At 41.8% G+C, this 72,089-nt stretch overlaps 2 gene segments (V, D, J or C); both read right to left on the reverse strand.

Annotated features, from left to right (window-relative positions):
* Window positions 1–12,453: 12,453 nt before the first annotated feature.
* On the reverse strand, window positions 12,454–34,462 carry LOC140456937 (Ig heavy chain C region, membrane-bound form-like). The segment is given in 9 exon segments: window positions 12,454–13,074; window positions 13,214–13,341; window positions 16,141–16,470; window positions 16,925–17,233; window positions 19,174–19,479; window positions 22,570–22,875; window positions 33,049–33,139; window positions 33,849–34,232; window positions 34,361–34,462. Coding segments are annotated over 6 exon segments (1,095 nt in total).
* Window positions 33,856–39,328, reverse strand: LOC140456872 (Ig heavy chain V region-like). The segment is given in 2 exon segments: window positions 33,856–34,232; window positions 39,313–39,328. Coding segments are annotated over 2 exon segments (393 nt in total).
* Window positions 39,329–72,089: the final 32,761 nt, after the last annotated feature.

Here is a 72,089-nt window from a genome sequence, read left to right on the forward strand (position 1 = left end):
GCTGACAAATGCCTTCTGACAGTTTTCCATCCATTGAAACTTCCTGCATTTCTACGTAATTCAGTGAGTGAAGCAGCCACACTGCTAAGACTCCCTACAACTTTCTGATAAAACCCACTTGTAGTACTACCAAATGCAGAACAACCTCTGTTATATGAACGTCAATTATCCAAATTTCAGATTATCCGAACAAGACCTCAAGGTCCTTTGTTTGCAATCTGAGCAGTTATCCGAGCAATGCGTTATCTGAACAATTAGTTATCCGAACAATTAGTTATCCCCACCCGTCCAATGTAGATAATCAAGATTGTTTTGTAATCGTACTGCTCTTTTGGTCGATGAGGACACCTGTCCATGTTCAATAACATAGTCCAGGAGAGTGATTTGTGTTTTCTTGAGTTCGCTGTCAGCCAGGTTTATCACCAAGCCTGCCTCTCAAAGTCGAGTGAATAATTTTGAAAAATTCTGCAAATTTTCCATCCATGTGTGACTAAAAACCAGGTCATCAATGTGTACCACGCAATTGGGGAACGAAGAAATTGCGTCATTGGTTAGTCTTTAAAATGTAGCTGGCACATTCTTCATACCACATGACATGGCTGTAAACTGTACAATGCATTTTGGTGTCACGAAAGCCGAAATTGTCTTCACCTTTTTGAATAGAAGTAGCTGAAGGGATCCTTTGAGTAAGTCGTAGAGAGAAATATAAATTACTAGTCCCATCTTCTCAATATGGTCTTCCAAACTTGATTTAGGACATGTATCAGAATTAGTAACTGCATGGATTATGCATAGGTCCACACATAATCATTGGATATTATCTGACTTTGGTACCACTGATGTAGGTGAACTCTATTCACTACGACAGATTTTGATTATATTGTCTTTCAGCAAGTGTTCAGTCTCTTTCTGAACCTGTGCCAAACTTCAAAGGTTAAATCTGTAGGATGTTATTTGATTGGAACAGCATTTCCTCAATCAATATTATGTGTAGTGAGATTAGTAATTCCCAGGTTATTCCCACATATCTCCCCATATGATTATACTATTTATTTTGGGTCATTTCGATTTTCATCTGCAAGGGAACTCAGCAGTTTATCCCAGTTTCCCAGAACTTCCTCATTGTTCAATTTAATTTGAGGAGACCAATTCACAATCATCTGAAATTATTTCGTCACTCTGTGTTGTAACCAGTACCACATTCTCTTTTGTTTTCCTATCAAAATAGCTTTTGAACAAAACACATCTCTTCAAGCCACAGAATGGTCACAGAAATAAGTGGAGCAGTAAGCCATTCAGCCCCTTAAGCATACACTGCTGTTCAAAATGACGGTGGCTGATTATTCAACTCAGTACCCTGTTCCATCATTCTTTCTGTAAGCTTTGATCCCTTTAGCCCGAAAAAAAACTATTACGTTTTGGACTCAATCAATTTCTATGACAGTGAATTCCCAAAAGTCACCACTGTCAGGGTGAAGAAAGGTTTCCTCATCTCAGTCCAAAATGCCCGAGCCAGTATCCTTAGACCGTGAGCCCTGGTTCTGGACTCCCCAGCCGTGCAGAACATCCTTCCTGATTATCTAATTCTGGACATAAACACAGACTTGTGCTACATCTTGTGATCTTAGCCTGGGTCAATATGGGGAGGGTTGTTCTCAGTATTGCCACACTTTGACAGTGCAAGTTAACCTCTTGCTGATAGCAGGCTGGAAGCAAGGTAGCCATTTGTTGCTAAGGAAGAGATAGGACTGAGTGCTCACTGCCCATATTCAAAAGGGAAGAATGACCTATTCAGGAGAGATATTAGAGGACTTTTTGTAGCTGTAACGGTGGACAGTGACAGAAATTACTGACTTCCGTAGAACTCACAGGGAATCAGCAAAGGTGACCCAAAGTGCTGATTCCTAATTACACATGTTGTACTTTCCAAATGACAACAGCCCATTGGTTGAAGAAGTTTTCCTTTATTTAAAATTAAAATGCCCATCGATGTATGATACACTTCTGGAGTAGGTGGGACAGGAAGATAAGCCTACTCAGTCTAACCTGGGAACTTAAGCTACTGATCGAGGGTAGGGAGACTACCATTCGACGATAAGAGGCCTGTTTGGCATCTCATACAGAATCGATGCAATTGCCCTTAATTGCTTCATTAATCCCTGGGGATGTAAGTAATAAGCCACTTGTCAGAGTGTTGTGTTTTGCTCAGGTGTCACTGAGTAGTGTGCTGATCTTTAAGTCTGAACGTTCAGGGTTCAAGATCTACCCTCGGGGTTAGACTAGACTAATTGATACTGCCACAGCAGTGCTGTCCTGAGATAATCCTACACATCAGACGTATATGAGGCATTAAACCAAAGCCACTCTGCCCGCTAAAGGGACCCTTATTATTTTGAACTAACGTGAGGAGATTATACTTGGTGTCGCGGCCAATATTTATTGCTCAATCCCGATGAGCAGATTATCCAGTCATTCATCTCCTTCTTGGTTTTCTCATGGCATACAAATTAAATATCACTTTTCTGACATGTGACTACATGATCAAAAGTACTTCGGTTGTTGTCTTGAATATCTCTGATTGAAAATTGATTTGTCAGAACCAGGATGTATTGTTACTCAACTTTGCTGTTCATTTTTTATTCTCTTCACTCTATGCTGTAAGAAAAAAATCCTTTCCAACTTCCACCAAAGGAGAATGAGACAAAGCTCAGTGCTATAATATTTCACTTTGTACGAACATCTGGATGAAACTAAAATACCATTCAATGCAAATATAAAACGAATTGAAACAGTTTTAAACATTTAAAACAAATTATATATTTCACCAAAGGAGTGTATTGAAATATTTCAATAGTTCTCATTGTGTCAAGTACCAGCAAACAGTGGAGTCTGTTCCAATCTATTTTATCTTGTCGAAAGAATAGGCTGGGGAAAAGAGCAGTGCATTATGGGCTCCTTCAATTTGAGAATGAGGAAAGGAGTAAAGTGTGGATCAGTGATTAACAGCAGGAACAGTATTCTCCAGGTTAGAATAGATGTGCAGTGGAATATACTAAAATGATAGAATGAGAGAAGCTGAAGTGGGATATTGTCAGCTGAATGTTTTATAAGCCTGTTCAAATCGGGTCAGTCAGGATCTTATTGAATGGTGGAGCAGGCTCGAAGGGCCAAGTGACCTATCCTCGTTCATTGTTCATACATCGAAACAATAATGTTAGTTACTCAAGTGGAAGTATTAAACACACATTTTAAACTGTTACATGGGTACATGCTGATATTTCCATCTATGACTCCCTGGGTTTGATAACATGTAATTGACAGTGGCCCCAGGGGTTCTGCACTTGTTTCAGAGGTCTGGAAATAGATGTATAGGATACTCTGAGGTTGCATTAAGATGTTATATAAATGCACAACTTTTCTACTTGTCTTCCTGCGAGGGTAGAGAGGGTTTTGCTCTTCATCAAACCTGTGCATCATTTGACTTCAATCTGCTTTTCTTTTTTGCATTATTGTGTGGAGTTTATTCTCTGAAGTCAATAGCCTGAGTTTTGCCCAAGGTTTAAGAGGTTTTTACTCACATTGGGGAGTTTCTGTATCCCATGAGGTAGATTCATTGCAATCAGTAATGGAAAATAGAGCAGATCAAATATATTGTTGTTAACTGTTATTAGGTCATTTAACAGGGATAACTATGTGCTGTTCTATGCCCCTCAGGATTTAAAAGCCTTTTCAGTGAGGCCATTGCTGATTTACCCAAGGCGCTATACTGGTGAAGGCACTGAGACTGAAACCTTTATAATCTGGGACAATGATGAAATACAAACTGACTGGAACTGCAACTTATCAGAAAAACTAGGGAACAGGGAGAGATTGGGGCCGAAGCTCAGAACACAGAGGCACTGTAAACCCAAGCACGCATTGACACAGCTTCTCGAGATGAGTTATGATGTGGTTCTGCACTATTCGCGTCTGATCTCTGATCAGAACCAATGCTTCTCTGTCAAACCTATGTGGTTTGTGGAAACAAATAATGTCTGCTAGGAGGCAACTACAAAGCTCTCCTGCAATAATGTGACACAGAATCAAGTGAAATTTGGAGTATCCCATTTTGGGGCTTCTTGCATCCTTTCAAGCTGAATTTGTTGATCAGGTATCAGTTACCATTGAATTGGATGAAATCTTGTTAGTGGTTCATTTATTTACATTTCCCTATCTCTGAGGTTTGCCCCATTTCTTTTTTAAAGAGCCAATGTGTGTTAGATCTCTTTAGTGCTGTCCATAGCAGAGCCGTGCTCCTGCCACTGTGCAACTTCATATTGATATCTGCCTTTAGAAACAATCTGAAACTATGGTCACATACTGGTGTCAGAACTGAGTAGGGCTCATAATAGAATGACCAACTCGACAACTGCTACAAACCAATGTGGGCTAGATTTTCCAACTGTCATTATCACAAGGGTCCTTTTGGTGCCACATTCACTATTCAGAATAACAACTGGTTTTTCTGCTCGTGCAGAATTTCTCTCTATTACTTTAAATAATAGTGTACGGTGTGTGGTTTGTTTCTGTTTATTTCTGTTCCTCAATGACTTTGAAATTCTTACTGTAAAAGGATCGAAGGCAAAGTAATGCCATTCTACTCTCTCCAGAAGTACATTGTTGCTGGTTTTCCTCTGAGGCCAGTGCAGAAGTCTACCAGTTCACTGTAGGCCCGATACATTATAGTTAAGTTTCACCTCTGCCAGCTGGAACAACGTGGAAATTTGAGTATTGATGAAAATAAAGATTTTTTTAAAATTTAAGTCTTTAGTATTGTACTTATCAGGACACAATCAAGAATACCAATGGGAAGGGAGAAGACATTTAATCTGTCTGGGTAATGAGCACGGATTGGTAAAGGCATGGAGAATGGACCAGGTGATGATTGGCAGTTAACTGCCAATGCTTGTTGTGATTCGACTAAATTGGTGATGGCCATTCTCTGATTCATTTGTCAGGGCAACACCTTGACCACTCAGGCAACCTGCCAATTGAAAACTTAACAAAGTTTAGCTGTTAACTGTCCGTCACCATCTGACCAGTCCATTTCCGTTGGGGCCATCTCGATCAATCATTGTGCACTTTCCAAAGCAGCAGAACTCTTTTCCTGTTCAGTGTAAACTGTTATTTCCCTTTACATCAAAATCCTTGCAGCTATGCTGATGCATGCAAGACAAAAAAAAGTATGTCCTATTTTACAGCAATACCCAATTTCTGTATTTGCAAACAACTGTTTGAAAATGGGAACTTTTTGCAAATGGAGGATCCAATATCCGGCTGATATGATTAAAATGGAGGAGAAAGTGAGGACTGCAGATGCTGGAAATCAGAGCTGAAAATGTGTTGCTGGAAAAGCGCAGCAGGTCAGGCAGCATCCAAGGAACAGGAGAATCGACTTTTCGGGCATAAGCCCTTCTTCAGAAGGGCTTATGCCCGAAACGTCGATTCCCATGTTTAAATGGAATCTAGTTTTCAAATTTGAAATAATTTAACCCCCTGACAAGCCCACTTTGTACATGCAGATCCTCTTTGAATATTGTATCAGTCTGGCTGTTGAAAGACAGCTTTGGAAAGTTGTTTATTTATGTTAACTTCAATTTAATGAATTGCTGAACCGGTGGAAAATACATTCTATTGCATTTACGAAACTAAGACATCTTGTGAAATCAGGAGATGTGCACAATGCAAATGAACATCCCATTTACTGCTGGCCTGGCATTTTTATGGCCTTTGGAACCTGTGGTGAAATTGTTAGTGACTGATGTAATTGTCTGAAATTTAAACTGGCGCTTATAGAGAAAAGACTGAGAACTTAACTGGCTCATTATCATCTAATGTATTGAGTTTAAACTTATGTCTGTCTGTAAATTCTTCAAGGCCTTGATCCATGCTGTCTCTTGTACATTTTATATACACACTCTGTTCTTTTGGTTCTCTGATTGCTTTATATCTTTTTGTCCACGAGTATGGTCAAGTCCCCTTAATTAGCTGTACTTTACTTATAAACTTCCTCAGATGCCCTCTTTACTCATTCTCTCTTTGAAAGCTTACTTAAAAGGCAGTTTCATGTTTCTGGTCATTGGTCCAAACTCTACTGATACATGCCAACCACCTTCTCCTGTTTGGCTTTCAGTGCATCCTTTTCCAGTTTGGAAGGTCGAACTCAAATACTGAATATAGGGTTAAATACAGGATTCTTGGCAGTGTGGATGAACAGAGGGATCTGGGTGTGCAAGTACATAGATCCCTCAAAGTTGCCACCCAAATGGATAGGGTTGTTAAGAAAGCATATGATGTTTAGGCTTTCATTTACAGGGAAATCGAGTTTGAGAGCCTCGAGGTTTTGCTTCAGCTCTACATGTCCCTGGTGAGACCACGATTGGAATATTGTGTCCAGTTCTGGTCACCCTGCTACAAGAAGTATATACAGGCTTTGGAGAGGGTGCAAAGAAGGCTTACCAGGATGCTGCCTCGACTGGAGGGCTTGCCTTATGAAGAAAGGTTGAATAAGCTCAGACTTTTCTCTCAGGAGAGAAGGAGGAAGCGAGGAGACCTGATTGAGGTGTCCAAAATAATGAGAGGAATAGATAAAATCAAAGCCAGAGAATTTTCCGCAGGGCAGAATTGACAGGTATAAGAGGGTCATAGTTTTAAGATATTAGGAGAAAGGTATAGAGGAGAGGTTCGAGTAGGTTCTTTACACAGAGAGGTGTGAATGCATGGAATACATTGCCAGCGGTGGTGGCGGAAGCAGAGTCATTAGGGACATTTAAGTGACTGCTGGACATGCACATGGTTAGCAGGGAGTTGAGGGATGTGTAGGTTGTTATTATATTTTACATTAGGATTAAAACTCGGCACACTGTCGTGGGTCTGAGGGCCTGTTCTGCGCTGTACTTTTCTATGTTCTACGTTAAAGCATCTCATAAATGTGAGTAATAATGTCCACTTTTGGCAGATTTAATTGGAATGTATCTGCCAAACCTTTAGCAAAACTGAATCCGCAAACAGCTTCAAACTGTGCGCACATCCATCACATCACATTGCTGCTCCTCGTTAACTCTTCAAATACACTGCTCCATTCCAAATAGCGGACCATCCCGTTCCCATTCAGAGAAATTTGTTCCTGATGGATGGAAGCGGTTGTTTCTGTACTTCTGCCATTTTTATTGAACTCATCTCAAGCTACACTTTAGAATTTGACAGTCAGGTCAAAACTGTTTGTGTTAAGCTTTATCAATTTTGACCAGTTTTCCAGCTCTTCATGTTCTTGAATATTGGAATGGGACTGGGGTCTATCAGGCCTCAAGGGACAGGCAGCAAGGTCATTAGGTAGATAATACAGTGGAAGATGACAAGGGAAGGAAGGAGTTTCAGTGGCTCTCATATTTCCACCTCCGTAGTATTTTATTGATCCCAAATTAGGGAAAAGATGACCACTCAGGTGGTCAATGTAGAGTCTGTTCCCGCCAGTACTGGCAGTTTATTAGCAGTAGGTGGGTCCTCTATTGCGTGGGAGACCTCCTCCTGCATCCTAGAGACACGCCTGCAGGATGTCCCTCCTAATGAAGTACCTCATGGCTCACAACAGGGTATCCCATCTGCATACTGGAACAGTCTCCTGTCCATGGTAGCGATCATTACGGGAACTGGAAATCAGAGTATGTGAGTGAAAGAAGCCGTGAGGGCTAGAGTGTTCACAACATTCCCAGGACCAGGTTGGCAGGTCCTACTGAAGCCATTAATAAGTCATTAAGAACCCCCAATTGGTGCATGAACAATGGGTTACTCCTACTCCTAGTACGAGTATTGTGATTAATGCTTTTTAGTGCTATTAAGCAAATAGTGAAGTGTGGCCATGTGATAAACTCATTTACATTCACTGCTGAATACTCGAGACTTTTTTGTGAGAAACTTTATAATTTTTCTAGCTGTTCTGAATACACTTTTTGTTTCATACAATGGAAATTTTATACATAGGGTTACAGAGGAAAAACAGACCATTTGGCACAATCAGTCCATGCCAGTGCTTATGTTCCACTCAAGGTGTTTCACATCTTTCCTCATCTAAATCGCCCATTGTAATTCTCTATTCCCATCCCTTCCAAGTGCTCGCCTAGTTTCCTTAAAATACATCTAAACTATTGATTTCAACTATTCCGTCTGGTCACATATTCCCCGTTCTCATCATTCTTTCAGTGAAGAGGTTTCTTCTGAATTCCCTTTTGGATTTCTTGAGGTACCGCCTTATATTGACAGCCTCTAGTTATGTTCTATCCCAAAGTGAAATGTTTTCTCTGTATCTTCTCCTTCAAAACCTTTCATAATTTTAGAACTGTCAGCCTTCTTTTCAAGAGAGAAGTGAACAGCACAACAATTCTTCCTTGATATGCACAGCCAGAAACTTGTGCAGCATTTTTATAAATCTTCTCTTCACTCTTTCTCATACATTCTTTAATATGTCAACTGGAACTGCAGGCAATACTCTTAATTATAGTCAACCAAATTTTTATAGGGACCCTACTTTCAAATCTATCCCTTTCGAGATAAAATTTAGAGATTTGTTTGCATTTTTATGGCCTTTGGAACCTGTGGTGAAATTGTTAGTGACTGATGTAATTGTCTGAAATCCCTTTGTTTGTCTCCCTCACTTAGATGTGCATCTTTGAATAAATGACCTGCACATTATTCCTACCACGATGTAACACCTTACGTTTATCTGTGTGGATCTTCATTTGCTAATTATTTGAACATACCGTAAATTAATTAATGATCGCTTGCAACCTCTTGTAGGCCTCAGAATTGGCTACATTTCAACATTCCTTTCCAATTTGGTATCATTGAATTGCTAACTTTTTTGTCGTAATTAGATACAATATTTAATTTGCAGTTTTACTTTATTTTGTTTTGAATTTTTAGAGACGTGCAGTAATCCACACGGTAACTATAACAACTAAATGTGGAATGACAGATAGATGAAAATTATTACAAACACAGGACTAATTAATAGACTCTATTAACTGCAAGGTCAAAACAGGGAATTATTTTTTACACGAATGATATGGTGAGATTATCCGTAGTGCAATAACTTTTTCTCCATTTTTTTTGTTGCAGTTTATTTCCTCAGGTCTTTCTGTGCTACTGGTATGAAATTGAAAAGGCACCCATCCTCCATTTTAAGCTAAATGATCATTTAAAAAAACAGCATTTATATAAAATGTAACATGATTTATGAAGTCATCCCTCTAGGCTTATACATATTCACAGCCATGTAGAGTTATATAGGGAGAGGCTGAATAGGCTGGAGCTGATTTCTCTGGAGCGTTGGAGACTGAGGCGTGACTTTATAAATGTTTATAAAATCATCAGAGGCATGGATACGGTGAATAGACAAGGTTTTTTCCCTGAGGTGGGTGGAGTCTCACCTAAACCTATACTCGTGAGTATAGGTTTAGAGTGAGAGGGGAAAAAGTTGAAAGTACCTAAGGAGTAACATGTTCATGCTGAGGATGGTGTGTAAAGAATGAACTGCCAGAGGAAGCGGTGGAGGCTGGTGCAATTTCAACATATAAAAGGCATCTGAATGTGTATACGAATAGGAGGGGTTTAGAGGGATATCGGACAAGTACTGGCAAATGGGACTAGATTAGTTTAGAATATCTGGTCAGCATGGGCAAGTGAGACTGAAAGACCTGTTTCCAAGTTGTAAATCTCTATGACTCTATGATCTACCCCTTTGCTCTTAATGTACTAGTCGAATCTCTTTGGATTATCTTTAACATTATCTCCCAAGGCTATCTCATTTTCCTTTCTTGCCCTCCTCATTTCCCTCTTTAGAATGTCCCTGCACCTCTTGGACTCTTCGAGATTCACTTGATCTCATTTATCTATATCTAATATATGATTCATTCTTAATCTGAACCAGAGCCTCAATATCTTTATTCCTCAAGTGTTCCCTCCTCTTACCAGCCTTATCTTCACACTAACAGGAAAATCACGCCTCTGAACTCTCGTTATCTTACTTCTGAAAGCTTCACTCTTGCCAGCCGTCCCTTGAGCTGCAAACAGTCTACTCCAACCAACCCTTGAAAGTTTTTTGTCTCATACTATCAAAATTTGCCCTAGTCCAATTCAGAATTTTAACTTATATATAATGCCAATCCTTTCCATAGATATTTTACAACTAATCGAATTATGACCCCGGCCCCAAAAAGCTCCCCTACTAACCATTCAGTCACTTGCCCTGCCTTGTATCACAAGAGTAGGTCAGGTTTGCTCCTTCTGTGATAGTTACATCTGCATATTAATGAAAAACATTTACTTTAGCACTTACCAAATTCCTCACCATCCAAGCTCTTAAGACCATGGCTGTCCCATGGTATGTTTGGAAGTTTATAATTTGCGATTGTTACAATCCTATTATTTTTACATATAAATAAGATCTTTCAACATATTTGTTGCTCAATTTCACTCTGACTACTGGGGGGACTATTACAATTGCATCTAAGTAATCATGCCCTTCTTATTTATGAGTTCTATCCACATAGCTTCACTGGACCATCCCTCAGAAATACCTTGTGTTAGAACAGCACTTATATTTCACCACAAGAAAAATTGACTCCAATCTCCTTCTAGCTCTTCCTATTTCTGCCGAACCTTTGATGGTGGGAGGGGCTTTGAACATAAATTATTCAATTTACAGGTGATGGTTCGTAGCTGAAAATAAAGATACCATGGGTGATTTGGGTGATGGGAAATAAAAGGTTACATTGTGTGGAAGGAACATTCTGGATATAAACAAGAATTTTACAAACCGATCTCCATTCTGTCTGCCCAGTTCTTGCCTACACCGCTGTACCTCCAGAGGACTTTCCTTTTATTTTGATGAGTTCAAGTTAATCTCAGCCACTGTTTTGTACTTGTCAACTATTTGTTAACGGGGGTTTGCCGTTTCAGAATGTAGGTTGCCTTATTGTGTACGTTCTCAGAGTTCAGTGTTTGGGGTCCTTGTTGGTTCACCCTGTGCTTTGGTATATAATGCAAAATTACAGAAAAATATTAATAGCAATTTAAGATAAAATGTTAGGATATTGGAAGAACAGCTAAGAGCATCAAGTTTGACAGAGGGTTGTGGGACAGGACATGGAAAGCAGCAGGGTTTCCAAAACTTCTCATCTCTGCCTTCCCTGATCGAAATCAACCTGTGATTTATCATTTTTGAGGATTGTTATTCATTAACATCGGTGTGTCAGATTGATCTCAGTCTCAGGGAGGTGTGACGTGCTTCTTTGTTTAGTGATGAACTCAGAGGAACATACAACAGTAAGGGTGTAAACCCAAAGGGGTGAAGGAGCAGAGGATCCCCCGTGTGTATGTGCACAAATCAGGGAACACGTGGACAGAAGAGCAAATAATCCCTACTTCATCAATAACGCCGTAGAGAACAAACACAAAGCAATTATATGAAACTCAAATAAAACAGTCTCTTGTCTCACCTGGGATGTTGCATCTTGTTTCCGGTGCCACGTTTTTGAAAAGATGCGAAGTTATGAGATTGAGTGCGTGACTGATTCACAACACTATTCCCGGGATGATACACCTCACCAACTCTGAGAAATTGGGACTGTTCTCCTCTGCTGATAGTTTCCAGACTCTGTAAACATTTGCTCTGATTGGTTCTCAATTCCGTCTTGCGTCACATAGATCCCAATGGCTGAATATTTCAAGTACTCACGAGCTCTGACTTGCCTGATCAACATTGACCTCTGATTTATTATTTGTGAGGGTTGCTGTTCAGTAATATCCCTGTGTCAGATAGATCTCAGTCTCATTCCCTGGGATTTGACAGGTGTGGTGTGTCAAATAGACCCCAGGAATTGTGCTCCATGAGATTTAGGTGTGAGAAAAACTCCAGTCCTGAGAATCTGCCCTTGGATTGTGGACGTTTTTTGTCTGAATACCGAACTGAACGTTGACATTTTCGGCTGATGAATGTTTCGTTGGGCGCTTTAGGTGGCGATTTCTGCATTACTAACCCAGGCTGTCCCCACATTGGGAGCACTTTTAGTTTAGACGGTGTAGAGTAAAGTTTCAAACTCCTTTGCCTGCCTTTTATAGGTTTCTGGTGGAGCAAAGCTCCTCATTTGTATCATTCGATGACGCGCGGTCGTGACCCTTTGTGCATAAGAGGAAATGTTCTCTAATCATTCTGCCTCTGGAGTGTTCCATCAGGCATATCGTGTGATAGATGTATTTACATTAGTGGGCTGCATGGTAGCGCATCATTAAACTAAATGACTGAATGAAACACAACCAAACAGAACAAGTGAAAGCATTTGGCTGGGAAAGGAGTAGGATGTGGGAAAATGTATTATTACTGACTGGCCTTGAAGAAAGAATTAAGTAAACTCAAGGTTAGTGCATATTCATTCGAGATTTATTAACAATTTCAGAAAGCATTTTTATCCAAAAAGTTGATGTAAAAGCTAACATAAGTGAATATAATGGCTGGATGCCACATTGAGATGAGAACACATGCGCTGTGAGCTGGGAATTTTCTGTACATCAGTAACAGTCACAAGAAAGAGAGTACAAAGGCTCATCAGAAAGGGTTACACCAGTAACAGTCACAAGAAAGGGAATACAAAGGCTCATCAGAAAGGGTTACATCAGTAACAGTCACAAGAAAGGGAGTACAAAGGCTCATCAGAAAGGGTTACATCAGTAACAGTCACAAGAAAGGGAGTACAAAGGCCCATCAGAAAGGTTAGACAACCATTCTGAGTAAGGAACTAATAAAACCAAAACAAATGGGCTTCAAACAACTGGGAAGCTACTATTTCTTCCAACCACAACCATCTCAAAGATATCAAAGTAAAAAGGAAAATCCATCAATAATTGTCTCAGTTACACGCTGATAAACTGAAGTAATCTCACTGTTAGAGTCAGCAACAGGACAGATTGTAGATTGGGAATTCAGAGACCTTGATAAGCAGATTAGGAAAATCAAGGGGGTCCACAATTCATTCACTTAACCTGGAAAAGAGAGATAAAGCAATGACGCAGATATTTATGATCAGGGACTTTCAGACTTAATGTTTATTCAATGGCACACTTAGAGATTTCACAAAACATATTGGGCTGCTTGTCGTGAGAAAGATGTGATTATTCTCACCTTCACCAGAGTGACGGCAGCGCTGTAGAAAATACTCAGGAAGAACAAGGTAATGAATGTGGAAGCAGTTGTCCAGATGTTGCTGTTATCATCCTCATAGTCTTCAATCCAAGTGCGATCTATTGAATCTATGAATATAAAGCCAAGAGAACGCATTTAGATTGTTTATTGATCCAGATCGATCTATCTGCATCCAAGTCATGTAATTAGAGACCATTACATCTTCATAAAGCAATCAGGTATTTCTCAAGGGCTCTTATCTGTATCTATTAGTGCATTATTGACTCTCAGCAAGAAATTACAAATACTAACTGCACATGTTCTTTCTTCACTGTCCATGTCAGAACGTTTTAAATTATTTTTCTTTCAATCTATTATTTAAGGATATTATTATTTGAGGAATGCTTATTATGAATGATTATTTTAATTATATCATTATATTTTAAATATAGGCTGTGACAGCATTTTGGTTGAAAATTGTGGCCATCACTGATTAAAAGTTCAAATGTGATTCTCATCTTTATGTATTGGTGACCAATTACTTGGCAAATCATGAATATAAGTGACATCACAGTCAGGACATTGCTTCATATTTTTGTTTGTAGGATCTGTACATTTAGGAATAAGTGTTTGTACATGTGACCCTTAATTTATTTGATGTACTGCTTGGTGTGTTTGGTTTTCCTTTAATGTTTGTGTATGTGGTTATGAGAGTCTCTTACTTCACTCTTGCCCATGTTGGAGTCTGTGCATGAATAAACATATTCCTGTTCCTTTACTGCTGGTGTGCTCATGTGTTTGTGTACCTAAATTTTGGTCTTTTCACATTGTGTAAGCATCATCATGCTAATATGCCACTTCGTTGCTGCCTATGCTTATCTTGCAATGTCTTTGTGAGTGTTCACTTTTCATTAGTGCTATCTAAAATGTGTGCTTATGTGTCTGTTTCAGATCCTACCTACATTAGGTTATTTTCATGTTTATGCTTAATAAATGTTAGCATGCAATGTTATATTTTGATGGATGTTTATATTTATATGATGATGTTTGCTTGTGTGGCAATCTTTCCCAAACCATCTCCTGATAAGCTTGTTTGTGTTATTGTTTGTGGATGCTTGCTGATGCTTGTGCCCATTATTCTTACTTAATAAACACCCCTCTATTTGTTGATCTATGCACTTGTGTGTCTGCATGTGAGACTCTGAATTTGTGTGTACGTGTGATATTGTATCCATGCTGATCAATGTGGTTTAAAAATAACTAATTAAGCTGCCTCTGTCATTGTATGTTTGTGATTCTGAAAATGGGAAAGTTATGATATTAATATTTATCTCTGTGCACTTACATGCCTGTGTGAGTTGACAAGTGGGAGGACATTTTTCGGAATTTGTATCTGTGTTCATGCTTGTATGTCTGTACGCATTGTGCTGTATGAATGTAAATGTATTTGTGTGTTACCGTGTGTCTATGTTTCTCATGGTTATGTGTGAGTACCCCTGTTCATTTGTGCAAATGATTTTCATTCGGTGTATGTGAGGTTTTGTATGAGCTTAGAGAGTGTTCAAGTGCCACTTGCACGTGTGTCTCTGTGTGAGTATGCATGTGTGACATCTTATCTACATGCACATTTGAGTGTGCACATAAATATGTGCCTTCAGGTGAGAGCTCGGAAATGTGTCATTACGAGTGTATTTGTGATCATCTCTCTGTATCTGTTCTTATACCAGACTGCAATTTTTATTATTCTAAATTATTGTTCGAATTTTAATGGATTGCCCATAATTAGATCTGACCTTGGTGTTGTAGGAAACATTTCCCATCGTCATGGAGAGATAAGTGTTTCATGAGCAACACTTCTGTTGCAATGATAGAATTTCTGTCTCTGAGAGAAAAGTCTTGAGTTCAAATCCCCACTGCCCCAGAGATAACATTTCTGAATATATTTATTAGAAAATGTCTACTTGTGTTCTGTATGTGAAACAAAATGATATCAGGTATTCGAATACCAGAATTGATCCCATGTGCTCCAGAAAACTGAGACAAACCTATGGAATACAAACCGGGATGATGCAAACACCCGTTTTGGATTATGGGAATCAATGTTAATCATTTGTTAACAGAGCCAAGCATGTCCAACATGCTTCAAAGGTATTATTTTGCATGGAAATGTTAAATCTTTGGACAGTAAGCAAGAAGCTGACTGTTCCTGTTAGTAACTGGGTTACATTACAAAGGACATCTTCCATGAAAACTCTTCACAGGGAGCAAGAGGACAGACCATTCATCGTTCCCCTCCCCTCTGCTTTACGATAACTTATCTGTTGATTCTCTTTGGTGTGAAAGTGAAGATACATTCTGTTAACTCATGCGCTGGTGCAAGATCCCTGGCAGTTCCCCAGAAACAAAGGTTACATTCAAACTGTTCTGCACTATTTACGATTGGTATGTTCCTATCAAATTTAATTTTATCGTGTCTTAAATTTACATTTCCAATTGGTGCAATGTGGCACTTTAAAACTGATATGAATTTTGTAAGAGTGTCCACTCGGGGGAATCAAGAACACCAAGTTCAAAACTCGTGCTCTACCCTTGACATAAAATGGACATTGTCAGATTTTGTCACAGAGGGATTTACGATGGATAAGGTATTTGGCGGAATCCTGCAATGAGTGAGCTTTACTCTGTCTCTAACCCAGGGTGTATCTGAGCAGAGAACATTAACTGCACAAGACACTTGTCCTAGACCTGTTAATAATCCACTTTAACTACACAGATGGAATGGAAGTCATGGTGGGAAACAATTAATTTCGTATTTAACTCACAACTGGAGGGAAAAAAAACAATTCGATTACTTCTGTTGAATTTTTATTGACATGAGTTAACAGTGTCCATCAGTGCAAGCGAAATGTTTACAAAACTCGGTTTACCGCTGGATTTATCGACTGTTCTGTTGATGATCTTCAGTGGAATCGCTTCATGTCCCACCACACAGGAGTAAGAAGCACCGCTGGCCCACTCCTCCGCTGTAATGGATAACAGGCTGTACATGAAGAAGGAGATGTTGTCACTCTCCGCCATCACCTCGGTGTTCTTGTAGTTACTGGGATTCACCGGCTTGTCATTGTTTGTCCACTTCACGAAGATCTCTCGGGGGGAGAAACCTCTCACTAAACAGGTGAGGGAGAGAAACCTCTGAGCGGAGATTTCTTCTGTTGGTGGCAGGAGGACCGACACTGATGGCTCCAGCGGATTAATCACTGCAGAATATTTGAGACAAATATAAATCAACCAAAAAATCCTGAACCAATATCACAATTTCACTAAATATTAAAATATGCCATGTTTAATTTGGGATTTATTCACTTCCGTTTACTAAAGGAGCAGAATGGTACACATTCTGTCCATTAAAAAAAGTCGAGTTTAATGTGAAAGTTGCCTCCATGTTTCCAGCCCACAACAAGGACATTCTGTCCAACTGTCATTGCTGATGGTGACGTCACAACCCAGGCTTCTTCCCACTTTATCTGACTGAATCAGAATACAATATCCTTTGGTCCATCTTTTTCTTAATCAGCTACCTAGCTATCCTGCCTTCAGATGCATCATTAATACTCCCAATGGTGTTTGTTCATTACCAATCAAAGCCTGACATTGATGTAACTGGATCTGGATTACACATGGGATCCTTTGTGCTTTAATCTCACCACTCACCTTTCTCCTTGTGGATGGAGTCTCTCCGCGGAGTCGGTAGATTCTGATGGTACACCACACATTCAAAAGTAACGCCACTCAGCCAGGCTTCAGTAGAAATGTCTAATTTGCTGATCACGCTGTCGGTATTCTGTCCAGGCTGGTCAGCAATCTCTGTTTTCAGAGGCTTCTTTTCTTGTTTCCAGGTCACGTTGACTCCAGAAGGAAAATTGGACACAACACAGGTTAACGTCACCGTCGCCTCCAGTAAGACTTGTTCTACTGGCGGTGGGAGGATTTTAACGGTGTTAGGCTGGCACTTGGTATGTTCTATGAAACAAAAATCAAAGTCAATGAAAAATGCCCCTTTATGATACAAACAGCCAATCTTCAGATTACATCTTCACAGGGTGAAGACACCACCTTCAAAATGACAACTCCAACTATTGCTGAAACGATGCTTAATATTGTTGATGTATTTTGATTTGTGAAAGCATTTGTGATTACCTATAACATACCCTGTGTAATTACTCCTAAAGAACACTGGCTTTGAAACAAGTGAAACCTGAAAAAAAATAAAATAATCGAAGATACCATCATGTAACTCATGGAATTACCTTTCTTTCAGAGTCTGTCTCTCACTTAACACCATCTATAGATACTTGTGACAAGAGTAATCTCAATATAATGAGTTCATTTCCATGTTCATAATCCTTAGGTGCAAATGCTGCTGGTCATGCTGACTGCCAAATCACATCCTACATTTTAGACAAATGATAATAAATAATAATCATTCTCTTTGCAGAGTTCTAAAGTGTTACAGGAGCGGTGAACAGCCATGGAAATTCTGTTCATTATATTTAACGTGATCAAAAATACTTTGCGTTATTGGTGTGATGTCATTCTCTAATTTATGTCATTGTTCCTCGTGAGCTGTGTTTGGAGGAGATCAGAAAACAAGACATTGAGTACAGCATTGGATATCGAGAAGGACACCCATCTCCTTAAGTCTTTCCCTCCATTCAGTTTGTTCGTAACTGGTCTGTACTTTCACTTTATTTACGAAGGTGCGTTTTTTAATTTCTTCATAGAGTAGGGGAGAAAAAAAAACAAACAAAAGCGTCTTAAATTAATCTACAAACGCGATGGAAATGTGCACTAATTTTATAGACATCCATTACTCACTGTGTAAACATCGCTACCCCAAACCAGGCTAAATCAACCTGTCTCGAGTTCCTAGTTCATTCATCACTATTGGACCGTTCTTACCAGAATTTATTCTCCTGCCTCATCCACTAATTACAGAGAGCATCTTAAAGAAGCTCAGTGAGATCACGTTTATCCCAGTTGATGTGATACCCACTTGGTCTGGGGTCTGATCGCATAAATGAAGTTAAAGAGCTCAGTACCAGATAAAAATCGATGTTGTACAATGTCCAATGCCAACAGGTCATTCCTGAGCAGGGAATGAAGCATTGAACGCATTTTGATTTATTTTCAAGTAAGGGTCACTGCATATTTTAACCACGTGTTTTTAAGACCACAACATCATAAGATAGAGGATCAGAATAAGGCTGTACGGCCAATCCAGAGTTTAGATCAGAATGATGCTGGAAAAGCACAGCAGGTCAGGCAGCATCCGACGAGCAGGAAAATCGACGTTTCGGGCTACAGCCATTCTACTGTCTTCTCTAAACAAGACCCGATCTATCTCTGGCTTGAATACACACAATGGCCTGGCCTCCACAGCCCTCTGCAGCAACAAGTTCCACAGCCCCATCACCCTCTGGCTGAAGACATTTCTCCCCACATCTCAGTTCTAAACGGTGCCCCTTTAACCCTGAGCCTGTGCCGTTGGGTCCTCGTCTGGCCGACCAGTCAAAACATCTATTCCACGTTCACCCGACCTCAGTCTCTCAGTATTTTGTCTGTTTCAATCAGATATCTCTCCAATATCCCCCCTCCATCCCCAAACTTATCCTTGAAGCGGCCCTCTGAACGCCTCTCCAAGCATGGTCAGGCAATAAACTATTTAACAAAGCTCACTGTCTATATATCTATCTTCAAAAGAGAGGAAACATGCTTTTCTGACTTGCCAAAATGTTGAGTCATGAGCGATGCTAATGTAACACTCAAACTGAAATGCGATACGTGGCATGTTGGGAAACGAGAAGCTGTACCGTACTGTTTACTCCGCCTGATAAATGAGCGTGTTTGATTCACATCAGAGTTTAGAATGATTTGTAGCTCTCTCAGTGTGTGTCTCTTACCCTGGAGTGCGGTGATGTTTTTACTTTGAATGTTCTCTCCATGAGTGACCTGGCAGGTATAGACTGCGCTGTTGAACCATTCACCATAAGGGACCATCAGCCGACTCGTCACCGAGAAGTTCCCGTTTGCCTCACACACGGGAGACGTGAAGAAGCCAGAATCCAAGGGTCGGCCATTTTTCAACCAACTCACGGAGATTGACTTCGGATGGAAATCAATGATTGAACAGACGACGGTTGCAAACTTGCTGCTTGCGATTTCTTCACTGGAGCTCACAGTTAGGAGAAGAGTTGGTGGGAGAATACCTAGATCATTAGGAAACACATCGCATAAATTATCTGACGAATTTCAGAACAAATACAATCAGTTCTCATATATCAAGGTTTCTTATGGTTAATGGATACAAGATTCATAATTGTGCAGAGTGCTGGAGAAGCTGGGATCCACACAGAAAGATCAGCAGGACAATGTGAAAAGCTAAAATGATAGGACACAGCAAGGGAGTCAAGGAGGCATAAAAACTATAGGCCGGTAACATCAAAAGGGAGATAGCAATGTTGGATGGTATTCGTTTTCATGACAGAGTCTGATGAACAAGGCAGACAAATTACTGGCATAAATGAGGAAATGATGCGGTTGCTATCACAGAGACATATTGAGAGCCAGGCAGGAGTGGCTATTCAACATTCCAGGATTTAGTGCCTTCAGGCGAGACAGGGAAAGATGGAAAAGGATGAGGGCTGGGGGTGTGCAGTGCAGAATGTTGCTTCTGTCGCAATTCTGACAAGAGTATTTTAGGCTGTAAAGAGAAATGAAATCATGGATACCTCCTCAAACAAAGGCAAATGGACAGTTCTTCAAAACCAAAATACAGAAAACATAACTACTGGGAGAGCACGATAGACCTTACTATAGGTCCAAAAGAGCAAGTGAACATACATGGGCAAATTTCAGAGAAATGCAAATTAAATAGGGGAATGAGAAAAGAGGTTTTTAACTTCCTCAGCAGAGGCTTGGATATTCATTTTGTCAAACATTTAGAGGGAGCAGAATTCTGAAAATGCCCCCAGGAGAATATTTTAACAAAGTATGTGTTTAATACTGAGAATTTTAATCCAGACCTTGCAAGAGAGGGGTGAATCTGGACTTAACTTTAGGGAATGAAGTCGACCCAGTGGGTAAAACCTCAATGGTGGAGCACTTTGCAGACAGTGATCGTAAATCAGTTGGATTTCAGATTGTACTGCAAAGGAATAGAAATTGGCCCAAAGTTCTGAAAAAGGAAAGGACAATTTTAGTAAGATCAGGTAATGACTTGACCAGAGTTGACTGGAAGCTGACACTTATTGGTAAATCTGAGTCAGAGCAGTGTGACACATTTAAGAGAGAGATAAGAAAATCACAGGGAGGACATTTCCCAGGAAGCCACTGAGTGGGACCAAGAATGCAGTGGGCTCTGGACACCAAAGGGCATGAAGGGGGAGATAAAGAGAAACAAGGGAGGCTTCCGGTCTAAACTGAAATCTTAAAACAATTGGAATTAGTATGGAGTACAGAATGTGCAAGGGGGAGTTTGAAAGACAGAGGAATTAGAAGAGCAAAAGGGACCATGAGAAAATAATAGCAGTCAAAATAAAGGAAAATATTTTTAAAAGTTACACGCTCATTCATAATAAAAGAATTATTCGGGAAACAGTAATGCTCATTAAGTGTATTATTGGAGTGGAGCCGGAGGATTAGGTTGTGGTCAAAACGAACGTGTTGTGCCAGTGTTCAGTCGTAAGAGGGACAATGTTGGGACAGAAAACATGGAGGGGTGTTGTGATGTAGTTTTCAGAAATTAGGACACATTACGTGATGTTCTGTGTTGTCTTGCTGAATGAAAAGTCGTTATATTTCCAGGGCAGATGAAAAGTATACCGAGCTGTTGAGCGATGCAAAGGATGAAATAGTTGGGTCGCTGACAATAATTTAGAATTCCTGTCTGGCCACAGCACTTGTCCCAAGTGAGTGTAGATCAGTCAACGTTTCACTGTCATACAGGACGAAGGAAGGTATAAATAATGAAAACACAGATCTGTCAAGCTCATCTCAGTGGTAGGGAAACTATTGAGAAGTGAAATTAGTCTTCATTTGGAAGATAAATCAACAATTTTCAGCACGGTTTTATTGAGAGGAAGTCATGTGTAAGAATTTGATAGTAGTTTTCAGAGAGATAACTCGATGTCCAGATGATAGAAATAATCAGAGCCAATGGGATCGGAGTTAATTTGACAGATTGGATCTACAACTGGCTGAGTGGTGGGAGCAGGGGATAATAGTCATCAGGTGTCTGCGTGACTGGAAATCTATGTCTCCTGGTGCTCTGTAGGGATTGGTTTGATTTCCATGTTATTTCTCTTACATACTAATGATTAAGACTCAAATTTAGGAGGATTAACCAGTGAATTCACAGATGAAATGAAAACTATCACGTTGGTAAGTCGTGAGCATAATGGCTTTCGATTGCAGGAGGATATAAAAGGGTTGGTTGTATGTGAAGAGAAGTTGCAAATGAAAATTATTCTGCATAAACGTAAGGTGATGTAATTCGGTAGAAGAATCTGTGAGGTATGACGTTTTGAATGGTGGAACCCTGGAAAGGCCTGAAGATCTTTGGTGCATGTACCCACCGATCCCCTATAGTACTGTGTCGTCTGGATAAAGAGGCTAAGAAGGTGAGAGGATATTTGCTTTTATGAGCCGAGACATTGACAATGAAGAGTAGGGAGATGATACTGGAACTTAATAGAACACTGGTTAGGCCATACTGAGGCGTTGTATGCATGTTATCGAAGGAATGTGATTACACTGAAGGCAGTATTGATGAGATTTGCCAGGATCTTGCCTGGGTTGGAGGGTTTTAGTTATGAAACTAGTTTAGATAGACAGGGGTTTTCCTTGGAGCAGAGGAGAATTAGGGAGAAGATTATCATGATGTCTAGAATTATTTTAGGCATAGACAGGGTAAACTGGATGAAACCTTTCCCCTTGATGGAGAGAGAAGTTAAGGCCAGGAACTTCCAAGTGGATCTCAGGGGAAAACAAAATCAAACAGAGGGTGGTGTTAGCCTGGAGCTCAGCACCTCTAAGTCATGTAGAGACTGAGCCCCTCATAGTAGGTATGAAGTATTGCGATGCATCCTTGCAAGGGCAAGTCCCACAAGGCAATGGATCAGGTGCTGGCACATGAGACTGGAATAGTTAGTTGGCTGTTATTGATAGGCATGAACTGGATGGATCAAAGGGCCTTGTTCCTGTGCTGTATAAGGTGATTCTATGAAAACGGTTATAGATAATGCCTTCTTCATATTAATCCCAGATGCTCTGTTTATCTCAGTTCCCACAACACATACCTGAACATGGCATTTCTTTGATGTTGTGCGACCCGCTGTGTTGAACCTCACAGTAGATTTTGCTGGGGCAATCTGCCGCCGACTCGGGCAGGGTTAACTGGCTGCTCAGGGTGTAGGTTCCCTTCTTGTTTCTCACTGATGGGTAAGTCTTAAATCAAGTCGTGATTAACTCCCCACCTTTCTTCCAGGTTACCTTGGTGACGTCAGGGGAATAATCCATCGCCAAACAACCAAAGGTCGCAGAACCGGTGTCGTGCTCCTCACAGGAGGAGACCAGGCCATAAAGCGTGGGGAGAGATGGTGTCTCTACAATAGAATGACCAATTGAGCATGTTAGTTTCTGTTCATTTGACCTTATCAGTTACTCAAATGTATCCTCAGCTGTAAACGTTTACCAGTATGCTCCCACTGAGTCTACAACATAACTGGAGTTTATTTTTGTTTCCTACCAGTTGCTGATCATGATCATTGGTTCCTTCTTTAGAAACATGCCCTCGACCTTGACCATTGCCATATAATTTAGGAAGAAGAACATCCTGATCCCACCCCAGTAACTTTGAAGATCTCACCAACTGACACTTTCACTGGATTGCTGTGAAGAGCAAAGAAGTTTCACAAAATACAAACCAAGGAAATGCAGATTCATCGAAATTCTACACTGTGTGCAAACAGGCCATTTGGCCCAACAAGTCCACACCCACCCTCTGAAAAGTAACCCATCCAAACCTATTCCCCTACCCTATTAGGCTACAGTTAACCCTGACTAATGCACCTAACCTCCCAATCACTGAACACAACATTTGCAATTCCCCCAGCTTGCACATCTTTGGACTGTGGGAGGAAACGCACACAGACTTGGGGAGAAAGTGCCAACTCCACACAGACAGTCACCCGAGGCTGGAATGGAACCCGAGTCCCGAGCACTGTGAGGCAGCAGTGCTAACCACGGAACCAGCGTGCTGTCCCACTAGGTACTGTGCTGCTGGAAATATACAACCGCTGGCAGTACCCCCGGAGAGAAATCAGAGTGAATCATAGAACATAGAACATTACAGTGCAATACAGGCCCTTTGGCCCTTGATGTTGCGCCACCCTGTCATACTAATCTGAAGCCCATCCCATCTACACTATTCCATGTACGTCTGTATGCCGAGGTAAAAACAATGACTACAGATGCTGGAAATCCGATTCTGGATTATTGGTGCTGGAAGAGCACAGCAGTTCAGGCAGCATCCAAGCCTGTCCAATGATGACTTAATCTTGGCGAATCTACTACCGTTGCAGGCAAAGCATTCCATTCCCTGACTACTCAATGAGTAAAGAAATTACCTCTGACATCAGTTTTATACATATCTCCCCTCACTTTAAAGTTGTGTCCCCTCGTGTTTGCCGTCCCCATACTTGGAAATCAGGTCCATTGAGCCTTCCTCACTTCTCAATGCAAGGCAGAATGTTCTCTCTGGGAGGAAGGTCACTGCAGCAGCAGCACAGGCAGGAGCTGAGCACTGGGACTGGGAGGAGGGCTGTCACGGCTGAACTCATGCCAATTGTCTGGAAGTTGAAACATCTAATTTACAATTATCTGAATTCTGGAGGCCTCTGAAAAATTGAGGACCATTAAGGTTCAGAGACTTTGGAGTGTTACAGCTGAGTATTTACGTAAATATGATTTGAGAAATGAACTGGTAATCTTTAACTTTAATAACTATCAAATTGACATGCAGTTCACCACCAAACCTCATCTTTCAGACTAACCACAGCACTTACTCTGTCTAGACCTAAATTTCCACTCACATTGACAAACCCAACCCATTCATGCCCGGAACACACAACCCCTATCACACAAAACACATCCAAGGCAATCCATATTGGTAGTATAGCTGAGAAGAGAGATCTCGGTGTCCATGTACATAGATCCCTAAAAGTTGCCAGCCAGTTTGATAAGAGTTATTAAGAAGGCATACTTTGTGTTGGCTTTCATCAATACAGGGACTGAGTTTCAGAACCACGAGGTTAGGCTGCAGCTGTACAAAACTCTAGTGTGGCCGTACTTGGGAGTATTGTGTACTGTTCTGGTCACCACATTATAGAGAGAATGTGGAAGCTTTGGAAGAGATCAGAGGAGGTTTACCAGGATGTTGTTTGGTATGGAGGGAAGGTTTAATGAGGAAAGGATGAGGGTCTTGAGGCTGTTTTTGTTTGAGAGAAGAAGCTTGAGAGGTGACTTAATTGAGACATAAAAGATAAACAGAGGGTGGACAGTGAAAGTCTTTTTCCTTGAATAGTGATGGCTAGCAGGAGAGGACATAGATGATAGATGTCAGAGGTTGTTTCTTTACTCAGAGAGGAGTAGGGGCATGGAGCGCACTGCCTGCAACAATAGTACACTCGCCAACTTTAAGGGCATTTAAAAGGTCATTCGATAAATTTATTGATGAAAATGGAATAGTGTAGGACAGATAGGCTTCAGATTGGTTCCACAGGTCAGCACAACTTTGAGGGCTGAAGAGCCTGTTATGCACTGTTATGTTCTATATTCTATATTCCAGATGGACATATGATCTCAATTCCTTTCACTCATTTACACTCCTGCCGCCCTGCACCTGGCCCATGGTGAATCTGGCCCTGACTGGACATGGCACCATCATTTTCACAACCTCTGACAAAAGCCCACTACCCAAGACATGACCTCAGCCCTTGATCACTGACCTCTCATCTTACCCAAGTCAACCTGTGCACATTGCATCCTACCTCCTTTCGCATCTGTGCTTTACAACCTACCATTTTGCCAGACTCCGAGCTTTGCATTTTGACAACACGTCCACCTGTCACTTCATTACAGTGACCTTCCACCCTGAAACATCCTGGCACTCTGCCCGCCGCTACACTAACCAGCCTGGCATCCTGCCCACCTCTCCATAAACCTGTCTGGCAAAGACAGACCTCCTGCATTTCAGCTCAAACTACCCCTCACCTACCAAGCACAATTTGAACAAATTATCCTGTGACCATTACCATTTACCTTGATGCCACCTTGCCAGACAGAGTGCATGCAAGCTTACCCAGCAGCCAGCCAACACCTCACAGCCTACCAGCCCAAACTCTCCCACATGCCCAATCTAGCCCCTCACTTGCTCACCACCTTCCAACTTTGAGCCTATTCCAATATAAAGTCAGTGAGTCATAAAGTCGTACAGCACAGAAACAGTTCCTTTGGTCCAGCTCATCCATGCTGACCAGAGTTCCCAAATTAAACTAATTCCACTTGCCTGCCTTTGACCCATATCCATCCAGACCTATCCTGTTCCTGTAGCTGTTCAAATATCTTCTAAATGTTGGACCTATCTCTGCATTTACCACTTCCTCTGGCAGTTCATTCCAATGTTTTGGACAGTTACAACATGAAGCCCTAACTCCTGCACTCAGTGCTCTGACCAATGAAGGTACATGTGCAAAACACCTTCAACACACTAGGTACCTGAGACAACGCTTTCAAGAATATATGAGTCTGAACCCTCAGGTTCCTCAGTGTTCAACATCACTATCCAGTGCCCTACCATTAACTCTGTAAGACTCTATGAGTCTGGACCCTCAAGGCCCTGTGTTTAAACATCACTATCCAATGCCCTACCATTAACTCTGTAAGTTGTGACCTGATTTATCTTCTCAAAATGCACCACGTCGTATTCATTTAAATTAAACTCCTTCTGCCACTCCTCAGCCCATTGGCCCAGTTGATCAAGATCTCATTGTACATTTAGATAACTTTCACTGCCAATTATACCACCAATGTTGGCATTACATGCAAACTTACAAACCTACAAACCATGTCCCATTCAATGTTTTCATGGCTTTCAACCAATATTGTAGCCTGTTTCCCTTTCTCCCACATATCTGTAGCATTTTTTTAAGGATTGAAGGAATCTATCTCCTTATTGAAATCATTTAATGTTTTGTCCTCAATCAATTTCTGTGGTGGAGAATTCCAAAGGTTCACCATTCTTTTGCTGAATAGTAAACAATCAGGTTCAATGTTATCGAGTGTTGGGAAAATTGGTGAGCAGCAAGATTAATGATGATCCCATGAATGGAATAGCCTTCTCGAGGGGCCAAGGTGCCTTCTTCAACTTCCATTTTGCATGCTGTCATGTCCCTTCGGCAGCATGTTCCAAAACTGTGACCCTTGAGGATAAGGGCGCACATGTATGTAAATACGTCTCCTGAAAGCTTTCCTCCAAATCAGACTTCAACTTGACTCACAACTATTTCCCTGCCCGTTTCCTCTTCCTCAATCACAGCTATGGGACTCACTTCCTACCAGCGCTGTGAATGTGCTAATACCACACCAACTTCAGCAATTCAAATAGACTGATGACAACTGGTTTCTCAAGGCGATATAAAAAGTCTGACACTTCCACACCGGTCTAGAGATTCAAACAACCACTGGAAGAATTGTAAATTATTTGAGGCACTTGTGTGTCTACACAAGATTACATGGTTTCCTTTTGTGTGATTTGACTGTGTTTTCACTGAAGGAACAGAGCTATTTCTTAATCATATAATAGGAATCAAGCATCCCTCATTTTTAGCAAGGCAATCACATATTATATTTTTTTATTCCAGGGAAGTATAGTGTTAAATTTATGAAATATGATGATTGGGATGTTTCAATTGGAAATAGTCAGAGATTTAAAGTTTACTTTCATGAGCAATTAATTCCAGCCTCATTGTTTCACAGTACTCACAGGAATGTCTTTCAAAAATGGTGACTCCCTTTGTTTACTGAATCAGTAAATCTAGGATAGTTTTTGCTTGTTAATCAAAGGTATTAAAGAGTTTTAGCCAAAGGGAGACCTGCGAATTTAGCTCACAGATACTCCATTATCTAAGTAAGTGGTGGAACAGCTCGAGGGGCTGAGTGCACTCCTCTTGCTCCTACCTTCCTATCATTGTGTCATTCGTTAAGCTAGCACTGGCGGTGAACACTTTTTATTAAAATATTTCAACAAATTAATTGTTTCACACATGCTTTAAAAAAATTCTGTTGATTATTTGGAAAAAGATCATTGACATTCTCTATTTGAGTGATCAAAATAATTTCCACCCAATTACAGCAGCCACTGCACTCTGGAGTGGGTTGTTACTTCACAATAGTTTCTTGTGAAACTCCAGCTCGAGATCAGGGCGCTCAAATTCAATGATTCTCTGATATTTAATATCTCTGAACATTCGCAATTTGTTCAAATGCATCTTTTCTCTGAAGAACGTGTTTAATCGAACAGAACTTTTTTCAATGAAACAACAAACTTTAAATGCTAGAAAACCAAAATAAAAGACAGAAATTTCTGAAGAAACTCAGCAGGTCTAGCAGCTCCTGTGGAGAGAAGGCAAGGTTAACCTTTCACATCCAGAGACCCCCTCTTCACCAAATTGTTTTCATGTTTTTGACACAAGAGCTCACACATGTTGAGATAAACAGTGATTACGTTGGCTTGACTCCTGTTGGAGAAAGGATTCTTAGCAGAGGTACTGGATGGTCGGAGTTAGCAATTGAAGACCATCTGAAAAGCTACCTCCATCTGCTGCAAGTGTTGGATTCAGCGGAACTCCCACTGGACTGAACAATCAAATTCAGCTACAGCACTGGTTTAATATAAAGGTGAGCACTTACTCTATTAACACCATCTAGCGAAGCCCAAACGCTTGTGAACAAATATTGATCTGGAAAAAGCTGCTAACTGCCAAAATTCTGTTTAATATCTAAGAGAGACAAGTCAGGACAGCGATTGAATAGATTTCACTGGCCTCTGTGAGTGGAATTCCAACAAACACCCAAACATCTCAATCTGCTTTCTTGCACTGAAGTAACCTGATAAGAGATGGTGTTACATACCTCTCTAACAGGTTGTAAGTGAACACAGGCCACCTGGCACAGAATCAGGGACACTACTACAACATCACAACAGACCTGAACACAATGAGCTCGACACTATCACAGAGAACACAGCCCATCTGTTTTGACAGTACATAAACCATGTTAGTTATTAACACCTTCCAACAACCAGGAATTGTTTCAGAATGTTTGTACAATGAAAGTAACATTTCAACATTTATCCAAGAATACTTTGATAGCAGCTCCGAATTGTTCAAACTCTATGGGAACTACAGAGGAATAAAACTAGGAATTGCATTGCCATCAATTCACTGTCACTGGATTCCAACCTCGAACTCCCTTCCTCTTTCCCCTGTGAATGTTGCTGCACCAGATGGTCTACTTAGTCTGAAAAAGATTAAAATGTTTTGAAGTGTAATATGACCATTGCCAGTGACATTAAAAGCTGATAATAGGTTTTCAAATAATAAGATGCAAAAAAATTCTGATTCTACATTGTGCCACGAAACATGTCCTGCATAACTGAGGCACAAAGAAAGTATACAGCATATTTCCATCTGCCTCGCTCAATCAAATATCTCTCGTTGCCAACAACCAATTTCAAAACTCTTGCTATCTGCTTTTTGTTCCTGAAACGCTCGTTCAGATTGGAACAACTTAGTCAGGGCTCTCAATTCTGAGGCACCTAATCGAATATTGTATTTCTGGCCGATAAAAATGGTTTTGAAGCGCGAGATGAAATTGAACTGTCTGAGATTCAGGGATCCGAATTGGACAATTTACAAAATGGTCAGGACCGTTGACAAGTTAGTCAGAGATAGCACTGAAACAAACTGTACAACAGACTTAATCCTAGAGGATACATTGCACAACTCCTCACGTCAAATATATTCACTGTACTTGAACATTCATCAGTGGAACTAACCAGTGGATTAATGTGAACGAGAATGTGTTCACAATGAACATAAATAACCACTGAGTTAATAAACTTCATAAGTCATTGTATTTAATAAAATGATTGAGGTGGGAAATATCGCCAATTAAAGCACAGATCCGGAGGCAATGGATTATTCTGTAAATTATTTTTACATATTCTTAAAACGGTCCATGAACTGGGGAGATTTTGCATGCACTGCATAAAGTCAATACTGCATTCCAGTGTGGAAAGCATTTCTGTTGAAGGAATCAGGGCAAGGTCATTTTCTTGTTAACTGCTTTTAATGAACGAAAATGTTTAAAAAGGTATGAATTCAAAACATGCTTCTGTCTGGAGTTGCCCGCTTTAACAGATGTCTAAGTAAATGTGGGCACTGCTGCCTCACAGATCCTTGTCCCCAGGCTCGGTTCCAGCCTTGGGTGACTGCCTATGTGGAGTTTACACAATCTCCCCTGTGTCTGTGTGGATTTCCTCCCACAATCCAAAGATGTGCATGTCAGGTCAACTGGTCATGCTATATTGTCTATAGTGTTAGGTGCATTAGTCAGGTGTAAATATAGTGTCGTGGAATGGGTCTGGGTGGGTTACTCTTCAGACGGTCGGTGTGGACTTGTTGGGCCAAATGGCCCGATACATACTGCAGGAAATCTAATCTGAACGATTGTCACACTTAACAAATGTGAGCAGATTCCTTCGGATCGCTACATTGCAATAAATCGGTCAAGTATATTAATTAAAATAAATATTACTCTATTTTCAGAGTCTGAATAAACAACGTGCTCCGTTATCCTCTAGTTCATGTCTTCTGCAAATTTGTGAACTCTGCATATGTCTGAACACATCGATGTAAAATGCATTCTCTGCGTTTGCAGCAAGTACTCCCATGGTTTTAAGAATAGAGTTCCTACAGTATGGAAACAGGCCATTTGGCCCAAAAATTCCACATTGACCCTCTGAACAGTAAGTAGCCCAACCAGACCCATTCCCCATAATTTATATTTACCCCTGACTAATGCACTCTAACCTAGACATCCCTGAACACTATGGCTGTGCTAAATTGCACAAATCACCTGACCTGCACATCTTTTGGACTGTGGTAGGAAACCAGAGCACCCGAAGGAAACCCACGCAGACACAGGGAGAATGTGCAAACTCTACACAGGCAGTCACCAGAGGGTGGAATCGAATTTGGGATCTTGGCGCTGTGAGGTAGTCGTGCCAACCACTGAGCCACCATGCTGCCCTGCGAGTTCATGAGTGAATTATTTTAATTAATTCAAAATTTGTCCTTCGTCACATAATTCACGATAGCAGATATTTCCGAAAGAATAACTCTTCAGTTGATTTTTTTTGTAAAATGTAACTATTTAATTAAAATGCACAGATTGGGAACACATAAAGCACTGTGCAGATTAAATAATTCAGTTAATGTTTTATTTTTATCCTGCAAATCCAGTTTAATCAGGGACATAACAATGAATTAACTCAAGTTACATATGAAACTGATCAAAACAGTGAAACTGATCTGTTATTCATAGAATTGTGCAGAATTTCCAAATGGTCTTTGTCAATGATCTTTTCCAGTCAGAAAAATATGTATGTAGTGTACAGCGGAATTGAAAGGTGTTTCTTGATCAATTATAACACAGTCATGGCATTTTTGCTCAAGAGCAAGAACTATTAGAACATTAGACTTTTGAAATGCTATTTATATTTCTCTATGACTTGTAAACTGTTTAAAGACAGACCTTGTGATTGAACTAGACAGTGGAGTTCTGAATTTGGATTGGAAAGCATGGATTAGATTAATCCTTAATTATTACTTTTAAGTAAAAATGGTGCCCGAAGGTATCTGTTTTCACTTCATTTCTAAAACCTTTGCGATTTGCCTTTCACTTAATAATAGGCTTTATGAAATTTCAACTCGCATGCTGATTGCATTGAATGAGGAACCTGGAGCGGTTCACTGTCACCAACCGTGTTAACATTGCCAAACAATGTTGAAACCAGAAACAGTTTCCCAAATATAACACACTTAATGTTACCCAAGCACAGTCCTTCCTCAACAGATGAACGATCACCAGATCACAACATGGTGTGTTTGCAGCAGAACTGGCTCTGCAAACATTTTCAACAGAACCAAGAACATGATGTAACCTCACAAAAAAAAAACAAATTGAAATCTAACAAAGCTGCACAGAATCCAGCAAACTAATGATTATATTGGATGGAAATAACAAGTCATAACAACAACCTTGTTTGTGAGGGGACTTAACACTTAAAGCTGTAACGTTTCTGGCAACAGTTCAATTTATTTCCAACCTGCACACCCTTCTTGATCATGACAATCTTGTGAAGAGTACAGTAGAGCGGTTGAAGGCATATATTGATTAATCACTTCATCGTCAAAACAAAATTATTTGAATTGACAAATTTTACCACATTATAATTTTAAGTTAGTTTCAATTACATAATCTGATCAATTCTGCAGTTTCAGATTTTAGTCCCAAATTTTATTTTGAATGAGGCTACTCAAAACAAAATTCAGCTAGTTTACAATTAGAACTGAGTTTTTTTTTTAAAAAGTCAATACATTAAAAACTTGTTTTTTTCATTTCTCACACTTCCGGGTTTCTTCCTTAAGTTTGTTTTCAGTTACAAATGGATGTAATGTTTTCAATCAAGCAGAGAAAAATGTGTCCTATAAGTTTAACAAATGCAGAAATGATAAATGAAAAACAAAAGAACTTCACAAATATTGGTAATGAACAATAATCCAGAGAGTCAATCTCCTCACCAGAAAGAAAACACCAATTACAGAAAGCATGACAACGCTGATCAATTTCACAAACTGAATAAGAATTCAATCAACTCTCTTCAACAGAATCAAGGAAAATAAAATCAGAATCCAATCAACTCAAAACAACAGATTTAAATGAAAGATAATCAGAATCCAACCAATTCAATTCAACAGAATCAAATAAAACAATTTCAAAAGCCAATCAACACAATTCAACAAAACCGAGTAAAATCAAAATTCAGAATCCAATTAACACAGTTCAAACTGAATCAACGAAAGCAAAGCCAAACTCCAATCAACTCAATTCAACAGAATCAAGTAAAACAAACTCAATCTAATGCAATATAGCACCGCAAGAAAATTGTATGAGTTTCTAACCTGCTTGTCATCAACAAAAATAACAAAAGAAATGAGATAATATAATCATGGTAAGAACATATATTCAAGAAATGAATAATGATATTTTAGCATATTTTAATCATGTTTGGTAATATCTTGAACATCTTTGAATTCTTAGCATTTGTTGTTGATAATAAAACTCACAGTCAGGGTGTCACTAACATTAAACATTATTTATAGCTGACAGATTAAGAGACATTAGGTGTTTCAAGTAACCCAGCCACACAGAATGCCCATCTGATAAAAAAAAGAGATACACTGAGCAACTGACTCTATCATCACCATTTTAACTATTTGCTGAGCCTTAACTGAAGTCTATAATCAGTCTGAACAAAAATCAATCCGAACTAAACCAAACTCAGCACAGAATCTGAGTTTCATTTAATTCAGAAATTAATCACATGAATAGAAAGTTTTTAAAAATTAACTAAGAAAGTTCAAAGTTCTTACCTGAAGTCACTGTCACCATGGTCCCTTGGCCCCAGTATTCAAGATAGTCACAGTGTTACATTCTCTGGACTGGGTCACACAATAACTAGCTCTACATAAAACAAATCAAAAATCTACCATCATTTTAAATTTTCAGAACCACAGGCAAAATAAAGTCAGGATAAATCTGCATCACATAATTGCGCTAGTGAATTCTGATCATTCTTGATAAACTTTAATACTGTTTTATCCTTCACAGAGTAACACATGAGCTGATTCTCAAAATTCCCAACGGTGTATTGATAATTACCCAACACTTTTACAAATTAAATAATGATACTGGCATTAAACCGCACAGAACTAATACTGCACTGCAAGTTAACGCAGTTTGTAGAAGTAATCACTGACTAGTTTCAAACAGTGGAGGCTGAATAGGTTTTTGTATTGATCATAATTGCAGTGTCACCCAGTATCACAATGATGTAGACCAGTACACTCATTCTCTGTTCTTTACTCTAGGTCTCAATTTTCATTTGAAAGAGCCATTTAGTCCTGATCATGTTTAGAATTAATGCCATAGTTGACATAACAATTAGCAGTGATTTCCTGAGCTGTCAGATATATTAAAACTAACATTTTGTCCGAGCATTTAATTGATGGAAGTGTTAGCAGTACATATGACATGCCCAAAACATTGTCCCATTGTGTCACCAGTTTGCCAGTTTAAATGGTACATTTCCTCTTTGATAGTTTTGTAAGAGGCAGCCTGAGGTCTGCGTCAGATCGCAGTTGGTATAATTACATTTAAAACTCGTACTGACCGTCAGTTTATGATGGAATTGACAAAATGTTCACTCGAGCTGTTTTTGAATGGGTCCAGCCCTGGTTCCTCTCGCTGTGGTATCTTGCACAGTAATAGATGGCGGTGTCTTCGATCTTCAGGTTCCCCATGTCCAACGTGAAAATGTTGTTTGAATTGTCTTTGGACGCAGTAAATCGATTCTTAATCGCTGGTGCATAGTTACTGTCGGATGAACTATAGTACTGAAGCAGCCACTCCAGACCCTGTCCGGGAACCTGTCGGACCCAGTACATGTAGCTGCTGCTAAGATCGAAGCCGCTGGTTTTACAGGTCAGTTTCAGGCTGCCTCCGGGACGGCCAGACTCTGCCTCTGGCTGGGTCAACACAATCTCCGATTGGACACCTTTAAAAAAGAAAACAAATAAACAATGAGCATTAATTCTGATGAAATGATGGCTGAGTCTTTTACATTCCTGCGGTAGACTAACATTGAGACAGTGACAAAGACAGACTTGAACAAAAAACACTCACATGATAAGAAAGTTAGGAATATACTGAGAAAAATTGTCGAAACAATCATTCTGATAACTTGTGGGAAGCGGTTCTGTCAAGATCTTTCTAAACAGAGACGACCCAGGAGTGTTGAATTACGGTCTGGTGCCCAGGATTTATATGGCCATCGGAAAGGGCCGGCTTACAGCTTCCGCCTGTTGGTTTCCTGCTGGAGGCTCAGACTGGATCCTGGTCTCAGCTTGTACAGCCCGAACACATGGGATCATGGATTTACGAGGTTATGCTGAAACATGGACATATACACATCTTGGGATATTTATTTTGCTGAATAGCTTCTTTGGGAGTGTTTTTATTTAAATGGTGGAAGTAAAATTGAGTAGCTTCTGTTCTGTTTCACATGATAGTTGCAAGTATTTTGTTTAAAAAAAAACAAATTCATTCGGATGTTAGCTCCCTTTATCTCTACATTCATTCACAAGCAGATAAAACTAAAATCAAAGTTCAAACATATTACCAGCTAGTAAAACAATTGAGCTTGTTTTCCCAGGACACTGCCAGTCTCTGTCCCAATACAAAATAACATGTAATTCACACTAAACATTTCAAAATTCAATTTAGAGAACTGAACACAGAGCTTGTCCAAAGTGATTATATTTAGAATATTCAATTAGAAGTTAACTCCCTTTAATTCTACATTCCACCACAAGCAGATAAAGCTAAAAAGAACTTCAATAATATTATTAACCAACAAAATTAGTGACCTTATTTTTGCTGTCACTCAAAGTCTCTCTCACTTTACAAATTAACATACCATTTTTAATCTGCGTTTCTAAATTCAGTTTAGGCAACCTAATATGGAGCATGTCTGAAGTGATTATGTTCAGAAGGTGAGTGTATGTCACTAAACAGTTTGGACTCGGAGATTAGAAGCACCTCCTTACATTGCAGAATGTCTCTCCCTGCATCTTTTTTTTCAAATTGCTCTGACCCTAAAATGCATAGTAAAGGAAAGCTGTGTGCCTGAGAAACAAAAAAAAATGAGTTGGCAGTGATACATAACACCTAGGTAAACTTTTGAAAGAGCATCTAATGAACTAGAACAGGACAGTCCATACATCCATATCTAACAGTCTGGGTGCATCAGGAATGTTTAGTTAAATTAGAGAGTATTAAAATAATCATTACCACAGATGTAAGTTATAAACAGTACATGTCTCTGCTCACTGATAGCTCTGACAGGGGCACATAACTCATAAAAATCAGTAAAAATTCGCTGTTACACGACACCAGTGTTAACCATGTATAAAGGGCCCACTCAGGTTTAATGAGATGCATGAATCAGAGAATGGTGTAACAAGTGATGTGAGTTTGAACCAATTCAATGTTGTTAATTTACTTTGAGATGATAACAAATGTTACTGCAATGTGGGATTTTGGATCCATTAACTTCATATTCAGGAGCTTTAAAGATACTCAATAAACAGGCTGAACTAACCAGAACGTCATTGCATTCAATGTCATGTTTTCTGACAGTCACACAGTGAATGCTGTATTTAGTGACTTTCCTTTTTAAAGAAGAAATGCCAAGTGAAATGTATCCATTGAGAATCAATGGGAAAATATCGTTTGTTTGGTAGGATTTTACTTTAGTTGATTCATTTTCTCTGTATTAGGCCAGATACAATAGTTGGCAGCAATTAAACTGACTGCAGAAAAGGTCCTTGAGTTCCCAGTTTCATTTACTGGAAGCAGGTGGAGATTCTGCAGTGGATCAAAGATATTTTGTTTCACTGTTGACCAGTTGGTGGAAAGCAAACTGCAAACCATAACCACCGCCTCCTCAGAAACAAATCCACTCAGCAACAATGCTGGAGGAAAGTTTATTTTTCAGTTATGTAACTTGGAGAACTAGTCACTCCTCTCATTGAAGGAAATATTCGCAGAGTCTCAGACACAACCTTAACATCAACAGTTCATTTGAGGATCACTACAGCACTGTTTAATATTGAGAAAAATTGATATATAGTCAGAGAGTCATGTAGTGATACAGCATGGTTACAGATACTTCGGTCCAACCAGTCCATGCCAGTCATAATCCCAAACTAAACTAATCCCACCTGTGTGTACTTGGCCCATATCGTTCCAAACATTTGATATTCATTTACTTATCCAAATGTCTTCTGAAGGTTGTAAGACCATCCCACACAAAAACCATTCTCTGTGTAAAAAGTTGTCTCTGATATGTTTTTTTTAATTTTTCTCCTCTCATTGTAAAAACATGTTCCCTATTGTTGAAATCTCCCACCATAGGGAAAATTCGCCAATGTCTTAGTCAAAAATTGAAAACAATCCCAGCTCCAAACAATTACAAAATATCACTATGGATCTTCCTCGAGTCCAAAAAAGATTGTCCCCTTTGATCAATGATTTGTAAAATTTACTCGTGTATCTACTGTGATAGACGTTTTCAAATAACTTCTTAAATGCAAATGGTTCACATCAATCGGATTAAAGTAACATTTTGTGCACTACCCCACACACAAAAAAAAACTAGTTTGTTAACATGATTTGCTCTGAGGAAGTCTACGATGGATTCTTTTATCAAACAAAATCATTTCCACTGTTGTGAGCGCTCGGCTATCTTCTGTGCAATGGTCTGAATTTTAAGTTGTGTCTGACTGCAGATGAAACTGGCTGATCTAGGTAAAAGTACAGTTTGTGCCTTTCACATTGTTGATGTATATTGCTGACTTTAGTTGAATAAAGAGGTGTTGTCTCAGGCATCGTCTGGCACTATTAATTAGACCATTAATTTCCACATCACTAGCCAGATTATCAGGTGGAGTTTATTGATATGTGATATTTTTGAAATGAAAGCTTCGTACATTTCCAGTACAAATCATGTCAATTAGAGCCATTCACCTTTCCACTCATGGCTTGATAAACCTATATGAGGTCGCCCTCCCGAACTCTCACCCTCCAGTGATAAAGGTTCCAGTCTATCTGGAATTCCAACGGTGGTTCTGTTCCCTCACATTCTGCTGTTTAAGATCCTCCTGCCACCCCAGGTCCACAGACAGTGTCCCTTGATACCAGTTCAAAGAAATGAAAGGACCTTGTCCCACCATATTTTTCAATTTTCTTTGGCTTCAAACACCATCAAAAATAAATGTTTGTGTAATTGCTGATTTATGGGAGAATGCCGTGGACACAATATCTGCTGAAATACCTGCCATACCATCCTGAATCTGGTTCGCAGGTTCATCTGTTGCTCACAAATGCAACCAGACATCAGGTAACAATGAACATCGCCCACACCCAACCCTCCACCATTCCCCTCTGTACTTTGCACTTTGTGAAATCCGTGTTGTCAATAATCAGTTAAAAGAAAGTTTTTTTTTAAACTTTCTTAATTCATGTTGCTGATCTTGGCTGAGTAAAGGTATGTTGCTGTCAGCATTTCTGGGGAACATGTCTGCATTTTTTCCATGTCAGTTTACAATGATATTAAGTCAAGAATTGTCAAAATGTCCTGAGAAACAACGTTTAGAAATGGGCCTATTATCTCCTCAGGGCTGTACCAACTGTTTGAATATTGATACAGTTCTGCCCCTACGTTTTCCCCATAAACCATGATTTACAGCATTGGAGGTCATATCTATGTTGATAATGGATTAGACCCTACACAATGTTCCCGAATGTTTACAGTGCTATCACCTGCAGGGTTATGGACAACATGCTATAAATTGGGTGTTGGCTGGAAGGCTCTGTCTTCACGTGATACAGGTGCGATGGGCGAAGTGATCTCTCTCTGTCGTGAAAATTTCTGCTACTCTAAATTCATCTTTCCTACTTTGTCTCGTTCAGAGGCTCTTCATACCAGAAATATTCCAAGCATTCGTTTCAATGAGATCAATACACTCCACCTGATAGTCTGGCTCGTGATGTGGAAATTAATGGTCTAATTAATGGTGCCAGATGATGCCTGGGACAACATCACTTTATTCAACTAAAGTCAGCAATATACATCAACAATGTGAAAGGCACAAACTGTACTATATCCAGATCAGCCAGTGTCATCTGCAGTCAGACCAAAATTCAGACCATTACACAGAAGATAGATGAGTCCTCACAACATTGGAAATGATTTTGTTTGATAAAACAGTCCATCATAGACTTGCTTTGAGCAACTCGTGAATATTGCTTGATTTTTTTTTTGCGTGGGGTAACACATGAAATTAGATTACTTACAGTGTGGAAACAGGCCCTTCAGCCCAACAAGTCCACATCGCCCCGCCGAAGCGCAACCCACCCATACCCCTACATCTACCCCTGACCTAACACTACGGGCAATTTAGCATGGCCAATTCACCTGACCTGCACATCTTTGGACTGTGGGAGGAAACCGGAGCACCTGGAGGAAACCCACGCAGACACGGGGAGAATGTGCAAACTCCACACAGTCGCCTGAGGTGGGAATTGAACCCAGGTCTCTGGCGCTGTGAGGCAACAGTGCTAACCACTGTGCCACTGTATTCCGACTGATGTGAACCATTTGTACTTCAAGTTATTTGAAAATGTCCTTTATAACAGATATGTGAGTAAATTTTAGAAATCATTGATCAAAGGGACATTTTTTTTGGATTCAAGGAAGATCCATAGTGATATTTTGAAAATGTTTGGAGCTGTGATTGCTTATATTTTTAACTAAGACATTGGCATACAGTGCACAACTTCACAATTTGCTGTAACATGAAATTCGTAACCACTGTGAACCTGGAAGGTGATGGTTCAGAATTTAACAAGGACCTAACAAGGTTCGTGAATGGACCAACGAATGATTCATGAAATTTAACAAAGGCATTTCTGAAATGATTAATTTAGCTAGGATGAATGTAGACACACAAATTCACATCTCTGTTTGCATTTCAATATACTATAAATCACTTTTCTATTATATCCTAAAATACCTGCGTCTTCGTTCATATTTAATAAACTCTATCTTGTTCCAGTGTTATGATAGTTTCTTTATTTACTTCACTCAAGACTGTATGCTGTATTCTTGCCTCAGTATTGACCAAACTCAGTTTGGTGCCAGCTTATATCACTTGAGCTGCTTTTTCAGGAAGTGAATCTCTCCACCTGTTATGTCAAAATAATCTGTTCATGCTTAGTTTGAAATTAATCCTGTTAATATCATCCCAAATTCAGGCTCGGTTATTTTGTATTTATTCATTGGAAATGAACAGAATATGACTGATCTGTTCTTGGTGGAGTGGGAGAGGGAGTTAAAGTGTTCAGCCACGGGGCCGTGGGGTTGGTTTGCACGGGTGTCCCAGAGATGATCTCTGAAATGATCAGCAAGTTAGTGTCCGGTCTCCCAGATGTAGAGGAGACCATGTCAGGTGGAACAGACACAGCAGATGACATTTGTTGAAGTATAAATAAATTTCTCTGGATCATTTGGGGCCTTGTCGGAGGTGAGGGGGAGGTGTGGGCGCAGATTTTGCACTTCCTGTGGTGGCAAAGGAAGGTGATAGGGGTGGGAAGTGGGCTGGTGGAGGGGCATGGACCTGACGAGGGAGTCGCAGAGGGAATGGTGCCACCAGAATGCAGATAGGGGTAGGGAGCGAAATATACCCGAGTGATGGGGTCTGTTTACAGGCGGTGGAAGCAGCGGAGGATGATATGATGTATGCAAGGTCGGTGCATTGGAAGTTGAGGACCAGGAGGGCTCCCTGTTGAGGTTGGAGGAACGGGGTTCAACGGCATCGTCGACAACGTGGGAGGGGAAATTGCAATTTTTGAAAAAGGAGGTTATCTGGGATGTTTTATGGTGGAACTGGTCCTCCTGGGAGCAGGTGCGGTGGAGGCAGAGGAATTGACAATAAAGGGATGGCATTTTTACGGGAGGTCAGGTGGGAGGAGTGTAGTCCAGGTAGCTGTGGGAGTCAGAAGGCTTGTAGTAAATGTTTAGTTGGTCACTGGAGATAGAGGTGGAGAGGTCTCGGAAAGGGAGCGAGGTGTCCGAGATGGTCCCTCTGAAGTTTAGGTCAGGGTGGAAGGTCTTATTAAAGTTGATGAACTGTTCAACCTCCTAGTGGTAGCATGAGGTGGCATTGATACAGTCATCAATGTAGCGGTGGTAAAGGTGGGCAATGGTACCAGTGTAGCTGTGCAAGATTGACTGTTCCACATATCTGACGAAGAGGCAGGCATAGCTGGGGTCTTTCCAGGTGTCCATGGCTACCCCTTTGGTTTGGAGGAAGTGGGAGGATTGAAAGGAAATGTAGTTGAGGTTGAGCATGTACTGCTTGGGTTGGCGTGACAGGAAGAAACGGAGATCTTCGAGGCCTACATCATGGCGTTTGGATGTGAACAGGGCCTGGACATTCTGTTCATTCTGGGGCTTATCAATTGCTTGCAGTTATTATGGAACTGCAAGTGCAATGGCTGGGAACTCGGAGAAACCAATGATTAGGTCTTCTGCTTGAAGCAAATTTTGACCAGAACATTTAAACACCACAAAGCTCGCTGTAGGAAATGCCAGTGCTGCAACTTTTAATAATATTTGAAACTTTGTTAAAAATAGGGATTTTTAGTCATAGTTTCTGAAATAATCAAGAAAATAATTAACCGTTAGAACAAGCTCATTCAAAGAGAGAGGATTTGCAAAGTTTGAATCCATACAGTGCTGTGGTTTATTTGAATTCAATGTCGGTCAGAGTTAGATACTGACAAGGTGATCTCTCCATATATTGATTCTGTTAATCTGACAGACCGACATACCTGTCTGTACAAAACTGTATTATTTGTTTAGTTGATCAAAATTTAGAAAACAGATCAAACAGAATGTATTCGGCTGGGGAGGTGATGGATACAGAAGGCAGAATCAAAAACTGGGAACATTAAATCTGAAGAGAGAGTAACAAGGAGTACAAGATCAAAGACATGACAAGGTGCATGTCGATATGTTCCAGACGTTAGTGAATCGAATGAGCTTGTTCGATGGTCGAGAGACTCGTCCGATGATGTCCTGGACTCAGACCATGAAACAGAGATCGAAATGTCGATTTGCAAATGTCACTTCGATGTGATCGCTTCACACTCTGTGTCCTGATATAGGCCACATTGACAGATGTTTCCGCCAGATTGCATCCCCTGGGTTTATTTTCTGATCAGAAGTGAGATGTGTGGCTTGCTGCTGGCACATAGAAACAGGAAGTTGCACGCCAGCTGAGAATGATCCATCAGGCGCTACTTTCCGTATTATCAGCACAAACAGTCTTCCTCCCTCTGAGGGTGAACACACACTGACAGGGTCAAGAACAAGCGGACAGATTGCTGTAGGTCTCAACATTGTATTCAATTCCATTCCCATTTCCCAGAATGAAACAGAAGAGACACAAGATTATTTCAGCTAGAGTAAATTATCTGTCAGAGAGATAAGAAGAGTTACCATCAGGTGAAAGGAGCTAAATGACAATACGTAGTTTCGCTCATAAACCTGTGCTTAAAAGTAGAAGGCTTGAGGGAAGTTAATAAGTAAATCTAAGAGACAGCATCAATTAAAATTTGGGAAAGTAAAGTTTAAGCAATAAAATTCAGCATGGTAACTCTTCTTATCTCTCTGACAGATAATTTAATCTAGCTGAAATAATCTTGTGTCGCTTCTGTTTCATTGTGGAAAATGGGAATGGAATTAAATACAATGTTGAGACCTACAGCAATCTGTCCGTTTGTTCTTGACACTGTGGAAGTGATATCATATCGGAAGTGGTTGATTCTGTTTTCCGGAGAGGCAATAAGATGTGACATCGGGTGTAAAAAGTGGATGTAATGCTTCTTGACTTCAATCAGGTTTTTAACCAGATCTTGCATCTTCAAAAAGGTAAGGGTTCATGGGATCTGGTGCAGTTTGGCAAATGCATCGAAGGTTTATTTGTTGGCAGAAGGTGATGTTTGAAGGTAGTCATTGTGAAGACATCTTGTGTCCAGTGGCTTATTATCTGACTTGGTGCTGGATCCTTTGATGTTTGCAGAGTATATGAACGGTCTAGTCAAGAATGGAGCCATTTTGATTAGTAAGTTCAAAGATGAGGTGAAAAACATTTGGTTTTGCAATTAGTGAGGAGGAAAGCCAGTGTGACATCGATGACCTTGCCTGTCGGAGAGAAGATTTGAAAACAGAACATTATATCCTAAAGTCTGTGAAGTAAAGCATTTTCGAGACTAACAATTTAAGTGAATATATGATGTATTGTTGGAATCTACAAAATACAAAGGATAAGCGATCTTCAGGAATCCTGAAGAAGGGCTCATACACGAAACGTCAATTCTCCTGCTCCTTGGATGCTGCCTGACCTGCTGCGCTTTTCCAGCAACACATTTTCAGCTCTGATCTCCAGCATCTGCAGTCCTCACTATCTCCTCGATATTGTGGCTAGACCATTAATTCAGGAAGCTGGGGTCTGAGCCCACAGTGCTGCCACATCAAGTCGTGAATTAAGGTTGATAATTAAACAACTCATTGAAGGAATAAGCTCCACAAATATTCCCTTGCTCTGCTTTGGAAAGAACAACACATCAGCGCAAAAGTTAAGGCTGAAGCATTCACAGCAACCTTCAGCCAGATGTGCCAATTGTCTGATCCATCTCAGCATCTTCCATAGATCACCAATGTTACAGATACCTGCCAGCAGGGAATTCGCTTCGCTCCACGTGAACTCAAGACACTGTTGGGCGAGTGGCACTGGTTACTGCAAATGCTACGGAGCCTGACAAAATTCTGGCAATAATACTGATGACTTGTGCTAGCCAAGCACTCCCGGTACAGCTACAACACTGGCATGGACAATCTGGAAAATAGGCCAGGTATGTCCTGGGCACAGAAAACAGGTCAAACCACCCTGGTGAATTACTGCCCCATCAGTCCATGCTCAATCATGAGTTAGGTATCGGAAAGTGCTTTCCACAGTGCTATCAAGCAGTACTAGCTCAGCAATAACCTGCATAAATGTGGGTCATGCAAGGCCTACTCAGCTCATGACTGAATTACAGACTTGATTTAAACATGGACAAAGAACTGAATTCCAGAAATGAGGGGAGAGTGACAGCCCTTCACATTAAAGTCACATTCGACAGAGTGTGATATTATGGAGTCCTAGCAAAACTAGATTCAATGGGTATCAGTTGACAAACTCCCTGCTGCCTGCAGTCAGACCTCCCACATTGGAAGATGGCTCTGCTTGTTAGAGGTCAGTCGTCTCAGCCAAAGCAAATCTCTGTTGGAGTTCCTAAAGAAAGTGTTCTTGGCCCAATCATGTTCCGCTGCTTCAGCAATGACCTTCCCTCCATCAGAAGGTCAGAGGTGAAATGTGCATTGATCTAGCACTTTTTCTGTGACTCCTCAGTCCACATTCAAACGCAACAAAATCTGGACAATATCCAGACTTGAGCTGACAAGTGACAAATAGCATTCACACCACAAAACTGCGAGACAAAGACCATTGACAATAGGAGTGAAGCTAACCAAAACCCCTTGACATTCAATAGTGTTACCTTCACTGAATCCCTCACCATCGACATCCTGGGTTTTATTGTTCATTAGAAATTGAGCTGGACACTCCATATAAATACAATGTTTGTAACAACAGGACAGAGGTGAGGAATACTGCAGCGAGTAACTCACCCTTCTGACTTGCAAAGACAATTGACTATAAGAGACAGAAGTCAGGAGAGTAATAGCACAGCTCACCCCTTGACTGGATAGGAGCACCTTCAACTGCACTCAAGAAGTTAGGCATTGTCCAGGACAAAGCATCCCACTTGATCAGCAGCACATCCACAAGCGTCCATTGCCTCCATATCTGATGCTTAGTACCAGCCGTATGCTGAAAAATGAGTTGCTGGAAAAGCGCAGCAGGTTAGGCAGCATCCAAGGAGCAGGAGAATCAACGTTTCGGGCATAAGCCCTTCTTCAGGCATACCTGCCATATGCACTATCTAAAATACTGCACTGCAGAAACTTAGCCACTTCCTTAGACAGTACCTTCACACTACCACTTGCATCTCGATGGACAAGAATAGCAGATACATGGGAACAGCACCACTGTAAGCTCCTCTCGAAACCACTCCTGACATGGAAATATATCATCGATCCTTTACTGTAACTGGGTCAAAATCTGGAACTCCCTTCCTCAGGCCATTTTGGAACATGTTATTTCAGAAAGGCAGCTTACTGCCATCTTCTGAAGGACACCTGCAGACAACTGAAAGCAACCACCGTGTTCCATGAGTCAATAAAAAAAATCATTCAAGCTAACATGACAGTTTGAGAAAGTGGTTGAGGAGGCACTATGGGTATTTAATAAGCAATCAAAAGGTTTGGAGCAAAGTTCCAGAATCAATCTCTACCATGGTAGCTTCAATTCATGAAAGAGTATGAAAAGAAAATGCTGGGGTAATGAATGATAATCACAGACCTACCAAAGTTTTGAAACATGTTACATGGTTCAGTATTGTCCTTCAGAGGAGGATGTGTGACTTTCCTACCTGGCCTGCCTACCTGTTCAACAAAAAGGCGATGGTTCCTTTCCTGTGCCGAACCTGACTAAGAAAGTGAGGACTGCAGGTGCTGGAGACCAGAGTTGAGAGTGTAGTGCTGGAAAAGCACGGCAGGTCAGGCAGCATCCAAGGAGCAGGAGAATCAACGTTCCAGGCATAACAACTTCATCAGGTATCTTAATGAAGGCCTCATGCCCGAAACCCCGATTCTCCTGTTCCGGATGCTGCCTGACCTGCTGTGCTTTTCCAGCACTACAGTCTCGACTGAGAAGCCATTTGGTTGTAATAAAGCTTAAGAAAGTTCAACCATAATTAGCCGAGCAAGATGGCAGACCTTCAAAAAGGCAGCTGATGACTACCTTCTTGGGATATGTGACTAACTTTTTCATAAGTCAGTGCAGAATTCAAAAATGCAAATTATGGTGAGTCAGGCTGTTCAGACAGAGCCCGGTACACATTTAAGATTGATGATTGGATGCAAAGTCTCCTGTGGTGTTGCTGTGAACAGCAAGAGAGTTCTTGCCAGTATTGCACTCCAATATTTGTTCATGAAGTAAAGTGTCAGATTTATTGCATTTCTGTGCTTTCTGTGCATTTCCCACATTAGGATCACAGTGGTGATATCATGAGACCAGGATTCTCGAACTCCAGTTTGATGTTGAATGGCCAGGGTTTGGAATACCATCGTTTGCCCAGGGTGAAATTTGAATTTAAAGAAATCCTGGAATCAGAAAGAAAGCCAAATGGTGACCATGTAGCCCGAGTCAATGGAAAAATACAAAAACAGCTGCTGCACGAATGCCAAGGCATCTGTCACCTTTCCATGGTCTGGCCGACATGAGATTCCAGACCCACTGGGAAGTAATTGACTGTGTTCTGAAGTGGCTTTAGCAAGTTATTCAATGGGCAATTGGGGATAGGGACTCATCGCTGACCCTAACCAGAAAGTAAACGTGTAACAAAACCTCACAACAACTATATCAATTAAATGTAATTGTTGCGGCAGTTCCTGATGTCATTTCAAGTATTTCATGTGAATGTTCTAACACACACTTTGAGTGATGTTGCACCGTCTAAACGGACTACAATATAAATCATTGGTCATTCAGAGAAGATCAGTTCAACATTTAAGTTTAATTGTAGAATTTTCAGCACTGAATTTTTAACCTAAATAAAAGTTTTCAATCAATAAAATCTGTTGCAATTCGTCTTCATAAATTTGTATTCACTTCTACAAATGGTCAATATTCTTAAAACATACTTGTTTCGATTTGAATCTTACCAACAAATCACTTTGTTCATCTGGCTTTGCTGTCATCATCACTTCCTTGAAGCCAATTAAGCATTTATGTAAATAGACACAGAAATAGAATTCTCAGAATAGATTACAGAACCACAAAACCCTAATTTATATTTCCCCACAAGCACAGCACACGAATTGTGGAAAAAATGCAAATAACTCAATGGATTCCAATACTAATTGATGTTAGGACTTTTTAATACATAAGTTGTATGATTGTTGAATGACAGAAGTATCAGTTCTCATATTTAGTCAAAAATCTATAATTCAGAGATACATTGGCACAGCTAATATTTCTGTCTCTATTTTTCTCTCTTCCCCTCCTGCCTTCTCCCCTTTTTTCTTTATATCTGATGCCGTGTTTTGCCTCTCCACAATCGGACGATGTTTTCCTTAATAACCTGATCCAACACCTCACCAACATATCCTCTCAGCCACATTCATCCATTTCATTAGAGAGATTTGAGTCAAGATTTTCTCAAAAATCTGTCTGAGTATTGAGTGATCTGGAAATGCTTGATAGGAATGAGGCTGCAAGACTGTGATAGCGTTTTCATTGTATCTCAGCAGTATTATTCTTGGCTGAGGAATGTTTAATGGTTCAGGGCAATGCTTACTCAGACTATAATTAACCTTTACTGCACATCTCATGGAATGTTTAATATTGTCGAGGTCGATTTATTCTGTATCGACTCTGTGTTGTACCTACTCTGGGAGGGTTTTTTTTAGGGAATCCTGGACGCAGCTCTATTCTATGTCTAAACCAAAATATATTTGACATGATTGCATTGGACAGCACAATATAGAGGGAGATTTACCCAGCCCATTACATGAGCTGTACAATCACAGAAAACATTTGATGTAGCCGTGTAAAGGGGCTTGGACTCCTACCCACTGTCTTTCTGGTTTTGAAATGCTTGATACCAGAATAAAAAGGGAACAACACTATGCACCGAAACTTTGTTATACAAGCAGATTATCATCTACAGGCACATACGCAAATCATCTATGAACAACCCTTGCAGTGTTTAATGGATGAGTGCTGAGAGAGCTTTAATATGCAATTCGTGTCTATTCCATGCAACACATGCTGACAGTGTGCTTGATATGGTAGTTTAAATGTAGTTTTGATTTGTCTTTAACCTTTTCTGTGACAGTCGTGGTTGTGTTTGACAAATATTCAACAGAACTGGAGGACTCTATGGCTATAAATGCGGTCACTGCATTCAAGGCAGAATGCAATGCCATCAAACAGGGAGAAAGATGATCCCTGTCTTTTTTCATGATGAGGAGAGATTGAAGCAGCTGGGCTTCAAACATGAAATTTAAATGTGGCCTATATAATTCTGAAAAGAGTAACTTAGAGCAAAGGTCAATGACAGGGAACCAGAAGCAGCTTGTTCAGCCAATGGAGTTTGGTCTTCCAAACAATGACATCATGGCTGAACTGATAATCCTCACCTTCACTTTCCATCGTTTTAACTGTAAGCATTGATTCAATTACCAGATCAAAATCTGTCCATTTCAGCCTTCGAAATACTGAATGACCCAATCTCGACAGTCTTCTGTGGAAATGAATTCCACAGATTCACTACATTCTGGGAGACAAAATTCTGTTCTGCCTGAAATTTGTGACCTCTAATTCAGAGATTCTACTCCCTGGTCCGAAACTCTCCCACAAGGGGAAACAACATTTCTGCATTTACACCATCAAGTTTCCTGAAAATAATCGATGTTTCAGAATGTCACCACTGAATCTTCTATGTTCCATTGAGTATAGGCCCAAATGACTCAATCTCTACTCTCAAGACAGTCCCTGTATTCTCAGGATCAGTCGACTAAACCTCGTGTGGATTGTCTCACATTCCAGTGTACCATTTCTTTGTGATTTGAGTCCAAAGAACAATTCACAGTATTCCAGCTGTGGTAAGAATAGAGGTTTTTTTCAGTTTTAACAAAGATTATAGTCATACAGACATCCAGCAAAGAAACATACCCTTCGGTCCAACTGCACTGACCAGACATCCCAATCTGAGTGAGTACCATTTGCCAAACATTTGGCCTATCTTCCTCTAAATGTTACCTGTTCATACACCCATCCAAGTGCCTTTTAAATGCAGTAATTGAACCCGCCTCCACCACTACCACTGGCAGCTTTAACCATACATACACGTGAAAAGGTTACCCCTCAGGTTCTTTTCAAACGTTTCTCCTCTCACCTTAATCCGCTGTCCTCTAGTTTTGGACTCTCTCACTCGAGGAAAAAGGCCTGGGCTATTCACCATATCAATGCCCCACATGATTTTATAGGTCTTGTTCAGGCCACTCCTCAGCCTCCTTTCCTCTCACTGCAGGGAAGAGAAAAGCCCCAGCCGATTCAGCCTCACCTTATACCTTAAATACTCCAGTTCCAGCATCATTCTTGGAAATCTTTTCCACACCCTCTCAAGTTTCACAAAATCCTTGATAGAAATGGTCAGCAGGATTTGTCTGTAATAATTCTAAATGTGGCCTCACAAAATGTTCCGTACAGCTGAGACATGACATCTCGACTCCTCCACTTAATGTTATGACCGATGAAGGAAAGCATGCCAAACACCATCTTCCCCACTCTGTCTCCCTGCAACTCCACTTTCAAGGAATGATGCATCTGCACCCTTTGGTTTCTTTGCTCAGCAAAACTCCCCAAGGCCCAGCCATTAATTATATAAGTCCTGCCCTGGTTTGCCTGACAAAAATGCAACACCTACATTGATTTAATGAAGCATGGGTTCATGAAAGGCAAGTCATCTTTAACTGATTTATTGGAATTCTTTGAGGTTATAACGAGCATGGTAGACAATGGGGAACTGGTGAATCTGGTGTATCCTGATTTCCAAAAGGCATTCAGCAAGTTGCTGCACAAAAGGCTGCTGCATAAGATAAAGATGGACAGTGTTACGGGCAATGCATTAGCATGGACAGAAGAATGGTTAACTAACAAAAGGCAAAAATTGGGGATAAATGGGTGTTTTTCTGGTTGACAATCAGTGGCTAGTGATGTGTCTCAGGGATCAGTGTTGAGAATGCAATTGGTTACAATTGTTGGGACTGCAATTGTTTACAATTCAGGTAGATTGCTTCGAGTTAGAGACCAAGTGTAGTGTGTTGTAGTTCGCAGAAGCCACTTAAATGAGTGATAGGCCAAAGTGTGCAGAAGGATATAGACAGGTTAAGGGAGTGGGCAAGGGTCTGGCAGATGGAGTACAATGTTAATAAACGTGAAGTCATCCATTTTGGTAGGAACTATAACAAAGTGGTCTACTTTAAAATGGTGAAAAATTACAGAATGCTGCTGTGCAGGGGGACCTGGGTGTTCTTGTGCATGAAACACAAAAGTATGGTTTGCGAGCACAGCAGCTAATTTGGAAGACAAATGGAATAATGTCCTTCATTGCCAGTGGATAGAGTTTAAAATTAGGAGCTGCAGCTGTATCGGGCGCTGGTGTGGCCACACCTGGAGTACTCTGTACATTCTTCATCGCCTTACATGAGATGGCACTGGGGTGGGGTTTGCTGAGGAGTTTGACTACGTTGATTCTGGAAATGAGGGGGTTGGCTTATGAGGAGAGATTGAGCAGACTGGGATTATACTCGTTGGAATTCAGAAGAATGTGGGAGGGGATTGTAAAATTATAAATGGGATAGATAAGAGAGAAACAGGGGGGCTCAAAGTTTGTGAGAAGATTTGTAGCTCAGGTGCTCATTGTTGTGGTTCTGTTCACCGAGCTGGGAATTTGTGTTGCAAATGTTTCATCCCCTGTCTAGGTGACATCCTCAGTGCTTGGGAGCCTCCTGTGAAGCGCTTCTATGATGTTTTCTCCGGCATTTATAGTGATTTGTATCTGCTGCTTCCGCTTGTCAGTTCCAACTGTCCGCTGCAGTGGCCGGTATATTGGGTCCAGGTCGATGTACTTATTGATTGAATCAGTGGATGAGTGCCATGTCTCTAGGAATTCCCTGGCTGTTCTCTGTTTGGCTTGTCCTATAATAGTAGTGTTGACCCAGTCGAACTCATGTTGCTTGTCATCTGCATGTGTGGCTACAAAGGATAGCTGGTCAAGCCAAAGTCTTCACCCAAAGGGTTGTGAATCTCTGGAATCCCCTGCCTAGTGAAGCATCTGAGGCGAACCTGCTGAATGTTTTAAAGGTGAAGATAGATTTGTGAAGAGTAAAGGAATGAAGGGTTATCGTGAGGGGTGGGTAAGTGGAGTCTCAGTCCATTGAAAGATGATCCACGATATTATTGAAAGGCAGGGCTGACTCATGGAGTCAGATGGCCTACTCCTGATTGTATTTCTTATGTTTGGATGTTGTTATGTTCCAACAGACCTCCAATTCAATACGTAATGCTCTCTAACTACTAAATAAAAACTGAAAGAACTGTGAATGCTGTGTATCAGAAACAAAAGCAGAAACTGCTGGAAATGCTCAGAAGGTCTGGCAGCATCTCTGGGGTGAAAGGCTCACCAGTTTATGGTTCCCTGGCTTTTCCATCCAACTTTCTTCAATAATGCTGCCCCATTAGTCACTCTCCAGTCTTCTGGCATCTCATCTATGATTATCAACGATACAAATATCTCAGCAAAGTGTCCAGGAATCTCTTCCCTAGCTTCCCACAAAGTTCTGGGAAATACCTAATCAGGTCTCTAGGATTTATTTCCATTTTTCTACTTTAGACCTCTAACACCTCCGTTTCTGTAAAATGAACTCATTTTAAGATCACATTATTTATTTCCCAAGTTTCTTCGCTTCCATGCTCCTGTCTACTGTAAATATTGATGCAATATACTTGCTTAGAGTTTCTGCCATCTCCTGTGGTTCCATGCATGGAAAGCCATGTTGATCTTTAAGGGCTGTATTCTCTCCTTAGTTATTCTTTTAACCTTCAAATAATTTTAGAATCTTTTCGGATTCTCCTTCATTCTATTTGCCACAGCAATTTTATGTCCTCTTTTTTACCTCATGATTTCCTGTTTAAGTATACTCCGACTGCCCTTATACCCTTTTCAGGATTCACTCAATCCCAATTGTCTATATCGGATGAATTCCCCCTTCTTTTTCTTGACAGGAGTTACAATTTCCCTCATCATTGAGCTTTCCCCATGCCTTGCCCTTCACACAAACAGAAACATACCATCACTGAACTCTCATTGTCTCATTCTTAAAGGCCTCCCACTTGTCAGCCGTCCCTTTACCTGTGAATAACCTCCCCCAACCAACTTCTCAAAGTCTGATACCATCGAAACTGGCCACACTCGTATTTGAAACTTTTCATTTTTAAATCAATTCTGTCCTTTCTCATCATTATTATTAAACCAATAGAATTATGATCACTTTCCCTGAAGTGTGCCCCTGTGGACACCTCAGTCACTTGCCCTGCCTTGGTTCCCAACAGAAGGTCAAGTATTGTGAACTGTCTAGTAGGTGCATCCACATATTGAATAACAACATTTTCTTGTTCACACTTAACCAATTTCTCCGCATTCCAAGATCTTAACACTACCCCAAACTCTGTTTCGAAAGTTAAAATTCACTACCATTATCCGTTTTTTCTTACAGATAGCATAATCGCTTGTAAATTTCCCACTAACTATTAGGAGGCCCATTTTACAATCCCAGCAAGGTCATCACCTCTTTCTTATTTTTATGTTTCATCCATATAACTTCACTGGGCAGTCTCCAAGACATATCCTCTCTACATCCAGCTTTAATGTTCTTTCTAACCAAAAACACCACTCCATCTCCTCTCTTGCTCCTCTGTCTATACATTCTATAGCATCTATATCCTGGAACATTAAGCTGCCAGTCCTGTTCATCCCTGAGCCACATTTCTGTAATGGTAATGATATCCTTGTCCCACATTCCCATCTATGCCCTATGTTCATCTGTCTCATATATCAGGCCTCTTGCATCAAAGTAAATGCAGTTTCACAGCCTTCCCTCGCTCTTGCCAAACTGTTATCTGCCTTGACCCCTAGAACTGCTCACCATATCACACCTCAAACATTTCTCTTTTCTCACGATCTTGTTGGTTCCCACCATCCCCCTTACTGGTTTAAAACCTTCAGCATACTGCTAGCAAATTTCCCCACAAGAATATCGGTCCCCTTCCAATTCAGATCCCTCTTATACAGGTCATTTCTATCCCTGAAGAGATCCCAATGATTGAAAAATGGGAATCCTAACACCTGCAGCAGCTCCTCAGCTACACATTAGCTGCTCTATCTGACTGTTCCTAATCTCAATATTCCATTAGTTTTTAAACAAATCCCAACATGACATTTGCCATCTTTATTGACAGTTGAAATTAAAAGCTAACTTTTTGTGGTTTGGAGATGCAGACTCCCTGTAGATTTCTGAACACAATCTCTATCTTGCCTGTTAAAATACATAACTTCACGGTTTATGTCTGTTCTCATTTATTTCATCCACATTACATTATTATGCAAAGCTCCTTGTTCACTCTCTTGTCCTATCTGTATCCCTCCGCAAACTTCTTTTTGGGTCATATTCACCACTTGTCTCCGCTCCAATTTTTGAGTCATTCGCAAACTTGCCTACAATATATTCACTTTCCTCATCTAAGTCATCAAAATACTTTGTAATTTTTTTTTGTCCCCAGAACAGATGTATGTGGTACTCCACAGGTTGACATGCTGTAAAATAAAACTCTTAGTCAAACTTTTCTGATTGGGATTTCAAAAAACCCCTCTCCATGTTAATACAGTACCTCCAAAGCCAAGGCTCCTTTCTTATTCAGTAATCTTATCCGTGGGTGCTATCAAACACCTTCACACAATCAAAACATATTACAATCACGGTTTCCTCCATTTTCTCCAAGGATTTCGATACTTTTCTCAGGCAAGATTTCCATTTTGTAAAGCCATTCTCAGTTTTCTGCTATAACATCCCTTTTTAAAGACTCCACCATTTTTTTTTCAATAAATGATGTTAAACTAACATCAGTCAATCTTTTGTGTGACTTAACTTTTTATGAGTGAAGGTGTTGGGTGAAGGATCTACTATCAGCCCTCACTTCCAACTGCTGGAGAAGCACTGTCATTGCATCTACTGTGAAAATCTCAACAAAATGTATCTGATGTTCATTTACTGAGAAAGCAATTCCACAAATGTTCTAGCTCATCACCTTCTGCTGGCGGTCTCAGATTTTACGAAGCAACTCATTGAAAGTTAGTTGAGCAAAAATATCTCAATTCCTGGTCACGTTCTTTTTTTCATCTCTTTTTAGGACATTAGCTTCGACAATGTGGAATCTGTGTAAGAGAGAGAGAAAAACACTGTGCCTGAGCGTGTGTGTGTAAGAGAGTGAGTCAGAGAGAGAGAGTGAGAGACCATGCCTCTGTGTGTGTGCGTGAGAGAGAGATAGCAAAAGACTCTGTGTGTGTGTGTGTGTGTGTGTGTGCGTGTCTGTCGGCGGCAGGGGGAATGGGGGGGGGGCGGGGGGTGGTGATGTGAGGTTACTGTTATCTTAAAAAGGTTATTTTTGTCCTGTGTTTTTTTGAAGAGAGATTGTAAGGGCAGAGGTGCTGAAGAGTCCAGAGTGTTTGTAGCTTTTTCTTTAAAAATCTTTAACAATGGAAAAGGAGTGGCCAGTTCAGGTTCTTCTAGTTTTGGTCGAGCTGCAGCATTCCCAAGATGTTTTGAGTATCAGAAGGTTGCAAGCTTCAGTAAATGATTCCTAACTGAGCACTCGGGTATTTCTCTGGATGTTGTTCCCTCCTGCCTGGAAGAATACGAGTTTGAAATTACCTTTTTGCCAAGGGGTGTGTTTATGAGATGTTACAACATTGGATCAGGAAATTAGTAAGTTACTGTATCAAGTAGTCGGTTATGTTTTCCAATCGTTTAATGCCACTTTCTTTTGTTTGTGTTTCAACCGAGTGTTTAAGTGAATTCTGTTTCGCTTAATGCAGAGTGGTTTAACCAGTTGCATCACATCTGGAACATCAATGTCACATTTGCCTTTAAACAAAGAAAACCTTATTTATCCTATCCATGCCTCAATGATTTTACAAACCTCTATAAGGTCACCCCTCAGCCACCGACACTCCAGGAAAAACAGCTGCAGCTTCTTCAGCCTTTCCTTGTCACTCAAACCCTCCAACCCTGGCAACATCCTTGTATATCTTTTCTGAAACCTTTCAAGTTTCACAGTTTCCTTCCTTTATGAGGGAAATTGCACGCAATATTCTAACAGTGGCCTAACCATTGCCCTGTATAGCCGCAACATGAACTCCCAACTCCTATACTGAATGCTCTGACCAACAAAGGGAAGCATACTCAATGCCTTCTTCACTATGCTGTCTTCCTGGGACTCCACTTCCACAGAACTAGGAACTCCAAGGTTTCTTTGATCAACAACACTCCCCAGGACATTACCATGAAGTGTGTAAGCCCAGCCCTGATTTGTCTTTCCAAAATGCAGCACCTTGCATTTATCGAAATTAAACTCCATCTACCAACCTTTGCTCCATTGGCCCATCTGATCAAGATCCCGTTATAGTTTGAGGTAAGCTTCTTCGCTGTCCATTACACGTACAATGTTGGTGTCATCTGCAAACTTACTACATATACCTTCTATGTTCACATCCAAATCTTAAATGTAAGTGATGAAAAGCAGTGGATCCAGCATTGATCCTTGTGGCACATCACAGGTCACAGGCCTCCAGTCTGAAAATCAAACATCTACCACCATCCTCTGTCTTCTACCTTCAAGCCAGTTCTGTATCCAAGTGGCTAGTTCTCCCTGTATTCCATGAGAATTAACCTTGCTGGCGAGTCTCCCATGGGGAACCTTGTCGAACGCCTTACTGACGTTCATATAAATCACGCCTACTGCTCTGCCCTCATCAAATCTCTTTGCTCCTTCTTCAAAAAACTCAATCAAGTTTGAGAGACATGATTTCCCATGCACAAAGCCATGTTGACTATCCCGAATCAGTCTTTGCCTTTCCAAATACATTCTGTCCCTCAGGATTCCCTTCAACTGCAACGCACCCCGCCCCCAATGATATCAGGCTCACTTGGCTATAGCTCCCTGGCTTTCCATACCACCTTTCCTCAATAGTTGCACCATGTTAGCCAACCTGCTGGCTTCCAGCACCTCATCGTGACTATCGATGATAAAAATATCTCAGCAATGGGTCCAGCAATCACTTCTAGCTTCCCACAGAGTTCAAACGTACACCTGATCAGGTCCTGGGGATTTACCCACATCTATGTGTTTTAAGACATCCAGCACCTTCTCCTCTGTAATGTGGACATTTTTCAAGATATCACTGTTTATTTCCCCACATTCTATTTCTTCCATGCCCTTCTCCACAGTAAACACTGACGCAAATACTCCTTTAATACCCCCCTCCCATCTCTTGCAGTTTGATACATAGGCTGCTTTGCTGATCTTTGAAGTGCCCTATCCTCTCCCTCGTTACCCTTTTGTCCTTAATGCTTTTCTTGTAGAATCATTTTGGATTCTCCTTAACCCCGTTTGCCAAATGTATCTCATGCCCCCTTTTTGCCCTCCTGATTTCCCTCTTAAGTATACTCCTACTGCCCTTATACTTGAAGAATTCACTCAATCTCTACTGTCTATACCTGACGTATGCTTCCTTCTCTTTCTTGAGCAAACCTTCAAGTTCTCGAGTCATCCAGCATTCCCCATACCTCCCACCCTTGCCTTTCACCCCAATAGGAACATACTGTCTCATTATCTCATTTTTGAAGGCTACTCATTTTCCAACCATCCCTTTACCTGCAAAAATCCGCATATAATCACATTTTCAAAGTTCTTCCCTCATACTGCCAAAATTGTCCTTTATCCAATTTAGAACTTTAACAGTTAGATCCTGTCTATCCTTTGCCAGTACTATTTTAAAACTAATCGAATTGTGGTCACTGGCACCAAAGTGCTCCCTCACTGACACCTACCCTGACTTATTTCACAAGGGTAGGTCAAGCTTTGCACCTTCTCTAGTAGGTACATCCACATACTGAATCAGAAAATCTTCTTGTACACACTTAACAAATTCCACTCCTTGGGTGCTCCGGTTTCCTCCCACAGTCCAAAGATGTGCAGGTTAGGTGAATTGGCAACGCGAAGTTGCCTGTAGTGTTAGGTGAAGGGGTAAATGTCAGGGAATGGGTCTGGGTGGGTTGGTCTTCGGAGGATCGGTGTGGACTCGTTGGGCCGAATGTCCTGTATTCCACAGATTAAGTAATCTAATCTAATCTATTCTAAACCCTTAGCACTATGCCAGTTCCAGTCTACATTTAGAATGTTAAAATTCCCTACCATAACACACTATTATTCTTATAGATAACTGAGATCTCTTTACAAATTTGTTACACAATTCCCCGCTGATTATGTGGAGCTCTATAGTACAATCCCAAAAAGGTAATAGTCCCTTTCTTATTTCTCACTTCCACCCAAATGAAGTCCCAGATGTATTCCCAGGAATATCCTCCGTCATTACAGTCATAATGTTATCCCTTATCAAAAATGACACTCCTCCTCCTCTCCTGCTTCCCTTTCTATCCTTCCTGTAGCATTTGCATCTTGGAACATGAAGCTGTCAGTCCTGCCCATCCTTGAGCGACGTTTCTGCAATTGCTCTGATATCCCAGACCCATGTTCCTAACCATGCCCTGAGTTCATCTGCCTTCCCTGCGAGGTCTCTTGCATTGATGAAAATGCAGTTTGATTTATCAGTCCTACGTTGTTCTCTGCTTTGTTCCTGCCTGCCCTGACTGTTTGACTTGCTCCTTTTCCCAACTGTCCCAGTGTCAGATTGATCTCTTTCCTCACTATCACCCTGGGTCCCATCCCCTTGTCCACCTTATTAATTTAATTCCTCCCAAGCAGTTGCAGCAATCTCCCTGCCAGTATATTAGTCCCTTTCGAATTCAGGTGCAATTCATCCCTCTTATATGGGTCACTTCAGCCCCAGAAGATCTTCCAATGATCTAAAATGTGAATCTTTCTCCCACACACAAGCTCCTTGGCTACACATTAATCTCGGACACCACCTTCCCTCTCCTTCCTGGACCACTCCATCTCCATCAACAGTGTCCGACTCATCACAGACATCTTCTACAAACCGACCGGCTCCCACAGCTAAACAAGGACAGAATCCCCCTGATCTTCACGTTCCACCCCACTAACCTCCGGATACATTTCGTCATCCTCCGCCACCTACAAATGGACCCCAGCACCACAGATATATTTCCCTCCACACACTTATTTGCGTTTTGTAAAGACCATTCCCTTCGCCACTGCCTTGTCAAGTCCACACCCCACACCCCACCAACCCACTCTCCCCTCCTGGCACCTTCCTCTGTCACCACAGGAATTGCAAAACCTGTGCCCCCAACTCCCTCTCACTTCCCAAATGCCCCAAAGCAGCCTTCCACGTCAAACAGAGCTTTCGCTGCACTTCCACACACGTCATTTACTGTATCCATTGCTCCCGATGCAGTCTCCTTTACATTGGGGATACAGGTCGCCAACTTGCTGAGTGCTTCAGAGAACATCTCCAGGACACCCGCACCAACCAACCCCACCACTGTGGCTGAAAACCTCTCAAACCCTCCCCCCCCCTCCTCCCACTCCACTGAGGACATGCAGTTCCTGGTCCTCCTCTATCACTAAACCTTAACCACTCGTCTCGTGGAGAAAGAATACCTCATATTCTACCTTGAGACATTGCAACCACACACTATCAATGTGGATTTCACCACTTTCCTCTTTTCTCCTCCCCCTCACAATCCCCCCAATCCCAGCCCCAACCTTCCAAATCAGCACCACCATCATGACCTGTCCTATCTGTCAATCTTGCTTCCCACCCATCCACTCCACCCTCCCCCCGACCTTTCACCTTTACCCCCAACTCCATCCATCTAATGCACTCTCATCTCCCTTTCCCCAGGCCCACCCTCCTCCCAGTTATCTCTCCATCCCCTTGGCTCACAGCCTCATTCCTGACGAAGGGCCTTTTCCTAAAATGTTGATTCTCCTGTTGCTCAAATGCTGCCTGACCTGTTGTGCTTTTCCAGCACCACGTTCTCGACTCTGATCTCCAACATCTGCGGTCTTCACTTTTTTCCTAGACGTTCATCTGCTTGATCCTCCTATTCCGAGCCATACTAGCTCACAGCATCGGGAGTAATCCAGATATTACTACCCTCGAGGACCTCCTTTTAAAATTCCTGCCTAACTTTCTATCTCCTCTCTTCAGCTTCTCATCCTTTTTCCTTCCTGTGTCATTCGTTCCAGTGTGCACAGTGACCTGCTGCTGGTCCCACTGCCCTTTGAGAATATTCTGCCTTGATCCTGGAAACAGGGAGACAACACACCATTCTGATTTCTCACTGTCGGCCGCAGAAACATCTGTCTGTGCCTCTGACTAGAGAGTCCCCTCTCACAATCGATCGCTTGGTACCTGACATACCCCTTGTTACATTACAGCCTGTCTCGGTCCCAGAAACTTGGCTGTTCATGCTGCGTTCTCCTGAAAGGATATCACCCCCTACATTTTCCAAAACAACATACTTGTTTGAGATGGGGTTAGACACAGGAGACTCCTGCACTACCTGCCTCCCTCTCCTACTTTTCCTGGTTTTTCTCCCTTTTACTTAAAACTACCATCCGTCAGATGCCCCTAGTTCCTGTAAATTCCTCCTTGCCTCAAACTGCCGCTCCAACTGATCGATGCGATCTGATAGGATTCAGAACCCAAACACACTTACTGCTGACATAATCATCAGTATGAAGGAAACTCTCCCTAATCTCCAACAGCTGACAGGAAGAGCACATCACTCCACTCAAGGCCATCTTTGTGAATTAACAACCTACAGAAAATAGCATAGTCTTATGCACTACAAAAAACAGTAATCCAGTCTAACTTAGTATCTATGTTTCATATTTTTAAATTTTAATCAAAGGACAGATATTAAAAAAAAACACTCACCATCAAAAATGACAGCAATATTACACTTAAAAACCATGCACTTATCTGCTCCTGTGCTGTGTGCTCTCCAACAAAGGTTCCTCGAATGTCAGCTGTGAATTTTGCTGTTTGTCAATTTTTCTTCAACACACTCCAATATCCGGAAACACTTGAACTCAAACAGCAAAGGCAGTAACTGTGCAGATTCACTGCTGTGTCAGTTAGCAGTGTAAGTTTCTTTCTCTCTGTCTCTCTGTCTCTGTCTCTCTCCCTCTCTGTTTCTCTCCCTGACCATGTGGTCACTACCTTTGTTCACTACCTCCTTTTTAAAGAGCCATTGTTTTGATCTTTTCTCCCAAACTTCCAAAACAATGCAACAGCATAAAAACAGTAATTACTGCTTGTGGAATTCGAGGAACTCACTTCCAACACGTAAAATACTCCAAAGGCGAGCGGTTCTTACAGCCAAACCTTTTCCCATCCTCCATCTTGGATTACCCAAATCCTGATAGCTTTTGCTCCATCTCCATGTCAATCCTTATCACTCATTAATTGGTTCTCCCTGTTTCAGTTTGATTACTTGTCTTCTAATCCTGACTAGTGTAGGGCAGAAATGTTCAATTTTGTTTTTCTTTCAGCAACATTTTGGTTTTGTTCAGTTCTATAACAATAATTCACTATCTTCTTTTTAAAGTCCTTTCCACTTCTCTAATGGCTATATTTATTGCCTTCAGTTGTGAAGAATATTTGTCCCTATTCTCGTAGAAACTGAGCTCATCTTGTACCAAACTGGTTGAATGTCAGACAGATCAGGGAGTTAGGCATCATTCACCCCAGACTTACACTGACAAGGAAAGCCCAGACTTCAGTCAGGTTTTCTCTTGTTTCTCACCAGTTATTCCTTAAGATACTGAAACTTGACTGTCCTCCAGTCCATTTCTGGAGTTCTTAATCCATGAACCTTCAACCTTCAATAGGGCCAATGGTGAAATACCACAGTGGGGGTGATCCCTTCAAAAATGAACTAACTTGTGTCAGAGATGCTAAAATGGCTCAATATAGCTAATGCAAAACTAATTTATTTGACTTTTATCCAAAATATTAAACCTGTCTCACACAGGTTAATTAACCTGAGCATAAACAAACTCAGTGAACATGGCTTGGGCCTGGATGTGGTTAACAGCACAATCTCATTGCTGCAGTTCCTTATGAACACGTCGGTGTCTCAGCAGGTTGAACGAGCGAGCAAACCCTTCTTACACACAGAGCAGGTGAATGGCCTCTCCCTGGTGTGAACTCACTGATGTTTGATGTCAGATGATTGACTGAACCTGGTCCTGCAGTGAGAGCCCCAGAAAGGTTTCTCATCATTGTGAACATGTTGATGGAACATCAGTTTCCTGGAACCTTTCAAGCACTTCACACAGTCTGGACATTTAAAAGGCCTAGTCTCAGTGTGAACTCACTGGCCTCCCAGTAGGGAAGAAGAGTGAGTAAATCCCTCCCTAAACACGGCGCAATGAAATGGTCTCACGCTTGTGTGAACTCACCGGTGTTTTTGCACATAGGACATGGTACAGAATGCCTTCTCATTCGGCTCAGGGGAACAGTCTGAGTTTGCCAATATATCTGCAGCTGGATGACTGAATGAACGCCTTGCCGCAGTCAGAGCAGGTTCTCAGCCTCTACCCAGTGTGATCTCATTGGTGTGTAGTGAGTTGAAATAATTGTCTGAACTTAATGCCGCAGTGAGAACTCCTGAATGGTCTTTCCTCTGTTCGAATACGTCAATGGCTCATCAGTTGCCCAGAATTTCTATGGCATTTTCCAAAGTCTTGTGATTTAAAAAGTTCTTTTATCTGGGTGTACTCTATGGTCTGCCTACAGTTGAGAAGACTGAGTGAATCCCTTCCCACACTTGGAGCAGATGAATGGCCTTTCCTCAGTGTGAGTGCGTTGCTGAATTTCCAGTTGAGGTGGGGATTTGAATCCTCCTTCACTGTCCTCATATTTCCAAACTTTCTCCCCAGCTTGACTGTGATTATATCTTGACAGTTCAGATGATTTCATCCACACACAGGACAGGTGCACAGTTTCTCCTCACTTGGTGTTTTTTCCTTCCAAGTTCAGAATTGAACAATATTCCAATCATAAAATAAAAATCAATCTTTCCAATTCTAATATGATACCTGGTGCTGTTTCCTGACCACAGAGTGTCCCCTTCACATAATCTATGAAGCTAATTCAAGAGAAGGAAAGTGAGTGAGAAGACCACAATCTGACTGAATAGTCATCCCTGAGACCTGGCTGCAGGATGAAGTTCTAGGACATTTCTGAAGAGGGTGCGCGATACCTACCACCCCGGCCCCCCAAAAGACACCAGTGCGCAGGCGCTGGATTGAGCACGTTGGAGCATGCGCAAATTGACTGAAGGCCCCTTTTTCAGTATCCAGGTTATGGCGGGGAGAAGGTGGTCCCGGAGGAATAATAGAGCCAGTGGTGGGAGAGGTGGTGCGATCCGTCTTCGTAATATCCAGGAAAGGTCCCGCGAACCGAATAAGAATGAGCGGGTCCCGCGGTTTCAGCCCTGAGTTTAATTCCCGGGACCTGGGCCATGGCCACCATTTTGTTTGGGACGAGGCGCATGCGCTGTTATACTGATGACGCAAGGGGGTGGGCGGGGCCTGCGGTCCCAGTGGCGGAGACAATGGGGATGGGGAGTGGCCTGTGGGACTGACCCAGGGAGGAGGGAGAGCCTGGGGGCGGGGACAGGCATTCACAGCTCTGGGAGTGGGGGAACAGGACAGGGACAAATAATTCACCAATACTGGAATGGTCTGAAATTCTCTCCTGTATTGACAGTGATCACTTTTATAAACTTCTTTTACAGGGCATCAGGAGAGAGCTAGAGAAAGGAAACTCAAACCAAACCAAAAACAGTCAAAATCTAATACGACACAATTAATCAGGAACTGAATACTATCGGTCTTTGAACTTGAATGTAGAAGTGTTACAACCAGATGCTCAGCCTAGAAAAAGCTTTGCACCATTCGCAGCAGACAGGACCTGGACAGCATCGAGTTACAGAGATCTACAGAACAGAATAAGATCCTTGAGCCCTTCTGCAATTTAAACCAAACACACAGAAAAACTCACCTTGCCTCGTAATATGTTAAAGTATGAGTGACAGAGGACTCCCAAATTCCACTATTTAAAGAAAATTATCAATTTCATTCTTTAGCCCTAAAAGTGAATATGAAACATTAAACAAAAATGAAAATTTAAATGAACATTTAAATTGGGGAAAATGAAATTATGATGTCATCAGACAGGAGTTGGGAAGTAGAAACTGAGAGCAATTGTTCCACAGATAGGGCACAGCAGACATGTGGAGACTATTTAAGGAGCAGTTGTTGTAAGTGATGCACGAAGTTGTTCCTGTGAGACAGGTAAGAAGGGGTAAGATTAAGGAACCTTGGATGACGAGATCAGAGGAACGTCTCGGCAAAAGGTAGAAGGCAGCTTACGTTAGGTGGAGGAAGCAAGGATATAGCACAGCTTTAGATTATTACAGGCGAGTTAGGAAGGAGTTCAGTTAATGGACTGAGGAGAGCCAGGAGGGGGCACGAATAAGGCTTGGCAAGAAGGATTAGGGAGAATCTAAAGGCATTTCACTCCTACGTGAGGAATCGAGAATGATCAGGGAGAAGGTAGGGCCAATCAGGGATAGCGGAGGGAACTTGTGCTTGGAATATGATCAGATAGGGGAAGCCCTAAATGAGTTTTTTTGCTTTGGTTTTCACTAAGGAAAGGAACCTTGTTGTGAATGAGAACTTTGAGGAGCTGGGATACAGGCTGGAACCGATCAAGATTGATGAGGTTGATGTGCTGGAAATTTTGGCAAACATTAAGATTGATAAGTCCCCAGGACCAGACCAGATTTATCCGAGGCTACTCCGGGAAGCAAGAAAGGAGGATGCCATGCCGCTGGTGAAGATTTTTGCATCCTCACTCTCCACGGGAGTCATACAGAAGGATTGCTAGGAGGCCAATGTTGTTCCCTTTTTCAAGAAGGGTAATAGGGAAATCCCTGGCAATTACAGACCAGTCAGTCTTATGTTTGTGGTCAGCAAGGTTTTGGAAAGAATTCTGAGTGATAGGATTTATGACGATTTGGAAAAGCATAGCGTGATTAAAGGCAGTCAGCATGGCTTTCTGAGGGGAAGGTCATGCCTCATAAATCTTATTGAGTTCTTTGAGGAGGTGACAGGACAGATCGATGAAGAGGATGTGGTGTATGAGGACTTCAGCAAGGCATTTGATAAGGTCGTCTCATCCATAAAGTCAGGAGATATGGGTTACAGGGAGATTTGGCTATTTGGATTCAGAATTGGTTAGCTGACAGAAGGTGAGATGGAAAGTTCTGCCTGGAGATCAATCTTAAGTGGTGTCCCACAGGGCTCTGTTCTTGGGTCTCTGCTCATTGTAGTTTTTATAAATGACTTGGATGAGGGGTGGGTTAGTAAATTTGGAGATGACACAAAGGTTGATAGTGCCGTTGATAGTATTGAGGGTTATTGCAGGCTGCAGCGCAACATAGGCAGGTTGCAGAGCTGGGCTGTGAAATGGCAGATGGAATTCAACCTGGATAAATGCGAAATGATGCAATTTGAAAGGTCGAACTCGAATGCTGAATATAGGATTAAAGACAGGATTGTTGGCAATGTGGAGGAACAGAGGGATCTTGGTGTTCAAGTACATAGTTCCCGCAGATTTTCCACCCAAGTGGATAGGGTTATTAAGAAAGCATATGGTGTTTTGGCTTTCATTAACAGGGGGATCAAGTTTAAGAGCCGCGAGGTTTTGCTACAACTCTACAAGTCTCTGGTGAGACCACACTTGGAATATTGTGTCCAGTTCTGGTTGCCCTGCTGTAGGAAAGATACAGAGGCTTTGGGGAGAGTGGAAAGAATGTTTGCTGGGATGCTGCCTGGACTGAAGGGCTTGCCTTATGAAGAGAGATTGATGAAGCTCAGACTTTTCTCTCTGGAGAGAAGGAGGAAGAGAGGAGACCTGTTTATAGATCTCCCTGGGTCGTCTTTGGACTTCTGCTGCAAGGGTTAAAAAAGTACCGTTGATCGAGAGTGTTTTGGATGGCAATCTCTCTCTCTCTCTCTTTGGGTTTTAGTATACTGGGGTATAATGTAAACAGATTGGCTGATTTCAAATTGTGGTCAAAATACTGAGGTATCTAATTTACAACCAAATGTTGCATATTTTCAATTTTCCAGAACACTCTGAGACTGCTGGTCATCACTCAGCAGTTGCTCTCACTGCCAAAACAGCCTTCACTCTCCCTTAAAGGTACAGTATACACCTTCAACTTCATGCCAGCATCTTCAATATTTGGAGAGTTTCTCCTTCTGTCACCCTTACAGACAGTAAGTTCCCATTTCCCACGACCCTGGGGCTATGCTTGTGTGTGGGCAAGGCTTGAACTGATCACCCAACCTGGAGACAAGCAACAACACCAGTACCACAGGGAAACCATGTAAACATGGGGATTGTGGAAAGGCATTCAAATACTCATTCCTGTTGGAAATTCATCCGCACAGTCACTCTGGAGAGAAGCCATTCTCCTGCACTCAGTTTGAGAATGGATTCACTCAGTGAACAGCTCTGCTGACACACCAGCTATTTCACACAAGTGAGAGATCATTCATCTGTTGTCTCTGTGAGAAAGGATTCACTCAGAGTGACTGGTAGATCAGGTTCATACTGGGGAGAAGCTATTCATTGCCCTGCTCCATTTGAGAGAAGGATTTACTCAACTGTCACAGCGACTGATCCATCAGCATGTTCAAACTGCGAAAGAATATTCATCTGCCGTGTGGGAGAAAGTGTTCCCTAATACATCTAACCTTCTGACCCATCAGTGAGTTCACACTGTGTCAAGGCCATTCGCCTGCCCTGTGTGAGAGAAAGGATTCACAACTTCATCCACCTTCTGACACATCAGCAGATTCACACCTGGGAGTGACCTGTTCAACCAGTGCAAGTCGATTTAGTCAGCTCATACACCAGCAAGTCTACATGTGACTGCAGAAGTTGGAATATTCCATTATTCCTGTTGCTCGTGACATCCAGCATTGAATGAGGTATGTCCTGACAGTTAGGGTCTGTTTCTGCTGAAGTTACTTCCTTATCACGAGAGTAGAGTTGAAGATTCTTGTCATTGTAGCTGACAGCGTTCTTCGGGGAATAGTGACCCTTTAAAACCAGCTCTCTGTGATTATTCTGTAAAATTCAGAAAAATTTCACAGGCAATTAGTGTGCAACTAATATTGAATTTCTGCTTCAAATGGAACTTGCTCCCTGTGATAAGAACTGAAATTTGATATCTGAAAGGTCCCCGGCATTAAAATCTCCAGTAAGAAAGTGCTGATTAATCCTTGCTGACAATTCTTACTGAATCCTTCCTGACAATTCTTACTGAATCCTTGCTGACAATTCTTACTGAATCCTTGCTGACAATTCTTACTGAATCCTTGCTGACAAATCTTACTGAATCCTTGCTGACAATTCTTACTGAATCCTTCCTGACGATTCTTACTGACTTGAACATTCCACAAATGGCCCTACTTTCCTACCAGGAAGATTGGGAATCAAAGTTTATGTCAAAACTGAGGCGATTGGTGTCAGGGACTGTGGGGCTGGATTAAATCAGACAGGCAGAGATTGGTGTCAGGGACTGTGGGACTGTGGGACCGCAATCTCCCCTTGTCTGATATAAACCAACCCCAGAGTCAGTGACACCAATCTCTTCCTGTCTGATATAATCCAGACCCACACATACTGACACCAATCTCCCCCTGTCTGATATAAACCAACTAGGTAAAAACAAGGACTGCAGATGCTGGAAACCAGAGTCTAGATTATAGTGCTGCTGGAAAAGTACAGGTAGCGTTGATATAAACAAACTCCACAGTCACTGACACCAATCTCCCCCTGTCTGATATAAACCAGACCCACAGTCACTGACGCCAATCTCCTCCTGTCTGATATAAACCAGACGCACAGTCACTGACACCAATCTACCCCCTGTCTGATATAAACCAGACCCACAGTCCCTGACACCAATCTCCCCCTGTCTGATATAAACCAACCCCACAGTCACTGACACCAATCTCCCCTTGTCTGATATAAACAAAACCCCACAATACCGGACACCAATCTCCCCCTATCGGATATATACAAGACCCACAGTCACTGACACCAATCTCCCCCATGTGATATAAACCACCTCCACAATCACTGACACCAATTGTCCCCTGTCTGATATTAACCAGACCCAGAGTCACTGACCGCAATCTCCCCTTGTCTGATATAAACCAACTCCAGAGTCACTGACACCAATCTCTTCCTGTCTGATATAATCCAGCCCCACAGACACTGACACCAATCTTCCCCTGTCTGATATAAACCAACTAGGTAAGAGCAAGGACTGCAGATGCTGGAAACCAGAGTCTAGATTATACTGCTGCTGGAAAAGCACAGGTAGCGTTGATATAAACCATCTCCACAGTCACTGATGCCAGCCTCCTCCTGTCTGATATAAACCAGCCCCACCGTCACTGACACCAATCTCCCCCTGTCTGATATCAACCAGCCCAACAGTCACTGACACCAACCTCCCCCGTCTGATATAAACCAAAACCACAGTCACTGACACCATCTCCCCCTGTCTGACATAAACCAGACCCACAGTCCCTGACATCAATCTCACGCTGTATGATATAAACCAGCACCACAGTCACAGACACCAATCTCAACCTCTCTGATATAAACCACCTCCACTGTCACTGATACCAATCTCGCCCTGTCTAATACAAACCAGACCCAGTCACTGACACCAATCTCCCCTTGTCTGATGTAAACCAACCCCACAGTCCCTGACACCAATCTCGTCCTGTCTGATATGAACCAGCCCCACTGACACTGACACCAATCTCGTCCTGTCTGATATGAACCAGCCCCAAAGTGCCTGACACCAATCTCCCCCTGTCTGACAGAAACCAGACCCACAGTCAATGATACCAATCTCCCCCTGTCTGAAATAAATCAACACACAGTCACTGACACCAATCTCGCCCTGTCTAATATTAACCAGACCCACAGTCAACGACACCAATCTCCCCCGTCTTATATAAACCAGCCCCACAGTCCCTGACATCAATCTCCTCCTGTCTGATATTAACCAGACCCACAGTCAATGACACCAATCTCCCCCTGTCTGATATAAACCAGCCCCACAGTCAATGACACCAATCTCGCCCTGTCTGATATAAAACAGACCCACAGTCACTGACGCCAATCTCCCCTTGTCTGATAGAAACAAAACCCCACAGTCCCGGACACCAATCGCCCCCTGTCTGATATAAACCAGCCCCACAGTCCCTGACACCAATCTCCCCCTGTCTGACATAAACCAGCCTCACAGTCACTGACACATATCTCCCCTTGTCTGATATAAACCAGCCCCACAGACACTGACACCAATCTCTGTCTGTCTGATATAAATCAACTAGGTAAAAACAAGGACTGCAGATGCTGGAAACCAGAGTCTAGATTAGAGTGCTGCTGGAAAATCACAGATAGCGTTGATATAAACTAACTGCAAAGTCATTGATCCCAGTCTCCTCCTGTCTGATATAAACCAGCCCCACAGTTACTGACACCAATCTCACCCTGTCTGATATAAACCAGACCCACAGTCCCTGACACCAACCTCCCCCTGTCTTATATAAACCAGACCGTCAGTCACTGACACCAATCTGCCCTGTTTGATATAAACCAGACCCACAGTCACTGACACAAATCTCCCCCTGTCTGCTATGAACCAGACCAATAGTCCCTGATACCAATCTCCCCCTGGCTGATATAAACCAGCCCCACAATCACTGACACCAATCTCCCCCGTCTGATATAAACCACGTCCACAATCACTGACACCAATAATCTTCTGTCTGATATAAACCAGACCCACAGTCACTGAACGCAATCTCCTCTTGTCTGATATAAACCAACCCCAGAGTCAGTTACACCAATCTCTTCCTGTCTGATATAATCCAGTCCCACAGACACTGACACCAATCTCCCCCTGTCTGATATAAACAAACTAGGTAAAAACAAGGACTGCAGGTGCTGGAAACCAGAGTCGAGATTATAGTGCTGCTGGAAAAGCACAGGTAGCGTTGATATAAACTAACTCCACAGTCACTGCTGCCAGTCTCCTCCTGTCTGATATAAACCAGCCCCACAGTCACTGACACCAATCTCCCCCTTTCTGATATAAACCAGTCCCACAGTCACTGGCACCAACCTCCCCCTGTCTGATATAATCCAGCCCCACAGTCACTGACACCAATCTCCCCCTGTCTGATATCAACCAGACCACCAGGCCCTGACAACAATCTCACGCTGTCTGATAAAAACTAGCACCACATTCACTGACAACAATCTCACCCTCTCTGATATAAACCACCTCCACTGTCACTGATACAAATCTCGCCCTGTCTAATACAAACCAGACCCAGTCACTGACACCAATCTTCCCTTGTCTGATGTAAACCAACCCCACAGTCCCTGACACCAATCTCGTCCTGTCTGATATGAACCAGCCCAAAGTGCCTCACACCAATCTCCCCCTGTCTTATATAAACCAGCCCCACAGTCCCTGAAACCAATCTCCCCCTGTCTGATATTAACCAGACACACAGTCCCTGACATCAATCTCCCCCTGTCTGATATAAAACAGCCCCACAGTCAATGACACCAATCTCCCCCTGTCTGATATAATCCAGCCCAACAGTCACTGATACCAATCTCCCCCTCTCTGATATAAAGCAGACCCACAGTCACTGACGCCAATCTCCCCTTGTCTGAAAGAAACAAAACCCCACAGTCCCGGACACCAATCGCCCCCTGTCTGATGTAAACCAGACCCACAAACACTGACACCAATCTCCGCCTGTCTGATATAAACCAGCCCCACAGTCCCTGACACCAATCTCCCCCTGTCTGATATAAACCAGCCCCACAGTCACTGACACCAATCTCTGCCTGTCTGATAGAAATCAACTAGGTAAAAACAAGGACTGCAGATGCTGGAAACCAGAGTCTAGATTAGAGTGCTGCTGGAAAATCACAGGTAGCGTTGATATAAACTAACTGCAAAGTCATTGATCCCAGTCTCCTCCTGTCTGATATAAACCAGTCCCACAGTTACTGACACCAATCTCACCCTGTCTGATATAAACCAGACCCACAGTCTCTGACACCAACCTCCCCCTGTCTTATATAAACCAGCCCCACAGTCACTGACACCAATCTCCCCGTCTGATATAAACCACGTCAACAATCACTGACACCAATAATCTTCTGTCTGATATAAACCAGACCCACAGTCACTGAACGCAATCTCCCCTTGTCTGATATAAACAAACGCCAGAGTCTGTGACACCAATCTCTTCCTGTCTGATATAATCCAGCCACACACACACTGACACCAATCTCTGCCTGTCTGATATCATCCAACTAGGTAAAAACAATGACTTCAGATGCTGGAAACCAGAGTCTAGATTAGAGTGCTGCTGGAAAAGCACAGGTTGCGTTGATATAAACTAACGCCACAGTCACTGATGCCAGTCTTCTCCTGTCTGATATAAACCAGCCCCACAATCACCGACACCAATCTCCCCCTGTCTGATATAAACTAGTCCCACAGTCCCTGACACCAATCTCCCCGTGTCTGATAAAAACCAGACCCACAGTCCCTGACACCAATCTACCCCTGTCTGATATAAACCAGCACCACAGTCACTGACACCAATCTCCCCCGTCTGATATAAACCACCTCCACTGTCACTGATACCAATCTCGCCCTGTCTAATATAAACCAGCCCCACAGACACTGACACCAATCTCCCCCTGTCTGATGTAAACCAACCCCACAGTCCATGACTGCAATCTCCCCCGGTCTGATATAAACCAGCCCAACAGTCACTGACAACAATCTCCCCCTGTCTGATATAAACCAGCCCCACAGTCACTGATGCCAATCTCACCCTCTCTGATATATACCATTCCCACAGTCCCTGACACCAATCTCCCCCTGTCTGACATAAACCAGGACCACAGTCACTGACACCAATCTCCCCCTGTTTGAAATAAACCAGACCCACAGTCCCTGACACCAATTCCCCGTCTGATATAAACCACCTCCACAATCACTGACACCAATCTCCCCTTGTCTGATATAAACCAGCACCACAGTCACTGACACCAATCTCCCCCTGTCTGACACAAACCAGCCCCACAGTCACTGACACCAATCTCCTCCTGTCTAATGCAAACCAGCCCCACAGTCACCGATGCCAATCTTCCCCTGTCTGATATAAACCAGACCCACAGTCACTGATGCCAATCTCCCCCCGTCTGATATGAGCCAGGCCCAAAGTCCCTGACACCAATCTCCCCCTGTCTGATATAAACCAGCCCCACAGTCACTGATGCCAATCTCCACCATAATGATACGAACCAGTCCCAAAGTCCCTGACACCAATCTTCCCCCATCTGATATAAATCAACCCCAGAGTCAGTGACACCAATCTCTTCCTGTCTGATATAATCCAGCCACACACACACTGACACCAATCTCTGCCTGTCTGATATAAACCAACGAGGTAAAAACAAGGACTTCAGATGCTGGAAACCAGAGTCTAGATTATAGTGCTGTTGGAAAAGCACAGGTAGCGTTGATATAAACTAACTCCACAGTCACTGATGCCAGTCTCCTCCTGTCTGATATAAACCAGCCACACAATCACTGACACCAATCTCCCCCTGTCTGACATAAACCAGCACCACAGTCACTGAAACCAATCTCCTCCGTCTGATATAAACCACCTCCACTGTCACTGATGCCAATATCGCCCTGTCTAATATAAACCAGCCCCACAGACACTGACAGCAATCTCCCCCTGTCTGATATAAACCAGTCCCACAGTCACTGACACCAATCTCCCCCTGTCTGATATAAACCAACCACACAGTCACTGACACCAATCACCCCCAGTCTAATATAACCCAGTCCCACTGTCACTGATACCAATCTCCCCCTGTCTAATATAAACCAGACCCACAGTCACTGACACCAATCTCCCCCTGTCTGTTTTAAACCTACATCACACGCCCTGACACCAATCTCCTCCTGGGTAAAAACAATGACTGCAGATGCTGAAAACAAACTACTGGATTAGTGGTGCTGGAAGAGCACAGCAGTTCAGGCAGCATCCAACGAGCAGCGAAATCGACGTTTCGGGCAAAACCCCTTCATCAGGACTTTTGCCCAAAACGTCGATTTTGCTGCTCGTTGGATGGTGCCTGAACTGCTGTGCTCTTCCAGTATCACTAAAACAAACTCCACCTGTCTGATTAAAACCAGACATACAGTCTCTGATGCCAATTTCCCCCTGTCTGACATATACCAGACCCATCAGCCCCTGACACCAATCCCTCCCTGTCTGAAATAAACCAGACCCATCAGTCCCTGACACCAATCTCCCCCTGTCTGAAATAAACCAGGCCCAAAGTCCCTGACACCAATCTCCTTCTGTCTGATATAAACCACCTCCACTGTCACTGATACCAATCTCCCCCTGTCTAATATAAACGGGACCCACAGTCACTGGTTTATATCAGACAGGAGGAGACTGGCATCAGTGACTGTGGAGTTAGTTTATATCAACGCTACCTGTGCTTTTCCAGCAGCACTATAATCTAGACTCTGATTTCCAGCATCTGCAGTCCTTGT

Source organism: Chiloscyllium punctatum, chromosome 31 (assembly GCF_047496795.1).
Source record: "Chiloscyllium punctatum isolate Juve2018m chromosome 31, sChiPun1.3, whole genome shotgun sequence".
NCBI classification, from domain to species: domain Eukaryota; kingdom Metazoa; phylum Chordata; class Chondrichthyes; order Orectolobiformes; family Hemiscylliidae; genus Chiloscyllium; species Chiloscyllium punctatum.